Source organism: Dromiciops gliroides, chromosome 3 (genome assembly GCF_019393635.1).
Source record: "Dromiciops gliroides isolate mDroGli1 chromosome 3, mDroGli1.pri, whole genome shotgun sequence".
NCBI classification, from domain to species: Eukaryota; Metazoa; Chordata; class Mammalia; order Microbiotheria; family Microbiotheriidae; genus Dromiciops; species Dromiciops gliroides.
The window spans coordinates 662,885,391-662,957,056 of NC_057863.1; the positions used below are offsets into that span (position 1 = coordinate 662,885,391).

General features: G+C 44.1%; 2 protein-coding genes across 7 annotated transcripts; one reads left to right on the plus strand and one right to left on the minus strand.

Moving 5' to 3' along the window:
* Positions 1 to 9,218: 9,218 nt before the first annotated feature.
* LOC122748413 (zinc finger protein 570-like) lies at positions 9,219 to 34,491 on the minus strand. The gene is given in 9 exon segments (XM_043994052.1): positions 9,219 to 12,471; positions 18,216 to 18,311; positions 18,961 to 19,087; positions 24,206 to 24,294; positions 31,727 to 31,875; positions 32,391 to 32,544; positions 33,549 to 33,693; positions 34,088 to 34,222; positions 34,345 to 34,491. Coding segments are annotated over 9 exon segments (2,907 nt in total). The 3' UTR covers positions 9,219 to 10,606.
* Positions 34,492 to 39,162: 4,671 nt separating this feature from the next.
* On the plus strand, positions 39,163 to 59,318 carry LOC122745445 (zinc finger protein 665-like). Of its 6 annotated transcripts, XM_043990766.1 has the most exons (7): positions 39,334 to 39,366; positions 39,570 to 39,616; positions 45,041 to 45,103; positions 45,180 to 45,268; positions 54,162 to 54,288; positions 54,921 to 55,013; positions 56,868 to 59,318. In XM_043990766.1, exons 4-7 carry the CDS (start codon positions 45,236 to 45,238, stop codon positions 59,102 to 59,104), a joined length of 2,490 nt encoding a protein of 829 aa, XP_043846701.1. In that variant the 5' UTR covers positions 39,334 to 39,366; positions 39,570 to 39,616; positions 45,041 to 45,103; positions 45,180 to 45,235; the 3' UTR covers positions 59,105 to 59,318. The 6 variants fall into 6 exon arrangements, with proteins under 6 accessions (XP_043846698.1, XP_043846700.1, XP_043846702.1 ...); XM_043990765.1 differs by lacking the exon at positions 45,041 to 45,103 and having other exon boundaries at positions 39,165 to 39,366; XM_043990767.1 differs by lacking the exons at positions 39,570 to 39,616; positions 45,041 to 45,103 and having other exon boundaries at positions 39,165 to 39,366.
* The last annotated feature ends 12,348 nt before the right edge of the window (positions 59,319 to 71,666 follow it).

The window sequence follows — 71,666 nt, forward strand, 5'->3', positions numbered from 1 at the left end:
ATCAGGTCTGCAACACAGCCAGCAAAGAAGCAGTTCAAGGGGTCATCTGTTCTCTAAGTTGAGCACTGACATAGTGTGGTAAAAAGTTTTTAACAGTCGGTTAGTGAATACGGAAAGATGCCAGTTTTTAAAGGACCACCCTTTCGGGGAGGAGACCGATGGCCGTGCATGGGCTACGCACGCCAGTCCGGCTGCTAAGCACTCCACTTCCGGGGTGCGAGCTTAAAAGGCAAGGAGAGAATGGAAGTGGACTCTTTTTTCGGCTCTCCTTGTTCACTGGCTGCGCTGCACACACAGAGGCCGACTGGAGTTCGACTCGGCCCAGCTCGCTGTAACAGCACGTGCTTGACGCGGCTCTCCCCCCCAAAGGTGGCCTTGGGCTTTTGGTGAGTTTTATATGGAATATAGACTAAGCTTAGACTTAAGACTATTTGTTTTGTATTTCTACTTTCCTATCCCTCTAATCAACATCACCTTGTAATTTCCAAACAATAAAAGCTCTAACTAGAGACCAGAGGCTTCTTCCATTTACTAGTCTGGGAGATAAATAAGGGAAACAGTTAAAAAGGGAGGTTAATGCTCTAGTATCCAATTTCAAATCTCACAATAGGAAGTTATCCCAAATATGGCACCTACTGCAGCCATGGAGAACATAAATTTCCCAGCCCTCAACATTCCCTCAGCAATCAATTGAGGTGGGGAAAACACAAGGTGGCCGGCAGCTGCCACCAAGCCAACAGTGGCACCCATCTTGGTGATGGCATAGGTCTTGCAGTGGCATTCAGTGCCATTGGGGACGTCCCAGTATTCCTTCACCAGCACAGATGCCATGATCACCCCTTGTCCCACCTTAAGGGCAGCTACTCCAAGTCCTGGGAGAGACCCGCATGCTCCTACGTCACGGTCTGGCATGGGGAAGGGAGGGGGCCGGAAGTTGCACCATGGGTCTTTAGCCCATAAATAGCTTTCAGGGCATCATAAAAGTACTTTGGGTTGTTCTTCTCAACATAAAACTGCCTATCATCTGCCTTCTTACTGAGCCAAGAATCCTGCACCTCTCTCTCTAAGCTTCACTTGTACTTTACTTTTGATTGAGCTAAATGGGGCCTTCTTATGGATGGACAAACTATCCTACTTTGAAAACTTCAGGAGTTGCCATTTTTCCTTTAACAGCTTCTGAATTTCCCCATCATTTTCATCAAACCAGTCTTGAAATTTGTGAGAGTTCTGACCCAGATGAGCAAATGCAGTGCTGTACACCTATTCTCTGATAGCTACTCACTCCTTTTCTGCTCCACTGTTGCCAAGTGTGTTGGCTCAACTTTCTCTCTAAGTTAGCAACACTCTCTTCCCACTCAGAGACAGGACATTTAGCCTTCTGGGAATCATCCTGCCTTGGGGCTGCCACTTCTATTGAACACCGATATTTAGCTTGGGGAGGATAAATCTGTGATCAGTCAAGCAGTCTGGGCCACACATTGCCTTCATTACTCTCATGTCATGTCTCTTCTCTTTACAATCACCCAATCTACTAAATTCCAACGTTTGCTTAGAGGGTGCATCTACAACGTTTTATTGCATTTAGGTAAAGAGAAGACAATGTTGCTGATGAGAAGGTCATGAGATGCACAAGTCTTCACTGTGAAGTGGCTATTGCTGTTGCTGTTTCCATTCCTCCCAAAGACTCCCTGCCATGGCTGGTAGCCTTAGCCTCTTCTAACATTTTCCCAGAATTAAAAGCTGGTCCTCTTGTAGCACAATGATGAGAAGGTTCTCCGGGTCTTCATAGTTGTTTGCCATGGTGGGAGCATGGGCACTGATGATGTTTCTTTTACTGCAAAAGTCAATCCCATTGTCATGGGGCTGTCATTTACTCCTTTAGATAGGCATATGGCCTTGCTGACCAGATACATTTTTATTGCAAAACATATGCCAGATTCACTCTGCTCCCCTTTACTGAGGCCACTCCAGAAAAAAAAAAAAAGAGTATCCAGCTCCAATTTGTTTAGTCATTCCCTAATTGATGTCCATCTCCTCGATTTTGAATTCAACTTTCTGTTTTTTATCTCTTTTTGGATACCAACCTAGTACTGGTATTACTAGATCAACGAGCATGAAGCGTGGTATTTGTAACTTTTTCATTTTTTTGTTTTCTCATATAAAATGACTAATATGGTAATGTTTTACATAATTGCACATGTATACCATATCTGATTGCTTTCTGCCTCTGGAAAGGGGTAGGGATGGAGAGAGAAAATTTGGAACTGAAAGCATTAGTGGTACAGGTTTCTTTGTTTCCCAACCAGCAACATCTCCTGACTCCATATTCTCTCTGGCTGCCCCCTCATGCTTGCTCTGGCTTCCCTGAAGTCCAGCCTGAAATTTCTACTTCTGCAATGTGTCTTTTCCAGTCATATCCTTAGTTTCTTCCCTCTTTTGATTAGCTCTAATTTATCCTAGTTATAGTGGGTTTGTAGGTAGTTGTTTCCATGTTGTCTTCCCCATTATACTGAACTCCTTGAGAGCAAGGCTTATCCTTTGCCATTCCTTGTGTTCCTGTTGCTTAGCACAATGTCTGGAGCATAGTAGGTGCTTAATAAATGTTTATTGACTGGAATAAAGCCTAGGAAAGAATTCACGTTGGATACCCTCAGCCCATGTGAGATGCTTTCAGGAGAGTTTGATGCCCCAAAGTTCAAAATGATGACTTCTTATATCATCAAAAGGCCAAGGATTTTGACTTGCTCCCCTGTATTACAGATGAGGAAACTTTGGCTCCAAAGTTCAGTAACTTACACAGGATCTCACTGCTGAAATGTGTCAAAAAAAACAAAAAACCACAAAACAAACAATTCCAAGTCAGACCTATTATATATATATATATATATATATATATATATATATATATATATATAAATTGGAACTCAAAACTATAAATAAAAATGTTTGTTACTTTTTAAAAAAAGGAATTAGGTTCTCAGACACAGCCAAGTTCAGACTTTAATCACCTCCTAGAAGAAGCTAGGTACTATAGTGGAAAGACCAGTGAGTGGGCCTGGAGTCAGGAAGACTTGAGTTCAGATTCAGTCTCCTAAATGTGAAAATCTGTCTGCTTGTTTCCTCCTCTGCAAAATGGAGATAATAATAATATCTATTTCTCAGGTTTGTTGTGAAGATCAAATAAATTAATATTTATCAAGTGCTTAGCATGATTTCTGGAAAGTAGGGGGCATTTAATAAATGATTGCTCCATGGTATCATCGTTGTTACTGTTGTTGTTTGCCCTTCATTCTCTAAGAAAGCTATGACATTGGGAGGTGATGTCTTAACTTGTACTGAATTGGATCTAAGTGAGGGAGGGCTGGGCAAAGTCACCAACCTCACTTTCTCCTCCAGAACCATCTGGATCCACTTGGCAAGCTATTTATCAGGACAACTGCAGATGGATCCCAATGTTTAAGGCAATTGGAGTTGTTACTTGACAAGGGTCACACAGCTAATAAGTGTCTGAGGTCAGATTTGAACTCAGGTCCTCCCAACTTCAAGGCCAGTGCTCTCTCCACTGTGCCACTTAGCTGCCCTACAGTTGTAGTATATAATTGTGCTGAAATAGTATTGTGGTATAAGAAAAGATGAGCAGGATGTTTTCAGAAAAACCTAGAAAGACTTAAATGAACTGGGGCAAAGGGAAGTGAACAGAATCAAAAGAACATTGTATGGGGGCAGCTAGGTGGTGCAGTGGATAGAGCACCAGTCCTGGAGTCAGGAGTACCTGAGTTCAAATCCGGCCTCAGACACTTAACACTTACTAGCTGTGTGACCCTGGGCAAGTCACTTAACCCCAATTGCCTCACTAAAAAAACCAAAATACAACCAAACAAAAAAAAGAGAACATTGTATGCAGTAACAGCAATACCATATAATGATCAACAATGAATAATTCAGTGATTGTCAGTAATACAATGATATATGAGAAATGATTATTAACCAATATCTTGGGGAGATTCAGAGCCTCCCCCCACCCTTCCAAGGTCCTGAATTAAAGTCCAGTTTTTCCTTGATAACGAGATTACATTGACTTGACTAGACTCCAACCAACCTTGCAAGGAACTTAATGCATGGTGGGAAAGCCCTTTGTTTTCTACTCAAGCTTGGGTGGAAACAGATTCTTTTGTCTAGATAGCTGAAGGCTGGAAGTGGTCTCATTAGAGATAATTTCTCTGTCCACTCTCAGCTCCCCATTGAAAAGGGTGTACATTCTTTGAATTGAGAACCTAAACCCATGGGTTGTCTGGTATACTTTCCTTATCCAAGTGATACTCAGCCCTTCATTTTCATGTAGCCCACTTCCAATGGCATTAACTAATCAGATGTGATTGCTGTTTGATGAAACCCCTACTGTTCTGAAGGGTATATAAACTAAATCCACGGCCATGGTTGTCTTTGGTCTAATTGACACACACCCAAATGACCATCCTTTTATTAGTAACCTTCTGGCCTTATTAATCAAATTATTAAATTACCCAGAAATTGTCTCTCAAACTTTTTAATTGTCACACATACCAGCCAATTCCAAAAGACATATGATGAAATATGCTGTCCAACTCCAGAGAAACAAGTAATGAGGTCTGAATGCAGATCAAAGCATACTTTTTAAACTTTCTTTTTTTCTGTTTTCTTTTACAACATAGCCAACATGGAAATGTTTTCTATGACTGCATATGTAAAATCTATATCAAATTGCTTGCCTTCTCAAGGAGAGTATAAGGGAAGAAGAGAGAATTTGGAACTGAGTTTTCAAAAATGAATTTTTAAAATGTTTTAACATGTCTTTAGGAAAAATAAAATATAAAAAAAAAAATTACCAACCCATGCCAAACAAATAATAAACGTGCAGTCAACCAAAATAAGTTCCATGAAAGTAGAATGTGCTTCACTATGCACTACTGAATACAACACATCTGTATCTGGATTTGGCTAGCATGTGACCTCTTCATGAAACCTCTAGTAATGTTATTGGTAACTGTGGGATCAGAATCCTTAAGTCTTTCAAAACTGCTTGTTTTTTGTGATATTGTTTTTATTGTATAAACTGTCCTCCTGGTTCTCTTCATTTAATTTTGCAACAGTTCATAAAAGCCTTCCCAGATTTCTCTGAAGCCATCACCTTCATAATTTTTTAATATCACAATAATATTCCATCACCTTCTGATACCATAACTTGATCGGTTATTCTCTAATTGTTGGGCATTTCACAGTTTCCAGTTCTCTTAAAACACAAAAAGAACTGCTGTAAATATTTCTGCAAATATAGGTCTTTTTTCTCTTTGGTGTGTAAATATAACAAAGGTATCACTACAGGGTAGGTCAAAAGTTATGATGTTTCAATAACTTCTTTTAAATTATTTAAAAAAAATTTTCACCATGTATGAGATTTGGTTTTTCATACATAAATTCATTTCCTATATATACTGTATATGATGCTATTGTATTATAAATTAAAAACGACAAATAAAAGAGTTATTAAAAATACTGAAACTCCTTCATGACCTTTTTGGTTTTTTGCTGGGGCAATGAGGGTTAAGTGACTTGCCCAGGGTCACACAGCTAGTAAGCGTCAAGTGTCTGAGGCCAGATTTGAACTCAGATGACTTTTGACCCAATCTGTAGACCAAAAAATATGTAGTTTGAAAAATTTGAAGGCATAGTTTCAAATTGCTTTCCAGAATGGCTGCACCAGTTCACAGCTTCAACAACAGCACATTCATGTAGTTATTTTTCCACATTTGCTTCCAGCATTTGCTATTTTCCCTTTTTGTCCACTTTACCAACCTGATCTATGTGGTATGGTAAGCCCCCGGTGTGAAAAGAAGCAATCCTTTGTTGATCTAAGGTTTTCCATGTCATGATGTACTAGTTGTAGGTGAATTCACAAGACAGGAGTTATAAACATGCTATCAGACTAAACAGAAGCAAGCATTAAAAACATGGAAAAAAAATAAGCAATTGAATTATTCAAATTATTGGGAGACTGGGCTAGGTTTTCTAAAATATTACTAAATTATAGATTCATGCCTATTGCACCAGTTTGGGCAGTAAGCATTTATTTTTTTTTTCAAGTGAGGCAATTGGGGTTAAGTGACTTTCCCAGGGTCACACAGCTAGTAATTGTTAAGTGTCTGAGGCTGGATTTGAACTCAGGTACTCCTGACTCCAGGGCTGGTGCTCTATCCACTGCGCCATCTAGCTGCCCCAGCATTTATTTTTAATTGATATCACACATTATTAAAGTATTGACTGCGTGTCTCCCTGACTTCCCCACTAGTCACGGGTTTACAGGACTAAACAATTACATACCCAGAATGGAGAGTAAAAGAGAGTCTGGGGAAAAGAGAACCAAGAGGGTGACCCTGGTGTACCCAGGGATATTATCCTCTTTTTGGTAGAGGCAAGTCACAACACATGGATTTAAGTTAATTGGTTATCATTCAGCTCCATTGACATGACTTGGGGGTGGTCTAGAAATCAAATTCCAACATCTAGTTGTGCTTAATTAGAAGGATCAATCTGCATTCCTTTTGTTAAGCTTAAGGCTCATCCCAGGCTGGTTTCTGGTGAGGGGGAAGAGAGCAGCTAAAACTAATGTCTGGGTTTCTCCCAGAAATCCATTATTAATAATTATTTTCTCACACAAAGAAACTACATTATGTTGAAAGGAACCACAGATAGCCAACCAATACCACCATTCAAATCCTATGCTCCAAATGGCTTAAAGGTTAAATTTATAACGGGAAAATTAACTGAGCTATAAGACCCAGTAACACAAAAGTGACAATATTTCAATGTCACCATTTCATTTGAATAAGTCTTACAGAAAAATAAGCAAAAAGAAAAAGACCTCAACATTATGCCAGAGAGAATGGAGCTAAAAAAGACTTAAGGCATCTTCCAAATAAGAATTGCTCCAGAATAAACACATTTCTTAATACCACCTGGAACGTTGACAGATATACTTCTTTGGGACAAGAGGATATGTATTTATAATGGGGGTTTTGTTTTCCTTTCTCAATGTGAGGTGAGTGAAGAGATGCATAGAATTATTCTTGTTAAAAATTTTTTTTTTCAAAAATAAGAAAAAAGTGCTCAGGTACTTTTCAATGTGGGCTGGAATTAGGGCCAAATTGATCATGAGTTGTCCCAAAAGAATTACAAGACTCAGTTTCCCAAGTTTTATTGCAATACTTTGAGTGAACACAGGGAGAGAACCAGAAAAGTGGAAAGGTATCTCTTGAATAGTTGAAAGAAAAGACAGTTACATTTATAATATGGATAAATTGATTATCAGTCTCATAATAATCTCCACTTTAGGGAGGTACAGGCGAGGGCTTATCCTAATTTGGAGTTCCTGGGGTCCTAAGCCAACCCCCGAGGCGAGTACCTTTTTCTGTGGAAGTGTGTCACTTTTTGATTCCCATATCCAGTTTTCAAAATAATCTATTTATCATTTGTTTCCAGTTTGATTTTCTATATCCTGTCATTTTATCATTGTTATTGTTACGGTCTCTCTGACCTGCCTCTTTATGTTCTTGTTATGGGTGCTGATTTATGTGGGTAAGAGAACCGAGGTCTTGACTTGTTTCCCAAATCTTAAGTTATCCATTAACTGGGGTCTGAATCCCTTTTTGAGCTCATATGTAAATGAAAGCTTGGGTCTGTTAAGGGCTAAAATTCTAGCTAAACTGTCTAAAATATCTAATGAGTGGTCGCCAATAAATTATAAGCTTTAGCAAGAGTTAGACTTTTAAGCATTTATTAAGGAGAATAAGAATTTGGTAAAGAGAGAGAGAAAGGCCTAGATTCCCATCTATTAAAAGGAGAGCACATTTCTAGCTCTGCTCTCCACCAGAGTCCAGAGGAAAGAGCTCGAGAGCGAGCGCCAGTCTCTTCCTTCCTCCTCCCACTAGCCCGCGTCACTTCCTCACGCCAAAGAAAAGACTCCTGGTCTTGCCCTCAAAGACCTTCCCTTCATGGGCGGAACTCTTCTACAGTAAGTCTCCAGCAGGTGGCATCATTCCAATTGTTACAGGTCTCAGGTTCTTCTATTAACCCGTTTTTGCCTCCTATATCATTTTTTACAACTATGGTTAGGCAAATTCTTGATCCAAGATATAGATTTTTTTAAAACAATAGATTCTAACTGCATAAAATTTAAATGTTTAAATAACATAAATGAAGATCAAACTATAAAAGAAATTAGAGTCAAGAATATATCAAATATTATGTTATGGGCCAGGGTACCTCATTTGAAGGATGGGGAGAGAGATGGCTTGAGAGATCCTGAGCTGCCCCTCACCCAACTTCCCCCAGCCACCACCAGTGGGGATGGTCTTCCCCCAATAGGGGAACTTTCCAGAGTCAGACCATCACCTCATCAGACCACCGTTAGTCCTCTATAAAAGTATTTGCCTGTCTCCTGCTCAAAGAGATAGGTATCTGTGCCATGCCTTCTCCCCATGAGAAGAAATTCAAGGATTTCTCTCTTGGGTTCCTTTTCCTAGCACCCTAAATAAGTTCCTGGTATAATGATCACAATAATAAGAGGTTTGACATCTTGCCAAGTTGTTGGCTTTAGGAGCAGCTAGGTGGTGCAGTGGATAAAGCACTGGCCCTGGATTCAAGAGGACCTGAATTCAAATCCAGGCTCAGACACTTGACACTCACTAGTTGTGTGACCCTGGGCAAATCACTTAACCCACATTGCCCCACCAAAAAAGAAAAAAGAAAAAGAAAAAGACAAGTTGTTGGCTTTCACAATGTTGTCATTATTGATTATACCTTGTAGTCTGCATTAATTCATACACCTCTTCCTGGGTTTCGCTAAAATTTCCTTAATTTTGTCATATATTATTATAACATTCACATACCAATATTTATTCAGCTGTTGCCCTATTGTAGGACATGACATCTTACTCTCCAGTTCTTTGACATAATAAAAGGAGCTGGTATCAATATTTTGGGGGCACTTGGGTTCTTTTCCTTTGGGAAATGTGGTATCACTGAGTCAGAGCATACCCAATTTCATGATTTGGGGAGTTTCATCACAGTAAATTAATTTTCCCTGAGCACATCCAACACTTTTTTGGGTCATCTTTGTCAATGACATGGGGGTGGAGGTGAAACTTGAAAGTTGATTTAAATTGCATTTATCTACTTATTGATTTGTGGCATTTTGCTTTTTTTTTTTAATTACATTTATTTTCTCCTCCACTCATCTGCCTTCTTCCAGGTTAAAAAGAAACAAATGTAAAATTCCTATAACAAATACACAACTGAGGAAAAAATTCCTTATATTTGTGATTCTTATTTTCTTATTAACTTTATTAATCTGAAAATCTTTCTAATTATTAGTGATTTGAATTAATGATTATTGATGTAGAGTATTTTTTTCCAAAGTATGGTTGATAATTTGCATTTCTTTGTTTCAAAATTGCCTGTTCATAACTGGTCATATGCCTATTTTTTCCACTCTTTACATATTTGTATATAAGCAGTTATTGTTTTTTTAATATACCTTTGACATGAGGCCTTTGTGAAAGAAATGCTACAAATCTGTTTCCCAGTTAATTGCTTCTTTTAATATTTTAGATGTACTACTCCTTTTATGTGATGAAAATTGCCAATTTTATTTTCTGTGTTCTTCTTTCTCTTGCCTGGAGATGAATTCTTCTACTAAACCTCCTTCCATCTTGCTCTAATATGTTTGAGGTGTTCTTTTATGTCTAAGTTATGTTAGCATTAGAAGCTAATCTTAGTCAACAATGTGAGATGCTGGTCCATATGTATTTTCTGTCAAAAATTAAGATTTCAGAGAAAAATTCATTATACTTACAGGGTTTTGTGAAGTTTGAGGTGTTTAATGAGGTATCTTATACTGAGAGGATCCAATATAATCAGTGCTTCAGCAAGTGGCCTTCCCTTGTTAATTAGATCCCTAACTTTCATCTCCAGTATGATTCTCCAATATAGTCAACTATGAAATCTAGGTGAAGTCCTTCCTACAACCATTGGCTTTATATTTCTTCATTACAGTATGAATACTGTTATCTACTATCACCCTCTTCCAAAGAAAACCACATTCGCCTTTAGTACATTCGTAAGGCTTCTCTCCACTAGAAATACTCTAATACAAAGTAAGAAATGATCTCTGGTTGAAAGTCTTCCAACATTTTGTTAAAATGAAGCTAGTCGGGGTGCAGCTAGGTGGCACAGTGGATAAAGCACTGGCCCAGCTGAATCCATTCAGGAGGACCTGAGTTCAAATCCAGCCTCAGATACTTGACACTTACTAGCTGTGTGACCCTGGGCAAGTCACTTAACCTTCATTTCCCCACCAAAAAAAAATATATGAAGATAGTTATCAAAATTAATTTTATGATACTGAACAAGATCTGAACTCCATTCAAATGCTTTTCTTTGTTCATGACAGTGAAAAGATTTCTATGTAATATGAATTATCAAATAGGAAATAAGAGATGATGGCTGCCTGAAGCCTTTACCCCATTGATCATATTCCTTAAGGTTTCTCTGTAGTGTGGATTTTCTTCCATTAAATAGGAGCGGTAACTAAAACTTCTGCCACATTCATGACACTCATGAAGTTTTTCTTCAGTATGAATTCTCTGCTGTGCAGAAAGACTGAAATTCTTTGTGAAAGTATTTCTACATCATTTACATTCTTATGTTTTCTCAAAACAATGTGGACTTTCTGATGCTTAGCAAGACTGGAGGTCCTTTGGAATGCCATTCCACACTGAATACATTCAAAAGATTTCTACCCAGTGTGGATTTTTTTATGTCTAGCAAGATTGCCCTTCATTGTGAAAGCCTTTCCACAATGATTACATTCATAAGGTTTTGTTCCACTGTGGATTTTCTCATGATCAGCAAGACTGTAGCTCTTTATGAAAGCCTTCCCACATTGTTTACATTCAAATGGTTTCTCTCCAGTATGGATTCTCTGATGTGCAGCAAGACTGGAACTCTGTGTGAAAGCCTTTCCACATTGTTTACATTCAAAAGGTTTCTCTCCAGTGTGGATTCTCTGATGTCTAGCAAGATTGCCCTTCACTGTGAAAGCCTTTCCACACTGTTTACATTCAAAAGGTTTCTCACCACTGTGTATTTTCTCATGATCAGCAAGACTGCAACTCTTTGTGAAAGCCTTTCCACACTGTTTACATTCAAAAGGTTTCTCTCCGGTATGGATTCTCTGATGTGCAGCAAGACTGGAGCTCTGTGTGAAAGCCTTTCTGCATTGATTACACTCATAAAGTTTCTCCCCAGTGTGGATTCTCTGATGTGCAACAAGATTGGAGCTCTGTCTGAAAGCCTTTCCACATTGATTACATTCATGAGGTTTCTCTCCAGTGTGGATTTTATCATGATCAGTAAGACTGGAGCGGAATCTGAAAGCTTTCCCACATTGTTTACATACATAAGGTTTCTCCCCTGTGTGGATTCTTTGATGTTTAACAAGACTGGAGCCATACATGAAAGCTTTTACACATACATTACATCCATAAGGTTTCTCCCCAGTGTGAATTCTCTGATGTACAGCAAGATGGGAATTAAATTGGAAAGTCTTTCCACATTGATCACACTGATAAGGTTTCTCTCCACTGTGGATTCTCTGATGTAAAGAAAGATGCAGCACCTGTCCGAAGGCTTTACCACACTGGTTACAATCAAAAGGTTTCTCTCCAGTGTGAATTCTCTGATGACCAATAAGGAGTGATCTATAGCAGAAACCCTTCCCACATTCATCCCATTTATAAAATGTCACTCCAGTATCAACCTTCTGGTGTCTAATAAGAGCTGAGTCCCAACCAAAGGTTGTCTCACACTGATTATATGCACATGGCTTCAGTACAGTACGAAATCCAGGATGGTAAGGAAGAGATAAGTGATGGGGTGAGGTTGCTTCACATTCATTGTATTCATTAGGCTCCTTTCTAATGGGAATTTGCTGATGTTTCCCACTGAAGGCCATTCTGCCTTTGTGACTAACATACTGCATTTCTCCTGCATCAATTTTCTGATGTCCATCGAGGTCTGAACTCCAGCTAATGGCCATTTCCCATGGATTACCTGGAAACATTTGCGTTTTAGGAGCCTTCTCCTGGGAATGAAAAAGTTCTTCAGGAAAGCATTTGCTATAATCACTATCCTGAAAACAGTCATTCCACGAGGTCATTTTCTTACAGTGATTTATGACTGAAGACTCTCTGAATCTCTTTCCACTTTTTCCAAATTCACAATGATTCTTTGGACTTTTATCTACCTTCATATTTGAGTCACAGATTTCTTTCAAATCGTAGTCACAGGCACTATCCCTCATGAATGTTTGCTGGCCAGATTCTTCCAGAGAAATTCTCAGCTTTGTAGTCATCTCATTTACTTCACACGTGGTCTCTGCAATCAAAGAAAACAATCACAAATACACTGAAAGACATACATACATAGATACATACACATATGTTCTTTCCTCTGATGGTAGAAAGTAATCTGATTTGTATTCTTTCAGTTGAAGAGAAAACTTTTCAAACTTAAACAGAAAAATAAATATTGGGAAATGCCATTTGGTCACATTTTTAAGATCTTTTATTTTAGAAAGAGCTTCACATGCAATAACACTGGCTCCTCACAGAAAATGCATGACACAGGAAGGCCTAGCATTCTCATTACAACATAAATCATGAGCTCAGAATGCCCGAGCAGCAGCTGAGACTAGAACTTGAACCCTTAACACTGCAATAAGAGCTAATGTAAGGTCTGCTTTTTAAGAATGTGTGTGATAGGGCAGCTAGGTGGTGCAGTGGATAAAGCCCTGGCCCTGGATTTAGGAGGACCTGAGTTCAAATCTGGCCTCAGACACTTTACACTCTTACTAGCTGTGTGAGACCCTGGGCAAGTCACTTAACCCCAATTGCCTTACCAAAAAAAAAAAAAAAAGAATGTGTGTGATAGGGGCAGCTAGGTGGCGCAGTGGATAGAGCACCGACCCTGGAGTCAGGAGTGCCTGAGTTCAAATCCGGCCTCAGACACTTAACACTTACTAGCTGTGTGACCCTGGGCAAGTCACTTAACCCCAATTGCCTCACTAAAAAAAAAAAAAAAAAAAAGAATGTGTATGATGGTGCATGATGGTTCAAGATGGTTGTAATGTGTATGCCTGTGGCCAAGTATGCTCTGTACACAGTACTAGACAGCTTTTCTCTATTGCACTTTCTTTCTTCAAATTCCTCTTGTTGATTATACTTACAAATGTTGGCAATTTATATGTCATCTTCCTGCTATTCTGTTTTGATCAGTTTGGATGCACTATCACATGGTCATTCTTTTTTTTTTTTTTTTTTTTTTTTTTAGGCAATGGGGGTTAAGTGACTTGCCCACGGTCACACAGCTAGTAAGTGTCAAGTGTCTGAGGCCGGATTTGAACTCAGGTACTCCTGAATCCAGGGCGCCATCTAGCTGCCCCCACACATGGTCATTCTTGGTAAATTTTATATGCTAAGCTGAGAAATAGGTTTACTCTAACAGTCATGTAATACTATTCAGAGTCATATCCAATGTTTCTTATACTCTATTCAGATCCAAAGATATGCCACTTGATGCACATATACTAAATATTCATATTAGTTTATTGTCCATCATCTAATGTCTCATACTAGATCTTGAGTCCATGATCCTTCTGTCAAGAAGTGAGCAATGATTCACTCTTGGTCCTCTAGCACAAAGACCCATTTGGTGCTTCATGAAACCATTGAAGGTTCATGATGTTGTCCAAGGGGTTTTAGCTAAAACATTGTTTTGTTTTCTCAACCTGTCCTCAAATGACTTCCACATTGCCACAAAATCCTGACCCAACTGTACAAATTGACTCCCAATACATGGTCACAGGTATCCATATACCCTCATCTGCTTTTTGAAAACTGCACTAGAAAAGCTGCCCCATTCCAGGGTTACCTTATAATCTTGTCTCATCAGCAATGTAATGACCATATCAAGAAGTCATAAATGTTTGCATTCTTCCAGTGAAGATGGTAGGGTTTTTGAATAACATAATCATAATCACTCAGCATACACATCGCAATCCATCATGGTCCATCAAACACATTCTAAAAAAATCAGACTTTCTCATTCAAACTTCTCTTTTGCTTATGTTGCTGTCCTTTTATCTAGCAGATTTTCAAATGAACTGGTTGACAATCCAGATCAGTCATTCCAGAGTTTCTGTGAGAGTGTGGCCAGTGTGCCAGTGGAAGAAAGAAGAAAACTATGTCAGAAGGGTTCTTTCCTTACAAAGGTTGTTTTATACATATATATATATATATATATATATATATATAGGGGGCGGCTAGGTGGGGCAGTGGATAAAGCACTGGCCCTGGATTCAGGAGTACCTGAGTTCAAATCCAGCCTCAGACACTTGACACTAGCTGTGTGACCCTGGGCAAGTCACTTAACCCTCATTGCCCCACCAAAAACAAAAACAAAAACAAAAAACTGCCTGTAAAAATATATTATATGTATGTATGTATGTATATATATATATGTATATATATATATATAATGTTCTCTTCAATCTTTTCAAAGTTGTAACTTATGTAAAGAATTAATTGTTCTTTGAGGTTTTTATGACTCCATCCTTTGGCTAGAATTTTTTTTTTTTTTTTTTGCAGGGCAATGGGGGTTAAGCAACTTGCCCAGGGTCACATAGCCAGTAAGTGTCAAGTGTCTGAGGCTGGATTTGAACTCAGGTACTCCTGAATCCAGGGCCGGTGCTTTATCCACTGCACCACCTAGCTGCCCCTTGGCTAGAATTTTAAAAAAAACCAACTTGCACAATTTGGTCTGGGGCTCAGGTGCAGAGCCTCCACAAAAGGCACGGTGCTCTACCCACTGGTTGTAGCCGTCGCCATGGCGCTAGCACCTCACATCATCACCACTCATCAATGCCTACATGGGCCTGGCAAAATTATGATGACTAGAAGCCCAGTGAGGGCAGTCATGTGACTGTCAGTCAGAGCTGCCAGCCAATTGGCTTGGGGCTGTGTGTGGTCAGCCTGGGGTCTGCTGGGAAGAAGAGGGGAGGAGTTTTGCCATTCTAGCTTGAAGCTGGAAGGCGACAGGATGCAGCCGTGTGTTCTCAGCTGATTCCTGGGCAGTGATGTTATTCAGGTTGTATCATTTCCCTTCCCCCATTTTATTTCCTTTCCCTTAATTCTACTGATCTTGCTTGCGTTTTTAAGTTCCTTCTTGTTAATAAATCCTGTTCTGTTTTTGAAGGAGGCTGTCAGTCTCCTTCCTTACCCCAACATTAGGGCAAGCCGCCTACCTAACACTCCCCAATTAAGAATTGGTCCCTACACTTATTTGATTAAAAATCCTATACCAGGGTAGCTAGGTGGCATAGTGGATAAAGCACTGGCGGCCCTGGATTCAGGAGGACCTGAGTTCAAATCTGGACTCAGACACTTGAAACTTACTAGCTGTGTGACCCTGGGCAAGTTACTTAACCCCAACTGCCTCACCCAAAACCAAAATAAAACCAAAAAAAAAAAAAAAAAAGTAAAGTATGAAAGAAGCTTGGAGAAATGCAGGATTCTTGGCTCAGAAAACAGTAGATGAAATTGAGTTTTATGCTGCTAGAAACAATCTAAAGCACTTTTATTATGGCCTGAAGACTACTTGTGTGCTAAAGACCTATAGTACATCTCAGCTACTCAGTGCTGATGGAGCACACTGATTAGTGATAAGGACATGATCCTGGAGAGATGAGCTGAATTCTTCCATAGTATTCTCAAGACCATCATCCATCAATGCTGAAGCCGCTGACTATATTCCTCAGGTCATAACCAATCCCTCTCTTGCCAAACTTCCAAGTAAAGAAGTGGTTTTGAATGCCATTATGCTCTTCTGCTGTGGCAAAGCACCTGGTACCAATTCTATGCCAGCTGATTTACAAGGTGGGGGATCCATTGCTCACACAAAAAGTGACTAAAATTTGGGGGTTTATATGACAAGAGGTTATCCCATAGGAGTTCAAAGGTACCTCCACTCTCCATATATATAAAGATAAAGGAAATAGATGATCCTATGACAATCACAGGGAGGTCTTTCTCTTAGTCAGTGCTGGAAAGATTCTTGCTAGAGTCCTCCTTAATAGGCTCATCCTTCACCTAGAAGATGGTCATCTACCTGATGCCAGTGTGGCTTCAGAAAGGGCCGAGGAATGGTTGATAAGGTGTTTACTGCCCAACAACTCCAGGAGAAACACACAGGAGCAAGATAGAGGTCTATCCACAACATCTGTAAACTTGACCAAGGGCTTTTATACTGTCAGTCTTGAGTACTTATAGAAAACTATGTCCAAGTCTGGTTACCCGGAGAAGTTCATCAGTACTGCGTGTCCGTTTCACGATGCCATGCTTGCCTTGGTTCTGGATAATGGACAATGTTCTCACACTTTCCCAGTCACCAAATGGAGTGAAACAAGGCTGTGTGCTCGCTCCCATGCTTTTTCACATGATGTCTTCAGCCCTGTTGTCCAACACCTTCAATAAGGACAAAAACAGTAGCAAGATCAGCTACTGCACTGATGGCAACTTCTTCAGTTTGAAAAGGCTACAAGCCAAGACCCACTGGAGAGAGATTTGGTGCATGACTTTTTTATTTACAGATGACTGTGCACTCAATGAAGCCTCTGAAACTGAGATGCAACAAATTATGGACCAATTCTCTGCTGCTTGTGCTAATTTTGGCCTCGCAATGAATGCCAAGAAAACACAGGTGCTTCACCAGCCAGAACCACACCATCCATACATGGAACCATCAGTTCCAGCAAATGGAGGTTTTGAATACTGTGAATGAGTTGACTTCCCTTGGCAGTCTACTTTCCAGGGATGTCCACATTGAAAATGAAGCTGACTCATGCATTGCCAGAGCTAGCTCACTGTTCAACAGGCTCCAAAGGAAAGCGTGGGATAGCAGAGGTATTAGCCTGACTACCATACTGAAGGCCTCCAGAGCTGCCTGTGAAACCTGCACAGTCTTCCAGCGCCATGCCAGGAAACTGAATTGCTCCCATTTTAATTGTTAGAAAGATTTTCTGAAGGTCACCTGACAGGATAAGGTACCAGACACTGTGGTCCTTCCTTGAGCCAAACTGTCAAGCATTGAAAGTCTACAGCAGAGAGCACAACTCCAACAGGCTGGCCACAATGCTTGAATGCCAAGTGTATGCTTGCCTATAGACTATTTTACGGAGGCCTCACAGAAGGGAAAGTGCTCACAGGGAGGTCAGAAGAAGTGATACAAGGACCCTCTCAAGGCCTCTCTGAAGAACTGTGAAATTGATTGCATCACATGGGAAACACTGGCACAGCGCCATCCAGCATAGCATACCCTCATCAGAGGAAGGTACCAGGCTCTGTGAGCAGATCAGAAGTGAAGTAGCTCAAAACAAATGTGAGATGTGCAATTTTAGAGAATCCAACCCAAATGTTCACATGGATTATTTGTGCCCAACCTGTGTTAGAGCATTTTGAGCTCATATTGATCTGATCAGCCATGGTTGGATATACTGTAATTTGACTCTAATGTAGTGATGTCATTTTGGTCCTCTTCCAGAATGGACAGTAACGAACCAGTGGCTCCCTAATCTTCCATTATATTCTTAGATGATCATTTCTTTGGTCGTTTCCCAATACTCAGGCACCATCTCGTTTCCAGATTTAGCAACAAGAAAAAACAGCAGCTATAATTTTGTGTTGTGCAAATTGTCTTTTTTCTCTTTCTGGGATTCCTTGTTATATATAACATGTCGTCAGGTTCCCTTTCTAATGCACTATTACCCTCCTGTTTTTATGGGTAGATTTATCTCACGCACATTTTATTATGACAATTATAGGATCATAGCTTTATCACTGCAAGGGAACTGAAAGGTCATGAAGTCCAGCACCATCTTCCTTATTATAAATGAGGAAACTGAGGCTCAGAGGTCGTTACTTGCCTAGTATTCAGCTGCTGAAATGTGTCTGAAAACAAATTCGAAGTCATGCCTTCCTGCCCCCAAGTCTAGTGCTCCCTTCAGCACAACACACAGAGGTCTCTTGTGATAACAGCCCTCCCACATCTGCTTCCATCTCACTCACCTGGACAGGAGCTCCTTGGGCCTTTTTGCTCTACCATCCCTGCTGCTTCCCCTTGCTGCAAAAGAGAGATCAAATCTTCCCTAGAAAATGGAAGCCCTGGGAATATAGAATCAGGAAGGGATGAGAATAGAGAGAAATATGCAATTTATTCTTCTTTAGTGCAGGGGGACATGCATGCAAAGACCACCGTGTGGTTCCCAGGGCTATTCAAGGATGGTTTCCATGGTAGTGATTGTTGGGATGCTTGGAGGAGGGCAGAAATCACACAGCCCATTTGGAATCAGAAAACTCCATCCTTGTTCACCTCTTTCATAGAAGAATGGACACATTCCATTGCTTTTGTCATCTAGAAATTAGAGGCAACTCTTTCTGCAGTGCCAAGAGATCTGAACCTAGAGTCAGAAAGAGCAGTTGAAATCAGTGTCAGTCACATGGTAGCTGAGTGCCCCTGGGCAAGCTGTTTGCCTCAGTACCCTCAACTGTGATAAGTAGATTATAACAGTATAAAATTCACAGGGCTGCTGTGAGCACCCAATGACAGTGATTACGAAGTACTCTGCCAAACTTCAGACTCAGAGCAGGTATCTATAAATGCTAATTCCCTTCAGTTCCATTCCCACAATCTGAGCTGGAATGTGAGGAAGAATGAAGGAAGAATACGGATAAACTTGCTCCAGTAGGCAGGATTAAGAGCAATGAGCTACCAACTTAGTACCTCAGCATTACCAAAAGAAAAGGACCTTACCTACAAAGAGCAGGTTCTGGACATTCTCCAGCATGACCTCCTTAGACAGCTCTTTCTGAGAATGGTCCAAGAGGCACCACTCCTCCTTGGTGAAATCCACAGCCACATCCTTGAATGTCACCAACTCCTGAGCCATCAAAAGTCACATGATTTGGAGCTGAAAAAGACTTTACGTATTCATGTAGCCAAACCCTCATTAATTTTGAGAAAAGTGAAGCACAGAAGGGATTTGCCCCAAACTCATAACCTGTAAGAGTGTCAGAGCCAACACCTGAAACCATAGTCAATAACAGCCCAATGGAATGTTGAGAAAAGCATTTTATAGTTGACATGAGAATCATGTTGGAATAATAAAAGTTGAAAAAATGTCTTACTTGTATGAACAGATGTATAGTGAAATGAGCAGAACTAGAACGTTGTGCACAATGACAGCAACACTGTTTTTTTTTTTTTTTTGGTCAGCCAATTGGGGTTAAGTGACTTGCCCAGGGTCACACACCTAGTAAGTGTCAAGTGTCTGAGGCCGGATTTGAACTCAGGTACTCCTGAATCCAGGGCCAGTGCTTTATCCCACTGTGTCACCTAGCTGCCCCAACAGCAACACTGTTTGATGAAGAACTGTGAATGACAACTATTCTCAGCAATGCAATGATCCAAGATAATTCCAAAGATTAATGGTGAAGTACCCTATCCACCTCCAAAGAAAGAACCGATATTGATGGAACACAAACTGGAACATGCTATTTTTCACTTTCATTTTTTCCCTTTTATTCAAGTTTTCCTGTACAAAATGACTAATATGGTAATGTTTAACAAAACTGCACATGTCCAACCTATATCTGTTTGCTTACTGCCTCAAGAAAAGGGATGGGGAGGAAGAGAAGAAAAAATAGAATTTGGAACTCAAAACTTTAAATAAAAATGTTTATTTTTTTAAAAAGGAACATCTTATTAGGAAATGTTTCTCCTTATGGAATCAGAGTGAAGGTATGTGCTCTGTCAGGGAAGTATGAGTCTATGGAGAAGAAAAAAAGAAAGTGGCGTGAAGTGCCTCATCATCAGAAGTGTCATGAATGATATGTCAAGAAAATTCCATGATTAGTTTGTGAGAAGCCGGCGAGTCCTGTGTATTCTGGGGGTAAAACATCACTAGTGATCACTGAAGAGAAAGCAAAGAAAAAAGAATTATCTACTTAATTTCTTGAGAAGCCGAAATAAAATCTTACCTAGATGAAAACATGAAAAGCATTCTTAAGAGGTGTTCCTCACCATGGTATGAGACTTTTCAATCAAGTGGAGAAGAGTTATCTGTTGTAACACTGAGGGCCTGAGGTAACACTGGATATGATAGCCAAAAATAAATAAATAAATAAATTATGTCTTTGCTTTATGGCCGCTTTCACTTGTTAATGGAATATATTCCTTCATTTTAATATTTAGTTATAAAGAAATAAGAGTCACTTTGATGGAGAGTTCCTTCATTTATTGAAAATATATTTTTCCAGGGGGCAGCTAGGTGGCGCAGTGGATAGAGCACTGGCCCTGGAGTCAGGAGTACCTGAGTTCAAATCCGTGTGACCTTGGGCAAGTCACTTAACCCCAACTGCCTCACTAAAAAAAAAAAAGAAAAAAAAAGAAAATATGTTTTTCCTTTGATCCAGTGGCACCACTTAGTCTGTATCCCAAAGAGAACATACATGAGGGAAAAGACCCATGTGTATAAAAATATTTATAGCTGCTCTTTTTGTGGGGGCAAAGAATTGGAAATGGAGGGAATACCCATCCATTGGGGAATGGCTAAACAGAATGTAATGGAATATTATTGTGCTGTAAGAAACAATGAGGGGCAGCTAGGTGGCGCAGTGGATAAAGCACCGGCCCTGGATTCAGGAGGACCTGAGTTCAAATCTGGCCTCAGACACTTGACACTTACTAGCTGTGTGACTGGGCAAGTCACTTAACCCTCATTGCCCTGCCCCCCCCCCCAAAAAAAGAAAAAGAAACAATGAGCAGGAGGATTTCAGAGAAACCTGGAAGGACTTACATGAACTGATGCTGAATGAGAGAAGAACCAGGAGAACTTTGTACACAGTAACAGCAACATTGTCTGATGATCAACTGTGATAAACTTGGCTCTTCTCAGCAGTGCAACGATCCAAAACAATTTCAAAGAACTAATGAAAGAAAATGTTCTCCACATGCAGAAAAAAGAACTGTGGATTCTGAATGCAGATTGAACCATACTGTTTATAATTTGGGGCTGGTTTTTTTCCTTCTTTTTTGAGGTTTTTCTCTTGTGCTCTGATTCTTCTTTCACAATATGACTAATGCAGAAATACATTTAATGTGATTGTACATATATAACCTATATCAGATTGCTTTCCATCTTGGGGAAGAGGGAGGGAAAAGAGGATGGGAGAAAAATTTGGAACTAAAAATCCTATGAAAACAAATGTTAAAAACTATCCTTACATGTAACTGAAAAATAATAAAATATTTTTTTAAATAAAAGAAAAAAGAAAATATAATGTTTTATTAACTGGGGTTAGAGGTTGAGCTAATTCGTAAGAAAGACATTGACCATTTATGAAAAATATTTTAACATACCCACAGAACTCTAAAACACTTAGACCAAGAGTCAACAAAATGGATTAACAAGCAGACTGATAGGTAACATAAATAAGGATGGGAAAATCTGTAAATATCTTGATACTTGGAAGGGATCATTTATTTTTCCAACTTGCTACATGTAGAACTCGAGTTTGACCAATGTACTTAGTATGTTAAACTCTTCCAATTTTCTTGCATTTCTAGTAGAATCATGATTCACTTTGGGGGGGGGGCGGGGCAATGGGGGTTAAGTGACTTGTCCAGGGTCACACAGCTAGTAAGTGTCAAGTGTCTGAGCTCAGATTTGAACTCAGGTACTCCTGAATCCAGGGCCAGTGCTTTATCCACTGTGCCACCTAGCTGCCCCTCATGATTCACTTTTTCAGATGTTCCATTGTTCTGGAGCAATTCCCTTTCATGTGGATAAAAATCTTCACTTTGTCATCATTTTTATTTCTTCTTTTAAGACATTTGTTTTATGTTCTATTTATAATTCAAATTTCACTTCTAGCTTTCTTTGGTCCTATTATTGAACTTCTGAACCACTTAAAAGAATTTAGTACTTTTCCTACTTTTTGAAATTCCTAAAAATTTATAGAACTTTCCTTTTCACTGGAGTCTCCTGAGTCTTGAATCTTCACTGAGTTATACTTATTCAGTGTGAGCAATGACTCTAGGAAGGCCAATCTTTTCTTGATAATTTATCTGTAACTGAATCCCCAACTTGCTCCCCAAAGAAGTTCTCTCAAAGCTCTTTCCTTCTCTATCATCCCAAATGTTTTCTTCACCACCATGGGGTGAAGTCAGCTCACACATCTCCCCATTTCTCACCTGGCTGTACTATTTCAGAATTTTTGACTGATTTCTCCACCATGTCACAGCATTTGGTATCTTCTGACCCAGTAGTCTTCCCTTGGAAGTATAAACTTCTTGGGAAAAGGGCAGCCTTTTCTTCTTTTGTAATTGAATCCCTAGGCCTTAGCACAGTGCAGGGCAAATACTAGGGGCTTCCTAAGTGTTTATTGAACCCTGAGTGCCCAGACATTCTCATCTTACTTCGTGCTACCTGCTCTGATCCAATGACACTGGCCATCTTATGTCATTCCTAGGCTCCAGGCATTTTCTCTGGCTTTCCAAAATGGCTGGAATTCTCTGCCTCTTCAATCCCTTCAAGTCTCAACCAAAATCCGACCTACTACAGGAAGCCTTTGCCAGATCCTCTTCATTCTAGTGCCTTCTTTCTTTGAATTATAAACCACTGACCTGCCAAAGGATTGTTTGCACATATTGTTATCACTTTTCTTGTGATCATCACTTGGGATCACCCCCACTAGACTTCGAGCTCCTTGAGTGTAGACACTGCTCTTTATCTCTTTTTGCATGGCACCAGTAAGGACAGTGCCTGATACAAATGAGGCACTTAATGAGTGGATATTGATTAAGTGCTTGCATTCACTCCATCTCAAAACCTCTTCATAGAATCTAACAGTGTCTTCTTGCCTCCATTCTCTAAGAAAGTGGGAGGCCTTGTCTTTCCAAAAGCCAACCATGTACAAGGGCATTTGACCCCACCCTGTCCTATATCCCCCACAATTTGCATCTATCACCTGGTCCCTACCTTTCCATCAGCCTCATTAGATACTATTCACTCTCCTGTCCTTTGCAACCCCACCACATTGGCCTTCTCTATTTCTAGGCTCTGCTGATCCTCCTTGTCTTTCTCCCTGTTTTCCTTCATCATGCAGTCCCTCTATCCCTTTAAAACACACCTTCAGCACCAGTTTCTGCATGAAGCCTGCCTTCAGGCCTCTGCTGCAGGCCTGTCCATGCAGTTGTGGAGGGTTTTTCCTTGACTTTTAGTTGCTACATGGGAAAACTTGGCCAAAAGTAACAGAGGAGGGGGAGAACTTGTGTGTAGGGCAGGTGGGCTAGGTATGCAAGGAGAGAGCAAAGACATGATGCCTATGGAAGAGGGACTAATGAGTGAGGTCCTTGTCAATAACTTGGTTTTTTGTTTTTGTTTTTTTTGTTTGTTAGCAAGGCAATGAGGGATAAGTGACTTGCCCAGGCTCACACAGCTAGTAAGTGTCAAGTGTCTGAGGCCGGATTTGAACTCAGGTCCTCCTGAATCCAGGGCCGGTGCTTTATCCACTGTGCTACCTAGCTGCCCCCATTGTAAGTAACTTGTAATGAGAACCTAAACACACACAGAGGGCAGCAGCAATTTGGAGGGTGGGCAGAGTTAGTGCTCAAGATAAAAAAGTGCCACAGATACACTTCAAAACATAGAGGAGAGCAGGGCATTGTAGTTACTATTGTATTCAACTTTATATCAATTTTTGTTGTTGTTGTTGTTTTGGGGGATTTTTGCATGGCAATGAGGGTTAAGTGACTTGCCCAAGGTCACACATCTAGTAAGTGTCAAGTGCCTGAGGCCGCATTTGAACTCAGGTCCTCCTGAATCCAGGGCCGGTGCTCTATCCACTGCGCCACCTAGCTGCCCCTATATCAATTTTTATTAAAAAAAAAGATTCCTAGGTACGACAGATGGCCAGATTCAAAGACAATTGTCCAAGTCAATGGAAATGGCCACATTGGCTGACGCTGGTCAAGTCTGTGGATGGAGTGCACTCACCTGGGCTGGGGGTCTCTGGCTCCCAGGGGCCATTCCTTCTGCCTCCAGGCTCCCTGCTTGGGCCAGGCCTTGGTCCTCTGAAGGTTGAGCTGAGGAGTGAGAAGGAACATAGAGGGGGAGATGTCTTTCCCTTCTCTTCCTGTCCTGGACAGTGGTTTACATGGATATATAAAGCATAAAGTCCCAGAGGAGTCACAAAGTCGGTGGCCCTGACCTCCAGGAATAAAGTCCAAACAACAGGGGAGGGCAGCAGGAATAGTCAAGGTAGAAAAAGAAGATCTGAAAAAAAAGACAGCTCCCCACCCTCCCTCCTCGCTCACCCTTGTGGAGCGCCAAGAAGAAGGGACTCGGGACCTCAGATGGGGTGAGAGCAACTAGAACCCCATCTACCCCGACAAGGAACTTTCCCTCCAAGTCATACTATGGGTGAGATATGAAGCTCGGACACCTGGGACCCAAAGGTAACGGTGGAGACGGCGCCCCAGGACCTTTGGGATGTGATGGGACAAGTAGCAGGGGCAGGGAGTAGCCCCTGGAGGCAGGCCTGAGGAACAGGCCTCCACCTGGCGTAGCTGGGGGAACACTCTCTAAGAGGTCTGATGGGGAAGGTGAAAAACAATGGAAAGGGGAGCCAGCCTGAGCAGGGGGCTGTGAGGGATTCCCACGCAGACCTACCAGGGACCTGAACACGCAAAGACAGCTTCCAGAATATACAGAGCTTGGCACCAAGGAAAGAAGGCAGAGAAATCTTAGCTCCAAGAGCTCAGGTTTTGAGCCAGCCTGCTCTGCCTGGGTCCTCTAAGTGCCTCATCTCTGAGGCCCCCAAATCAGAGCTTTCCCCCAGGGCCCCCCAGGGCCAGGCCTCCGGACCCTGCTGGCCTCCCTCTAAGCCCCAAGCCTGGTCTTCCACCATACGGCATTCAGGTGTCATGGGAACAAGCCCTCTTCTGCCCTGTATTCCTCCCAATCTTCCAAACTCCACCTGGGCTACCACTCCCAAGGCTGGTGACTCCTGAAAGCTCTCCCTGCCCCATTCCTCTCTACTTCTACCTCCTCCCCTTTCATTGCCCTCCAATTTCTCAGGATCCAGCACCACTGGCCTCCTGGCTGCTCCTCACAGGTGACTCTCCATTTCCTCACTGCCTTTGCACTGGCTTCTCCCCCTCCTTCCCCATGCCATGAATGCTGCCCCCGACCCCTTCGTGTTTCACTGGTTTCCTTCATGTCTCGTCTAAAATCCCATTCTCTGAAAGAAGCTTTTCTTGGTCTGCCTTCTGTTGGATTTCCTGCTATCCACCTCCATCTTTTGTATGGAGGAAACAAGGAAACAAACACATGTTAAATACCTATTATGTGCCAGGCACAAGAGCTTTACAAATATTGTCTTCTCTGATTCTAAAAAACAAAACAAAACTCCATGATATAGGTCCTATTGCCATCATTTTACAGTAATGTAAACTGAGACAAACTCTCCAAGAAATGTTTGAGCCCACATAGGAACTTGGGTTTTCCTGAATCCAGGTCAGGCGCTCTATCCACTGTACCATCTAGCTACAGATTTAAATAAAGACAGATGAAAATGAATGAAGATGAATGAATGCAAAGTGTGTACGATCAGTCTAACCAAGAAACAAAATAGAAAGAAGTCAAGGAGATGAATAGAAGCTTACATACGCTGGATATTTCAGATATCTGGAAATGAAAGGGAATAGAAAGGAATATGCCTTTTCTTCAGTAGTACATGGTACCTTTAAAAATGACCATGTATTATGCATAAAAATTTTATAATTAAATGCAGAAAAGCAAAAATATTAGATGTATCCTTTTAAAATCATAATGCAATAAAATTATATTTAATAAGGTACCATGGAAACACAGATTAACAAATGATTGTATACTAAATAACCTAATCTTAAAGAATGAGCAGGTTAAAGAACAAATCATAGACACAATAAATAATTTTATTAAAAAGAATGACCACAAGGAGACAACATACCATAATCTATGGGATGTACCAACAGCAGTAACAGAGAAAAATGCTTACATCAACAAAATAGAGAAAGAGAAGATGAATGAGTGTGCAGTTATAAAAAAACTAGAAAAAGAACAAACTAAAAATTCCCAATTAAACAATAAATTGGAAATCCTAACTATTAAAGTTGAGATTAACAAAATTAAATGTAAGAAAATCATTGAATCAATAAATAAAACTAGAAGCTGGTTTTATAAAAAAAAACAACAGATAAACCATTAGTAATATGATTTTAAAGAGAAGAAAACCAAATTACTGGAATCAAAAATGAAAAGAGCCTATAATGACGATAAATTCAACTATCAAGAGTTATTTTGTCCAATTACATATTAATAAATTTAACAACATAAGTGAAATGGAAGAATATTTATAAAAATATAAACTGCCTGGAGTAACAAAAGAGGAAAGAGACTATCTAAATATGCCTATTTTAGAAAAAGAAACTAAAGAAGTCAGAAATGAGCTTCCTAAGAAAAAAACATCAGGACCAGATGGATTTACAAGTGAATTCTACCAAACATTTAAAGATCAACTCATTCCAATATTGAATACATTATACAGAATAATAGGCAAAGAAGGAGCCCTACCAAACTCCTTTTATGAAACAAATATGGTGCTCATATTTACACCAGAAGAGTAAAAACAGAGAAAGAAAATTATAGACTAATTTCATTAATGAATGTAGATGCAAAAATCCTAAATAAAATACTAGCCAGCAGACTATCACTATATGTCACAAAGATTATATATAGTGACCAAGTGGGATTTATACCAGGAATGCAGGGACGATTTAACATAAGGAAAACTATTGTGAGAAAATAATTATTAATAATGGATTTCTTGGGGGGACCCAGGAGGGACCCATTTTTAGGAGGGAGTTCTAATCCTGTACAGGGAATACAGTAGAAGTGGAGAATAGAAGTGATTAAAGCCACACCTATATGAATCGTCTTTGCCCTGAGGGGGTTTCCAATTAGACCCTCATGTCTTTATGGTAGAGCTCATTATAATATGGACCGCCCTCAAGTCATGTCAACCAATGGAATTGAATGATGCTAGCCAATTAGCTTTGAGCAGTGTATAAGAGCTACCTCTATTAGAAGAAAGACTCAGGCCACTAGGCAAACATCATTCTTGGCTCACACTCTAGGCTCAGAAGGCTGTTGGGTTGGTGAGCACTCTCCTCTTAGGCCAGAGCAGGTAATGTAGGGCTTCTGAACTCTGCTGGGGGCCATGTGCTCTCTTAGAAATAAAATGGGAGGGGCAGCTAGGTGGGGCAGTGGATAAAGCAGGGGCCCTGGATTCAGGAGTACCTGAGTTCAAATCCGGCCTCAGACACTTGACACTTACTAGCTGTGTGACCCTGGGCAAGTCACTTAACCCTCACTGCCCAGCAAAAAAAAAAAAAAGAAATAAAATGGGGCTGGGGTTTTTTTGGCTTGTGTTAACTGCCACGAGGTCAATATTCTTTACTAATATTTAATATACTTTAATAATAAATACTTACTGCCTAAATGGGTGCAATAGCCATTAATTTATACGTAGCAATATTTTAGAAAACCTAGTTTGGCCCCCACCAGTAATTTAGCTAGAAACAGCACTCCAATAATTAAAAAACACTATTAACATAATTAATTATATTAATAACAACTGTTACAAAAATAATATTAAATCAATAGATGCAGAAAAAGCTTTTCGATAAAATACAACACTCCTATTTATTAAAAACACTTGAAAGCATACCGGTATAAATGAAAAGAAGTATCTACTTAAAAACATCATCAAACATTTTTTGTAATGAGGTTAGCTAGAAATCTTCCCAAGATCAGAAGTGAAACAAGAATTCCCATTATCATCACCAATATTCTTCAATATTGAATTAGAAATGCTAGCAATAATAATAAGAAAAGAAAAAAAGAAATGGAAGGAATCAGAATGGAAAATGAAGTCCTAAAACCATCTTTTTGTAGATGATATGATATACTGAGAAAATCCTAGAGATTCAACTAAAAAGTTAGAATACTTTTAGCAAAGTAACAGGAAATAAAATAAATCCACAAGATGCCCCACTTAAAATAACTGTAGGGGGAAGCTAGGTGGCGCAGTGGGTAAAACAGTGGCCCGAGATTCAGGAGGACCTGAGTTCAAATCTGGCCTCAGACACTTGATACTTACTAGCTGTGTGACCCTGGGCAAGTCACTTAAACTTCATTGCCCTGCAAAAAAAAAAAATAATAATAATAATAATAAATAAATAACTGTAGACTGTATAAAATACCGGAGAATATACCTGCCAAAACAAACCCAGGAACTCCATGAACTTAATTATAAAATGATTATTGTAACTTTGTGCTTGTCAAATGTAAAGATTTCAGCTTTGGAGATAAAAATAGACTAAATAAAAATTGTTGGCAAAATTGGAAAGCAGTTTGGCAGAAACTGGGTATAGATCAGTATCTTCTACCATTTACCAAGATAAGGTCAAACTGGATGAATGATTTAGCTATAAAAGGGGATAGAATAAGAAAATTATGGGAACACAGAACATAATCACTTATTAGACTTATGGAAGACTTATAGAAGAATTTATGACTGAACAATTGTGAGGTGTAAAATGGATAAAAAAATGTTTAAGTTTTATACAAATAAACCAATATAGTCAAGATTACAAGGAAAGCAGAAAATTGGGGAAATAATTTTATAGCTTCTTAAATGTCTCATATCTTAAATATATAGAGAACTGTCAAAATTTTTAAAATATGAATCATTAGCCAATCGATAAATGGTGAAAGGATATGAACAGGCAGTTTTTGATGAGGAAATCGAAATTACAGTCATGAAAAAAATGCTCTAAATCATTATTGATTAGAGAAATGCAAATTGAAACAACTTTTGAGATATCATCTCACATCTATCAGATTGGCTAAAATGACAGAAGGTGAACTCTGGCCTATTCTGTTCTACTCACAAGTCTGAAGTGGAGGTGGATTCATTTTGCCCTGGACACTTTTTTTTTTTGCAGGGCAATGAGGGTTAAGTGACTTGCCCAGGGTCACACAGCTAGTAAGTGTCAAGTGTCTTGAGGGTGGATTTGAACTCAGGTCCTCCTGAATCCAGAGCTGGTGCTTTATCCACTGCACCACCTAGCTGCCCACAGAGGTGGATTCACTTTGTCAAGATTTCCATATACAGGAGTGGTCTGAGTAGAGATAAGTCTCTTAGTCCAAAACTGAGTGGCAGGATGTCATGTCCCCCAGCTCCTCATTAGAATAAGCCCACCTCTCATTATGACATTCCTTTTTCATTACTTGTTAATCAACCAGAGTTGATTTCCACCAGTCAGAAACACCATGATTCTTCTTTGGTTTACCAGACAAAGGCAATGACAATTGTGTTAATTATTGGCTAGCTATAATTAATGACATAATTAATGCCCCACTTGTATTTTCTCATTTGTCATACCCACATGAAGATCCAGCAAAGGAAAGTAAGATGGAGTGGTCAGAGGGGAAGGGGGAAAACCCAAAAGAGAGCAGTGTCACAAAATACTAGAGAGAAAAGGATCTGGAAGAGGTGAGGGACGTCACAAAGGCTATAGAGCAGCCAAGAATGATGAGGACCTAGCAAATACCACTGGATATGGCCTTTACAAGATCAAAAGCACTTTCAGTGCTAGCCAGCTCGAAGAGTTAAGACAAGAGTGAGAGGAAGTGAATTGGAGTTACAGATGATTGCTATCATTCTCAAAGCCTTTAGCTACAAAAGTGGGGACATTAGATGAACAGAGCATCTTGGAGGAAATGATGCCTGGAAATGTTTGAATGTAGTCCAAAGCTATTGAGCCAGCTCAGTAGCACAATGGATAGAGATGGCTAGAGTACTGTGGCTGGAGTCTGAAAGACCTCAGTTCAAATGCAGCCTCAGACACCTACTAGGTGACCCTGGCCAAGTCACTTAACCCTCTTTTGCCTCAGTTTCCTCATCAGTAAAATGAACTGGAGAATGGCACACTGCTCCAATACCTTTGCCAAGAAGAGCCCAAATGGGGTCACGGAGTTGGACACAACGACAACTTCAATGACAAAAAGTTTATGTACTTGGCGAGAGCCAGTAGTAGATGGAAGACTGAATATGAATGCCAAGAAGCAGATCAAATAGGGGCCATCTTCTGGAGAAGACAGGATGGACTACAGAGGTTTGGCTTGGCCAGAGAGAGAGAGAGACAGGCCCACAGGAGAGCTTGTTGGAGGGCTTCTGAGTGAGGGGAGATGAGGATGGAGAGAGAAGAGCTGGCACTTCCTCAATGGATTCCATTGTTTTGAGTAAACTGAATGGGAGACAGCAAGACCCAGGGCATGAGCATCTTTGGAGGGGAGGAGGAGCTCAGGAGAAATGAGGACCTGCAAAGTCAGCATCCTGGAGGGAGCATCATCTCTCTGTATGCTGAGGGACAGAGAAAGACTCTGGGCCCGGCACTGAAATCCTTGAGGAGGAAAGGGGATGACCACCGAGGTTCTGGGATCAGGTGAAAGATGTGGCCTGAAGGAAACTCCTAGGAGGAGAGGCTGCCGGTAAAGGTGGGAGAGGCAGAATCTGGAGGTGGGCATCAAGCTGGGGCTGGGGGGAATGTGCTGGCATTTCTTTTGTGCCCAAGATCTGAGCTAGTGACAAGATGGGGGTGATGAGCACCCCTCAGCCGCCTCCTGCCCATCCTCATGGTGGCTGCCTAGCCTAGCCCTGCCTCATGCCCAAGACGGAGCCACCCTTCCTGGACCTCCCCTTTCCAACTGTGCTTTCAGGTGGTCTCTGCCCCTCCCCCTCCCCCAATGTTCTGTTCCTCCGGGACTCTTTCTTTCGGCTGGCACGTGCATCCCTGGTGCTCAGCACCAGGACAGGCACACAGCAAGCACTTCATAAATGCTCAGGGTCGGAGATCTGCAGGAACGTAAAAAGAAGTCACCTGTTTCTCCACCCCGACCAAAGCCCCTGCCCCCAGGTCACAAAGAGAAGGGTCCATTCCCCACCCCTGCTCCCCTGCTCCCCTGCTCCCCTGCTCCCAGACTGCAGCTGGGGCTCTGGGGACATGCCCCCTGGGCAAGTTGTCCCCCAGCTGGTGCGGGGGCCAGCCCGGCTCCCCCCCACCCGCCCCCCTCTGTCACTGCGCTCGCGCCCACGCACGTGTTCGGAAACACGCCCGCGGGGCCCCCCCTCTACCCCGCGCATTGGCACGTTCGGTCCCACTCGGACCCCAGCCCCGCCCTCTCTTCTCCCACGCTCCCACGCACACGCGCTGGCCCCATCCCCTCCCGGTCTTGCCCACGCCATCCACGCACAAGCTTCCAGGGCCACACTAACTAACCCGCCTGGCTCCTCGCGTGTTGGGGGAGGGGGAGGATGAAGGAGGAGGAAGGGGTCCCACGCGGAGCTTGGCGCTGTGGCCGCGCCTGCGCAGTGACTCCCTCCACGCCTCGTTGCCCTCCCCCACTCACCCAGCAGGGGCCGAGAACAAAGAGCAGAACCCAGCACCGGGTCCCTGGGGAAGCTGCGCCTGCGCACCTGCCGACTCCCGGCATGCCCCGGGGGGCGGTGGGAGCCCAGGAGGAGGGACCCGGAGGGCGTGACGTCACGGCGCACGCCTCTTCCTCAGTGCCCCTGCGGTTGGGGGCTGAGAAAGGGATTGCGACATCATTCTCCCCCCCTCTCCGGCCCTGAGACGGGGGGGGGGGGGGGGGGGGGGCATTCCCCCCGCCCCACTTCTGCTCCCTCCAAAGGAGGGTGAGTTACTGCAGGACGGGGCCTCCCCGCACACAGTAGGTACCTAATAAGTACTCGTTGCTCTAATGGTATCCTTCAACCAGACAGGGAAACTGAGGCAGAGGCTAACAGCTGACCTCTTAAAGGCACAGGATCCCTCCTCTGAAAGTCCACTGGACCTTTGGGGAAATAGTCCCACGACTCTTCTTGGGGGGAGCAGGGGTGCTCCCCCTCCATCAGGGGAGAACCTGCCCCTGGAAGAACCTGGAGACTTGGGACAGAATCCTGGGCCTGCACCAGGAAGAGCCGAGTTCAAGTCCAGCCTCAGACACCACTAGCTGTGAGACCCGGGGCCATTCACTTCCCCTGTTTGCCTCAGTTTCCTCCAGTGTAAAATACCCGCCAGGTTCTACAGGGGCATCATCTAGGGCCAAGGGCTGATGTTCCCTCAGGGACATGAGGGCAGTGACTGTTTTCTCGCTTACAACTGACTCTATGAACCACATGAGGGCATTCAGGAGGCAGGGGCCCAAGGGGATAACAAGAATCAGAACTGCCAGGGGCCCCAGGAGGGGCACCAGCCATGGGGCAAAGGATCCCAACCAAGCCCCCGGGGTTACTGACGCTGGAAAGACTTTCTCGAAGTCTCTTAGCACGGCCCCAAAGTTCCTCAATCATCCCAGTTGCCACTCCAGACTCATGCTCTAGCAGCTGAGCTAGCAACTTCCTCCATGTCACTACTCAGCAGCTGGGAGAGCTGGTGGAAAACCTGTGTTGAGGAAACCATGCCTCCTGTTTGGGGCAAACTGCCTCAGTTTACCCAAATAACTCGAGGAGACCACCAAGTCAAGCAGAGACAGGTTTATTGCATCCTCATGAGGACGGGCAAAACCCAATTACACATTGATTGAAGGCTTGCAAAGATAGGCCCAATCCTCTAGGTTTTTATAGTAATCTTGAAAAGGAACGTCCCCACGTATACCTAGGGTGGGTGAGCTCACAATCTAACATCCAATCCTGTCTCACCCAAGATGCGTGCCCGTGATCCATGTATGGAGACATGTCCAAGAACAAAGGGGAGAAGGGGAAGGGGTACAAGTCTGAGGAATGTCAAAGAAAGAGGGAGGCAGAAATCACTCCCTTATCTGACTGCAAATTATCATGACAGGGACTGGGGTTTGACATGTGAGAGGAGTAGGCCGACTACTTGGAGACACGATTTCTATTACAGGCCATAAACTAAGGTGTAGCTGGCATGTGGGAACTAAGCAGAAGTAAAGTAAATAGTGCTAACTGGTAGAACTGTGACAAGTAATAAAACTTACTGGGGGACTGGATATCTCCCAGACCACATCTCCAAAGTTTACAGAACTGTCCCAAGTCCATTATCTCAACAATAAAACTTAAAGGAGACAGTGAGAATTTGACAAGCAATTAATTTTTAGGCAAAGCAAGAGGCTAGCTATTCTGGGGGGGGAGGGGCTAGGTATCCTTCATACTCCATCCTCAGAGTTTAATCTGACTCAAATCCATAATTGTCCCACACACCTCCTATACCAGTAACAGTCCCTATTCCACCCAAAAGTCCAGCCCCCATTAGGAGTGGAAGAAACAGGGCCCGCTCTGATCTCCCCACTTCCTCCAGTTCAGAGGACACAGCCATAATTGCAGAAACAAAGTCTGAGTCAGCATAGACAGACAGCTGGGGAACCAGGAAGACGATAAGCCAGTTATTCAGGCAAAACAGATAGATAGCAAGTGCCAGTGCACAGAGGAGGAAAATCAACATGGTTAAATGAGTCACTTGCATCAGCACAGGGGTCTTGGGAAAGCTGTCTACGTCAGGCAGTCGACTGCTTCTGGACCAACGGCCTGCTAGTAGGGTCCCCGCTGCTCCTTCACGATCTGAAGCTTGTTGGGACAATCAGGAACCAATTCTCACCTCCACTGGGCAGCTGAGCCTTCTTTACTCTGGAATGATGGACCCAGGGAATGATACCTGCAACTTTAAGAGATGTGGGGGTGACAAGAACCACTGTGTGGGGACCCATCTAAATAGGTTGATGGGGTTCCTTCTTCCAATCCTTGACCCAGACCTGGTCTCCCGGCTGGAAACCATTCACCAGGTAACCAGGGGGTATAGCTTCCCTTTCTAGAACTGTTCTGTGTAGCCGGGCTAAAGTCTTCCCTCGCTGGGGTAAGGCTGCATCCTGGGTGAGTTCTCCTATGACCTTGGAATCATGGAGTGCCCTGGTAATGGGGGTGTTCTCCCGAACAGGAGCTCATGAGGGGAGTATCCTGTGACTCCTGGTGTGCATCTAACTCTAAGCAGGGCAAGGGGTAGCATGCCTACCCAATGCAGGCTGGTCTCTGGACAGAATTTAGCTAGGATAGACTTAAGGGTCCTGTTCATACGCTCCACTTGCCCTGAGCTCGGAGGTCTGTAAGCAGGATGCAGTTTCCACTTGATTCCCAGACCCTCGGCCAGCCCCTGCACCATGGTGGCCACAAAAGCAGGGCCATCGTCAGTCCCAATTGTTAGGGGAAGGCCATAACGGGGCAGGATCTCTCGGGGAAGGGCTCTAACCACTTCTGCTGCTTTTGCTGTTCGGGTTGGAAAAGCCGCAAGCCAGCCCGTGAAGCTGCAGATCCAAACCAAGATATTTATAGCCTCTGCAGGCTTTGATCTCTGTGAAGTCTGCTACCAAGTCCTGGAAAGGGGCTGTCCCCGCTGGCTGAACCCCCAGAGGTTTGTTGGGGCCCTGGCTGGGGTTATTCTTAGCACAGGTCTGGCATTGCAGGCTGGCAGAGGCACACAAGGAGGGCATCTTAGCGGCACAGTAATATGTCTGAAGCATGGCTTCTAGGGCAGTCTTCGGGTGGGTGAGGGCATGCTGCTGGCGAATGAAAGCATATGTGTCCTTCCAGGGGATAAAGAGGCACCCATCTGGGAGCACCCAATTCCCAGGGTGTTCTGTTGTGCCCCCTCCTTCTGAGCCCAGCCTACCTCCTTGGGGGTGTATGCTAGGGCTGCAGTTGCAGTTTCCACTGGCGCCGATTCCCCGCTTTGCACAAGGAGGTAACCCTCCCTGGTGCCAGCTGATTCTGCTGCCTGCCGGGCTGTCCTGTCAGCAAGATCGTTCCCTTTTATGATGGGATCATTCCTAACCTGATGGCCTCGGCAATGAATGACTGAGCCCCTTCTGGGTTTCCAGATGGCCTCAAGCAGTTGCAGGATTTCAGACTGGCTTTTAATATGCTTGCCCCCTGAAGTAAGGAGTCCCCGTTCCTTGTAGATGGCCCGTGGATGTGGAGGGTTGCAAAAGCATACCGTGAGTCAGCATAGATGTTCACTGACTTGTCCTCTGCCAGTTGCAGGGCACCAATGTGGGCCCATAGTTCTGCCCTCTGGGCTGACCACCCCTGAGGCAGGGGCCCTGCCTCCATTACTGCCTCCTGGCTAACGATGGCATACCCTGCCAGTCGTTCACCATCCCTCATAAAGCTGCTCCCGGCAGTGAAGAGTTGGAGGTCAGGGTTAGGCCGGGGTTGATCAGACAGGTCGGGTCCTCTATGACCTCGGCACAGTCATGTTGGGGGGGCCCTGCTCGGTGGGCAAGAAAGTGGCAGGATTCAGTGTCTTAACTGTCTCAGCCCAAACTCGGGGGTTTTCATGTAGGAGCCCCCGATACTGGGCCAGCCGTGGGTCAGATGTCCACCGGTGGCCATGGGAATTCATGAGGGGGACGACAGAGTGAGGGACCCTGACGTGGATAGTCGGTCCCAAAGTCAGTTTTTCAGCCTCTTTGACAAGGAGGACAGTAGCTGCCAGAGCTCTCAGGCAGGGAGGCCATCCTGCTGACACAGGATCAAGGTGCTTGGATAGGTAGGCAATGGGCCTCTCCCATGCATAGCCCAGTAGTCTGAGTAAGGACCTCCAGGGCAACTTTGTTCTTCTCAGTCACAAATAGATGAAAAGATCTGGAGACATCAGGGAGACCTAATGCAGGGGCCTGTGGGACTAGGCGCTTAGCCTCCCTGAAAGCTTGCTCTTGAACCTCCCCCCAAAGTAGGGGCTCCTGCTCTGGGCCCGAGAGGGCCTCATACAGAGGTCTGGCAAGCTGGCAAACCCTGGCATCCAGATGCAACAGTATCTGGCTGCCCTAAGGAATTCACGGAGCTGCCTCTGGGTCCTTGGCGTGGGAATGTTGAGAATGACTTTTACCCTCTCTATACCCAAAGTTCAGTGGCCCTGTGTGACAAGGAACCCCAAATACTTCACCTGGGTTTGGCAGATCTGGGCTTTCTTCTGGGGGACCTTGTATCCTGCTTTAGACAGTCAGGTGGTCCAGCAGGGCCTGGGTTCCCATCCAGCACTGGTCTCGTGTAGATCTGGCAAGGAGGAGGTCATCTATATACTGGATCAGGGTGCAGCCAAGCTCCTGCCGAGGGAATGCCTGGAGATCCCGTGCCAGCGCTTCCCCAAAAAGAGTGGGGGAGTTCTTGAATCCTTGGGGAAGGCGACTCCAGGTTAGCTGGGTTTTCCAGCCTGAGTCCAGGTCCTCCCACTAAGGCAAACAGGGGCTGACTGGCTGGGGTGATTCACAGGCAGAAGAAAGCATCCTTGAGATGCAAGCATGTGAACCAGGCAGCCTCAGGGGGTATCTGGGCCAATAGGGTGTAGGGCTTAGGAACCACTGGGTGGACCGTGACACTGGCATTATTGAGTGTGGAAGATTGACTCAAGGAGGTCTATCATGGCCTGGGGCTTCTCAGAGTGGGGGGTGGGGGCTATGGTTTTTCCAATTCAGGAGGTCAGTAGTGGTGAAGGGCTGATAATAGAAGACAGACCCATCTGGTTGGTAAGTCCCATCTGGGTTCTCTTGGCCCTGCCTCAGGGTCTCTCAGAGGGGCATCTGGAAGGCAGGTCTGGCCTCGGCTACATCAGGGGGGCTCGGTCCCCCTCTCTGGTCTGGGGAAAGAGCCGGAGGAAGCAAAGGAGATGAGGCCGACAGAGAGGGAGTCTCGTAGAGAGCCAGGGACTGATAGAGGTTCAGGTTTTGGGGTGGTGGTGGAGCTGAAGCTGAGATATATGGGGGAGGCTCATCTTCTGGTGCCCCCTGTAGGATGACTGGCTTGTGGGGGTCTGACCCTGATGCCTGGCCAACCAAAATCCTCGCCTATCCCTGTGTTCTCTTACGCATCTGAACCCACAGGGGCTTGGTGCGGACAACTTCCAACCAGGAGTCTGTCTATACAGGGGAACTGATCTGGGTGCTCAGGCTGGTCTGTGACACCAACTACCCCCCTGTAAACTGCTCTGGTGATTCCCGGGTCTAGAGTTCCCTCTGAGGGCCAACCCACATTGAATGGGGCCACTCCAAGGTGCACAGGGTTCAGAGACACCTCCATCATCTCCCCTGAAGCCTTGCTTAAAATTCCTAATCACACAGTGCAAGACTGTGTGCTGAGACTGAGTCCCCCCCACGAGGAGAGGACAGGATGTACGGTGGGTGTCGCAGAGAGAGAAGGGATGGGGGTGCTCGCAGAGCTCAGCCAGGTGCCTTTCTCCTCGGTCAGGAGATGGGGAAGGCCCACTTAGACTCCACAGCTTTGGGCTGTGGAGCCAAAATACACACACACACACACACACACACACACACACACACACACACACACTCACAGAACCAAACAGAAGTTAAACAATCCCACCCAAATGGTGAGCCCTGAACCTGAACCTGAACCTGTATCAGGAGGTGATCAGTCTCCCCTCCCGCCTGCGGGGGCCTTATGGTACCAGTGCCTTCCAGGAGCCCACTGCTCCAAATTCCAAGCTGAGCCCAGTCGGTCGAGCTGCTACGGTCCCCAGGATTGCCGCTCCGGAAGCCTCCTGCTAACAGGGTGCAGGTGGCACCACTTCTATTCAGGGGCGGGGCTCCCAGTGCTCCCAGCTCTCAAGTTATGCAGGGCTTTGAATGCCAAACAGAGCATTTTGTATTTCCTCCTGGAAGCAATAGGGAGCCACTGCAGTTCATTGAGTGGGGGACGGTAGTCAAACCTGCACTTTAGGAAAATGAGTGTGGAGGCTGATGGACTGGAATGGGGAGAGACTTGAGGCAGCCAGATCCCCTCCCCTAGTAACTATTGACCTGCTTCAGGTGTGAGGTGATGGTGTTTTGTTGTTTTATTGAAAGCTGATTGAGAAGCTTTGATGTGCAGTATAAAAGTGAGTGATTATGGGGCAGCTAGGTGGTTCAGTGGATAAAGCACCAGCCCTAGATTCAGGAGGACCTGAGTTCAAAGCCAGCCTCAGACACTTGACACTTACTAGTGTCATGGGGAAAGTGGGGTAGGGGTTTAGGGATAGGGGTTTGGGGTAGGGGTTGGAAATGGGGTAGGGGTTTGGGGTCCTTAGGACTTCCTCTTTAAAGAATTATACCCTCTGGGGCAGCTAGGTGGCGCAGTGGATAGAGCACCCGCCCTGGAGTCAGGGGTACCTGAGTTCAAATCCAGCCTCAGACACTTAACACTTACTAGCTGTGTGACCCTGGACAAGTCACTTAACCCCAACTGCCTTATTAAAAAAAAAAAAAAGAATTATACCCTCTTGCACACAAAAGCAGTTAGAATAAGATAGTAGTTTATTTCAGGGCTGAGGAAGGGAAGGGAAGGGAAGGGAAACCATGAAAGAAATCCTTGGACTTCTCATGGGGAGAAGGCATGGCACAAAGGTGGCTCTGAGATACCAGTCTCCTTGAGCAGGAGACTGGCAGGTACTTTTATAGAGGACTGATGGGGGTGGCCATCTGACTGTGGAAAGTTCCTTTAGTGAGGGAGGACCATCCCCCACTGGTGGTGGCTGGAGGAATTGGGTGAGGGGTGGCTGCTGATCTCTCAAGCCATCCCCTCTGGACACAAAGGAAGCAGCCACACCCAAATTTATCTCCCCAGGGTTGAGGGAGACTAGAATGAAGGATGGTGGTCCTGGAGCTAGCTCAGTCTGATCTGGTTCCATTTATCTCTCTAGGTGTGTCTGTCCTTTAGATTAGTTTCTGAGGGAGAAGGTTCCTTGATGTGCCCCACAGAACTTCGGGGGTGTCCTGGGCCCATGACACTAGCCTGGGCTAGTCACTTAACCCTCATTGCCCCGCAAAAAAAAAAAAAAAAAAAAGGTGAGTGATTAGAATTCATGATTATTTTGTGGGGATGAAGGGGGCCTGGGTAAGTGGAAGGGGGGAAAGGCTAAAGGTATACGTCTCCTCCTCCCAAACTTAGAAGAATAGCTGAGAAGGAGGGGTCTGCTTGGAGACATGTCTGTATTATTGGGGCAGAGGTGGCAGCAATGAACCCAGGCCAGCAGACTGACCCAGGCTGGGTAAGGAGAGCTTTGGACATTGAACCCTCCCCCCACCTCCCTCCCACTCACCTGGGCTAGGAGGAGGCTGAGCAGGGTGGAGCCAAGTTTGGCCTTGAATGGCCAGGAAGGGTGAGGGGGTGGGGCAGAAGAGAAATAAATTATGGGAGGGTTAGGGGGCCAGATTTTTGGAGCAGCCATTATCTACCTTCTTCCAACTCTAGCCAGACCTAGAAAACATCAAAGAACCCGGAGTCTTTGGCCAGAAAAAGTAAGTCTGTGTCTCAGGTGCTCCCCTACCCCTACCCCTACCCCTCCCTGGTTTCCACAGTCCCTCAGGTATCTGCCCCTCCTCCACACCTCCTTTGGTAGATCCGGAAATGAAGCATTTTTTCAGAATCTTTTTGGTCTGTGTCTCCCCTCCCCAAGCTGTCCTTCTCCCTTCCTCCCATGAGAGAACTCTTGAGAGGCCTGCCCCTTCCACCCATGAGAGGAGGCTGCCTGGTAGAGAGAGGAGAAGAGTGCTGCATTTGGAATTGGGCTCTGGGTTCAAATCCACCTGTTATGGGGAAAATAGGGTAGGGGGTTTGGGATATGGGTAGAGGTTTGGGGACCTTAAGAATTCCTCTTTAAAGAATTACACCCTCAGGGCAGCTAGGTGACCACAGTGGATAGAGCGCCAGCCAAATGTAACAGAGGGAAAACAGTTGGTGTTTTCTGTTGTGGACCCAGTTCTATTTCCAAGACTCTTCATCAACTGAGTAACCAGAACAATGCTTATGGGACAAAATTTGACCTGAGTTCAAATCTGGCCTCACAAAAAAGAAAGAAAGAAAGAACTCTTAAAAAAAATTATACCCTCTTGCACGTAAATCCAATAGAATAAGATAATAGTTTATTTAGGAGCTGGGGAAGGGAAACCAAGAGAGAAATATTTGGACTTCTCATGGTTAGAAGGCATGGCACAGAGTGTGGCTCTGAGATAAATATCTCCTCGAGCAGGAGACAGGCAGATACTTTTATAGGGGATTGATGGTGGTCCCATGAGGTGATCCTCTTATTGTGGAAAGTTCCCCTATTGAGAGAGGACCATCCCCCACCGGTAGTGGCTGGGGGAGTTGGGTGAGGGGTGTCTGCTGATCTCTCAAGCCATCTCTCTCGTCCTCTGGACACAAAGGCAGCAGCCACACCTAAACTTATCTCCCCAGGGGTGGGGGAGACTGGAATGAAGGGTGGGGGTCCTGGAGCTAGCTGCCTTGCGATCCGGTTCCATTTATCTCTTTAGGTGCATCTGTCCTTTGGTTTAATTTCTCAAGGAGAAGGTTCTTTGATGTGCCCCAGAGAACTTCTGGGGTGCCCTGGGCCCATAACACAACCACCAACTTCCTGCCTTGCTCCACTTTTCCCAGGCTCAGTAGATTCCTCCAGTGTCTTTGCTCTCCACTCCATGCCCTGCCCTTCTCTCAGGGACTTTCTCTGGCCTCCTAGGCATTGTCTCTTCCCACAGTTAAATGAAAAAACCTGAAACCCCCCCCTCTTCCCCTTGCCCCAGTACTGGCTCATTTTCTAAAATTGCTCCAAGAAGCCCCGTTGGCCTTAGCCCAGGGCCTGGCACAGTGTACACTGTACCCCAGGAGCAGAACTCGACTTTCAAAGGCACCAAAGAGGCGAAAATGTGAACAGGAAAGAGAGAAGATCCCTCTGCATTGAACATTCTATGGCCAGAGGGAGGCCCAAAACGTAAACTCAGAGGGGGACAACAGTGATAAAAGGGCTGCACGTGAAGCCTTGAAAGGGAAGAGGAATTGGTCCTGAGACCAGAAAGCCTCTTGGAAGAGCTGGACAAGGATCTGACAAACCCAATAAGAGGCAGGAGGGAAAGTGGGTAGAGATGCTGCCCAGGTATTCTGTAAGCTTCCCCAGCATCCACCTGACTTCTTCCTAGTCTGTAGCCTAATTCCCTTCTTGTTTTCATCCATAACAATCAAGGTCTTCCTTGGGGGTCTGGTGGGAGGGTGACTTTCAAAACCTTTAGAAATGCTAATGACGCCCCCAGGATCTCTCCTGCCCCAGTCCCCTCCCCTTCTGCCCCTCCCATTTGGGAGTCTTCCTTTGTTTCTCCTGAATGGCCCCTTGATCAGTTTCTGAAACTGTAGCTCTGCCAAGTTCCAGCCTGTCAATTGCAGGAGATTCTTAGACTAAGACAGCCCTAGTCCTGGGAGTTCACTCTCTAATGGGAGGATAAGGGGGTTGCCACATAGTTTACGAATATTGGGGAGATCACTGGGTGGGGGAGGGTGGAGTGCCCTGACTCCTGGGAGATGATGCCAGCTCCCTGAATGTCTGAGCTAGCCTGGGTTTTGGCAACATCCCAGGCCCTTAATCTCTTACCAGGGGAAGGTGTCCCTGACAGCCTGGGTCTGAGGCAAGGCTGGGAGCCTGACTTCCTGAGTCTGGCTCTCTGTTGACAACAGGTACACAATTCTTCAGATCAAGCCTGTAGAGAGGACACAGGTAGAAGGTAGTCTGAGAGGAGGAAGCACCAGCAGCTGGGGAGGGAGGAAGAAAACCAGGGCAGGCCTGCAGAAGGGGGGATCTGAGAGCCATCCTGAAGGAAGCTAAGGCAGAGGGGGAGGGGAGAGCCCCCAAGCAGGAGGGAGCAGAGCTTGGGGGTTTTCTGTTTGGGGGAGGGAGGGAAAGGCTGGTGAGTTTAGCACATGCCTGGAAGGGGGAAGAGTAGGAGAAGAATAGAGGCCTGCAGCAAAGCTGTGCTTAATCCTATAGTTTTCCAATGTGTAGAATTGGGGTTTGGATTGGATGACATAATATCCCATTTATACAGGACATGGGGGTTATCAAAGCCTTTGTTTCTGTGACAGAAGCCATATTGTTACAGGGGACTGTCTAGTAACCTCCCCAGCATGAATATAACAAGGTCTTGGTGGAATTTGAACTCGGGTCTTCCCTTCAGAGAGGCAGCTAGGTGGTGGCAAGGTAGATGGAGGACCAGTCCTAGTGTGTGAGACTCATCTTCCTGAGTTCAAATGTGGCCTCAGACACTTACTAGCTGTGTGATCCTAAGCAAGTCACTTAACCCTGTCTGCCTCAGTTTCCTCATCTGTAAGAGAAACTGGAGGAGGAAATGGCAAAGAAACTCCCAAATGGGGTCAGGAAGAAGAGTCATTCGTGACTGATAATGACTGAGCACCAAGTTCCCTTCCACACTCAATCCACTCAACTAACAAAACACATGCAATGCCCAGAACTTCCCCATCTTTAAAACGAAAACCTTCTCTTAGCCCCATCATCCTTAAACAGCTATCCCCTTTCCTCCTTTACACAGGGATTTCCTAGAAGAGACTCCCTGTATGGGATTGCCCCTCCTTTTTCCACCCCCTGCTCCTTCTCCACCTCTTGGAAATCAGATCTCCTTGAGTCAGCTAAAAGCAGTGACCTCATTGCTGAAGGCTCGTCCCCTTTCATTGGCTTTTCCCTGACTTCTCTGTAGCAATGGTTGTTGCCAACCATTCCCACCCATTGGATAAACACTTGTCCATGGAGATTGTCACCCATCCTGGTTCTCCTCCTGCCTATTGGACTGATAACTCCTTCCTCTGGTCTGATTTGGTTCCCTTTTCTCCCTGCCCACCTCACTCCCCATGGGGGTAACTCTCCCTCAGTCCTGGGCCTGCTTTTCTGAAGTGGTTCTCAGGCATCTCTCTGGAGGGAAACTAGCTGGGTGGTGCAGTGCAGTGCAGTGGGTACTGCTGGACCTCAGTCAGCTAGACCTGAGTCCAAACCTCTCTCACATGGCTATCACCTCTCTTAAGTGACTTGATGTCTTGCCCTCTCAGTTTCCTCATCTGTATGTCCCAGACACTGCACTGGGGTGCAGACGACAGTCAGTGTTGTTCCCTCAGCAAGTTTAGGTCAGTGTTGGGGAATTCCTCAGCCCAGAGGTCCCCAAAACCTCCTGGACAGCAGTAAGAACAATCAGAGCTAGCCCTTCTCTAGCACCCAGGTGCCAGGCACTGCTGAGCACTTGGGAAATGGAATCCTCACAGCAGCCTTTGAGTCAAGGGAGACAAGCAGGTCAAGTGACCTGTCCAAAATCTCACAGAGAACATGTCTGAGGTCAGATTTGAACTCAGTTCTTCCTGTCTCCAGGCCCATCTAGCTGGAATCCCTCCCTGAAGATAAAGTGGCATCTGCTCACTGCAACTGCTCTGTGGGGAGCATCTCAAGGGAACAAGGGGAAGTAGAGGCATAAATAGGGTTTTACACAGCCTCAGTCCATCTGGGGAGGCTGGGCAGCCACTTTGCTCATTGGGGTGGTTGGGATAGAGGCAGGATGTCAGGTGATTTGGGGAGAATGTTAACCTTCCTCTCAGGACTTGCAAAGGTTGTTTCAATGGGGATGTTTTCTCATGGCCAGAATATTGGGTGGGGCCAGAGGAGGTGGGTCTCTAGTTAATTCCTTTAGAATATCCTATTAGTGACTCCCCAGTTATTGGAGGCTTCCCTGAAGTCTGTCTCTGTTTACATAGTCCTGTAAGGCAGTTCAGTTACTTTGACATCCAAGGAAATTCTTTTGGGGGAGCTGTTTACCCCCAATTCACTGGATTTCCTCCAAGTCCTCTCTGTGCCCCTCCCCTCCACTATTTTCCTGAACCACCTTGGATACCGCCTGCAGGAAGAATTCTCTTTTCTGGGGCCAAGTAAACAAACCTCCCCATATGAGCCACTTCTGCACATAGGCCCTGTCCAGGAACTTAACTGGATTGGCTTATCTAACTCTCTTGGCTTTGGGGCGAAAAAATCTAAGGTGAAGGTGATGGTCTCCTACAGGCTGAAAGTTCAGGCCTCCCCATATCACGTCCACTCAGGAAATTCCAGTGACTCCTGTGGTATTGGGGAGCAGGTCTAGATGCCTCTGGATGCTGTTTGAAAGCTCTTCAGAGCCTGGCCCCAGCTACCATCCGAGGTGCTTACACACAGTCCCCTTCACCCAGGCCTGAGCAGCCCAACTGGCCTTTTGGCTTCTCCTCCTTTGTGTTGCTGCTTCCCCAGGCTTTGTGTTTATGCTGCTGTTCCCATTGTCAGAAAGCAGTAGTAGGTCTTACCCCCAAGCCAAGCAGACATAGAAGTGGATCTGTGTATGTGTGCATACTTTCTTTCTTTCTTTCTTTCTTTGCTGGCCAGGAGCAAGCCTCCCTCCAAGCCTGGCTCTGGGGGTGTCTCTTGCTACTTTTTTTTTTTAAGTGAGGCAATTGGGGTTAAGTGACTTGCCCAGGGTCACACAGCTAGTAAGTATTAAGTGTCTGAGGCCAGATTTGAACTCAGGTACTCCTGACTCCAGGGCCGGTGCTCTATCCACTGCGCCACCTAGCTGCCCCTCTCTTGCTACTTTTAAAGGCAGCCTGTCACATCCCCAAAGTCCTGGGATGCCATGCCCAGTTTTACCACGAGGTCAGAGTTGACTGACCTACATATCTCACCCATAGTATCAGATGGAGGTAGGGCTCTGGGTCTGGGGTCCCCAGTCCCTTCTTCCTCCTGGGTGTCTCTGCAGGAAGATGAGGGAGAGGCAGGAGGCCAAAGACAAGGAATTAGAGAGGGTGGCAAGTCCTCTTCCTGTTCATGCCAAGGTCATTTCCAAGCCTGACCCTCTCTGCTGTCCTCCTGTCCTGGTTAGAGTCTCTCCCCTGAGGGCAGGACGTTTGCAGGTGCTCTGAGACTTCAAACTCTGTAATTCCAGGTAGGCCAGTGTCCACCCTAGGAGGAAAACGCAAAGACAATGTCTCTCCCACTCTGAGACCCTTCTCCCTCCCCAGGCCAGTTTGCAGACAACCAAAGCTTATTCCAAGGAGACAGCCTGGAACCAGAGAGAATGGCTCCAGGGACTCAGAGACCCTCATCCCAGGTGAGTGCAGCCCATCCCCAGACCTGACCAGCATCAGCAAAGGTGGAATCCAGCAGAGGCAAGGAAGCTTTATCCTGTTACATGTACATGGTCCTCTGCAGGGCTGTCAGCAGAGCAGACATTGTCCTCCTGGTTCTGCTCATTTCCTTCTGCCTCAGGCCACCCCAGTCTTCTCTGCTCCCTCTGGAGTACTGAGACAGTGACTGCTCTGTGCCAACCTACTCTGGATACAAAGGAAGGTCTAAACAATAACAGTCCCTGCCTTCAAGGGGCTCAGAGTCTCCTTGGGAGATAACATGGCAGCAGCTGGATCCACACAAGGTCTCTACAGTATGAATGGGAGGCCCCCTCAGAGGGAAGGCCCAAGCAGGGTCAGGGACCAGGCAAAGCTCATTTTCAGAAGGTGAGGATTTTGCTGAGATGTGAAGGAAGCCAGTGTGGGGGGGTCTTGTGACCTGGATCTAGGGGCTACCTCAGCCAAAGAATTGCAGGCTCATCAGGAATCTTGTGTTACAATGGAAAATCATTCACTTCTTTGCACCTAAATCCCATTTACCCCCAATTTTTTTTTTTTTAGTGAGGCAATTGGGGTTATGTGACTTGCCCAGGGTCACACAGCTAGTAAATGTTAAGTGTCTGAGGCCGGATTTGAACTCAGGTACTCCTGACTCCAGGGCCAGTGCTCTATCCACTGTGCCATCTAGCGGCCCCTTCCCCCCAATTTTTTAAGGATACACCTGAGCAGGGAGGGCCACAGGGAATGCTTTCTCCTTGTCCCTTTTCATGGTCAGCTGGGCTAGACCTCAGGGACAGATGCCCACACCTGCCTCCAAGTGGGTGCTGACAAAAACCTGAGCATTTCTCAAGTCTGGATGTCCTGTGACTGTAAATAAAAGAATCTAGAAGTAGCCTGGCTGGCTATTCATACCTCAGACAGTGGGGTCACCCACTGAGACTGAGGATCCTTACAGGAGAAAGCAGAGTGTACACCCCACCTGGGAAATCTAAGAGCCAAATGAACAGCCCACCTTTTTACCTGCCTAATGACTTTTTCTGGGTTTCAGCACCATAATGCTTGGGGCCTTGTGACCTGGAGCAGGAGGCAAATTCACCCATGAATTCGAGGCTCATCACAAATCTTATAAAGTGGAAAATGATTTATTAGGAGAGAGGAACATATGACCATGAGACAGAATCATTGTTGAAAACCTGTCTCCCTGGGTAAGAGAAGAGCTGGCCCATTCTATGTTTACAAAAAAAAAAAAAAAAGCCATGTGCAAAGCAGTTAGGAGGGGCAAGACCACTGGCAGGGAAACAACTGGTAAGGAGTGCCTGGGGAGGAATAGCACCCACCTTCATCAGTATGTCATCTTTGTTCCTTGCAGACTAGGGTCTTTTTACTCAGACAGACCATTTTTTTTTTTTTTGGTGGGACAATGAGGGTTAAGTGACTTGCCCAAGGTCACACAGCTAGACCGTGTCAGGTGTCTGAGGTCAAATTTGAACTCAGGTCCTCCTGGATCCAGGGCTGGTGCTTTATCAACTGAACCACCTACCTGCCCCCCACACCATATTCTTGAGATGGGAGGTGGAGCTGCTTTTCTCTTGGGAAAGTTTAATGATTCCTTGGGGTTTGGGGTCCCTCCTCCCACAACATCAGGATGCCCAGGTGAGGAGGGGGTCAGTGCAAGCATGAGAGACAGCCCTTGGAAAGGCACAGAGTCAGGCAATGGAGGGTCTTGGTCAAGGATCATCCAGGGGGCCTGTGTCCCCAGGTCAGAGAGAAGAGGACTGAGGTGCAAGAAGACTGGACAGGGTTCTCTGGTGTCTGCTGTGTGCTGGGAGTCATAGAAACATTATCTCCCATGATCCTGTTGGGACATTTCTCAGGATCCTTCCTGGGGACGGCCAGAAAAGGGAGCACAAGTTACAGCCAGACTGTAAAGTGTGGTTTAGCTATTCTCTCTAAAGAGAGACACCTTCCTTGAGTGGGTGACAGACATGTGTGTCTCAGAATTCCACAGTTGACAGAGAGACAGTCACCCCTCCTGAGTTATATGACCTAACCTTTGGGTAGGATGGGTTAGGTCTTGTTATCATAGACAGGCTTACAAAGAAGTTTTAGATAAGACTGGGTTGGGCACAGAAATGGAAAAGGTACACGTTTTAATCATAAAAGTATTTTATTATTTTCTAGTTATATGTTGACATAGTTTTCAACATTTTGGGGGGAAAGCAGGGCAATGAGGTGCTTTATCCACTGCACCACCTAGCTGCTGCTTAACAATTGTTTTTATAAGATTTTTAATTTTCTCCCTGCCTCCCTTCCCACCCCCCTTTGCAAGACAGCAAGCAGTCTGACATAGGTTATATATGTACAGTCACATTAAAAATATATCTGCATATGTTGTGAAAGAAGAATCAAAAGAAAAGGGAAAAACCTCAAAAAAGAAAGACAAAAACAGTAGCAACAGTATGGTTCAATCTGCATCTAGATTCCACTGTTCTTTATTCTGGATGTGGAGAGCATTTTCCATCATGAGTCGTTTGGAATTATCTGGGACCATCGTGTTGCTGAGAATTTAAATCTGTCACAGTTGATCATCATACAATGTTGTTGATGCTGTGTATATAATGTTCTCCTGGTTCTGCTCATCTCACTCAGTCAGTTCATGTAAGCTTTCCTAGGCTTTTCTGAAATCCATCTGCTCATCCTTTGTTACAGCACAATATCAATCCATTATATTCATATATCACAACATGTTTATATAAATCTATATTTACATTTATTTGTTTGTTTATTTGTTTGTTTGTTTGTTTATTTATTTGTTTTCCCGCAGGACAATGAGAGTTTAGTGACTTGCCCAGGGTGTCATACAGCTACTAAGTGTCAAGTGTCTGAGGCCAGATTTGAACTCAGGTCCTCCTGAATCCAGGACTGGTTCTTTATCCAGTGCACCACCTAGCTGCCCCAGCTATAAATATTTCTGCACATGTGGTTCCTTTTCCCTTTTTTATGATCTCTTTGGGATAAAACCCTAATAGTGGAGAAAATTTACATTTTGAGTAAAAGTAAAAACTGGGAATTGAGAGTTAGACTTGAAAGTTTAGATATAAAGATGTTTAGCACTGGGACTCGAACCAGTCCAAAGAACATAGGAGCTTCTTGATTAGTCAGGGAGTGAGTCAGTATTTGCTAAGCCCTTTGAGCCTCCTTGGACAGAATCACAGACAGGAAGTGAATCCTCTGTGTTCTCCTAAAGTGAATGGGGAAGGGAGGTCCTGAAGGGGACATTCATTCAGTACCTTGATTTAAGAACAGCCAGTCTAGCATCAAATGGAGTTAATGATGTTTTCCCAAAAGTTCACTTTAAGGACCATGAGCCACTTGGTACATCAGAGCCTCAGTGTTACAAGTTGGGGGATGAGAGTGCAAAAGATGTCCTTGTGCTTCCCAGAGTTAAAGGAGGAAAGAGACTGGTTGGGGGTGGCATAAAGATGGCCAGAGAACAGCAGGAGGGGCACAAGGGTTGGGCCTGTTGAAAGTCCTTCCCAGTGAGCATGGCCAGGGCTCTGGGGGGACTCTAGAGGGCTGAGTGAAGCAGGAATCATGGCATGTTCAGGGAAGAATAGTGCCCCTGGGATGAAGGCTGCCAAGGCCTTTTCAGGGCTGCTTTCCCCTTTGATGTCTACCTGGTCCAGCCAGGCCTCCCCTGGCTCCAAGAAGCTGTATCATGCACAGCAGCCACAGCCCAGTAAACTATTTCAGCAGAAGGACTAACCAGGTTGGGATTAACTGAGGTGTCTCTAACCCTTTGGTGACTTGGTTTGGGGGGGGGGGCAGGTGTCTACCCCAAGCGTGTGAAGACGTCCCCCTGTGGAGTGGGTGGATAAGAACGATTTATCCCAGTGGCCATGAAGGCAGCTGAAGCAGGTGCTTTGGAGCACTGAGAGCTTGCTTGGACATTGAAGACCAAGGTATTCCCCTGACAAGCCCAGGCCATGCCCTGCAGCTCAAGCCATCACCAGGTACCTTGACTCTGTTCTGCCCCTGGACTGTGACAGCTCTGGAAGGAGGAGTGAGGCTGGTGACTTTGTCCAGCTCTGACTTAATTAAATGCAATTTCTGAATGAATTAAAAGACATCACCCATAGCACTTTGCTATTTTTATCTCTCAAAGTCCTGTGGTGACAGGCATGTGATGTAGCAGCAGATGGAGATGCACTGGGAGGTATAGTCACAACCCTGCACACAGGTGGCCCAGGCCCCAGGCCCTCTTCTCCCTGAAAGCAGCAGGGGCACATGGCAGCCCAGGCTGGCCAGATTCTTCTGCACTGGTCACCTCCTGGGATGAGGAATGGGATAGAACAGATGCCCTAAGAATCATCTGCTTACTCAACCTTGGCCTGATTACCCCAACACGTGGGGGAATCCCACCTTCCTGTCAAAACAAAAACCATAAAAAATTTCTGCAAAGGTGACTCGCTCCCCATCAGTCTATGAAATGTGTGCACCCTTAGGGACAGCAGACAATCCAATAGACCTGAAATATGAAGAGCTTTTGTTATAAGAGAATTCAGGCAGTATCACATCCCAATAGCAGCCCTAAGTAAAACAAGGCTAGCAAATAAAGGCCAGCTTCTGGAAGCTAGAGCTGGATCCACATGTTTTTCTGGAGTGGCCACAATGAAGGGAGCCCAGGGAATTGGGCAAAGGTTTTGCAATCTAAACTAGGCACCAAGCTTGTATGCCTAACAAAAGGAGTGAATTAAAGGCATGTGACAACATGCTTGCCTTGCAGAAAAATGCCAAGGCTATGGAACAAAGACCTATATAACTCCTCAGTGAGGAAGGGGACAAACTGGTAAATGATAAGGACATGATCCTGGAGAGATGGGCTGAACAAGTCAATAATGATCTCAACAGACTGTTCTCAATCAATCAGGAAGCCATTGGTCATTTACCTCAGGTTGAAGTCAATCCCTCTCTAACCAAATTTCCAGCTGAAGAAGTTTGAATGCCATTAGCTCCTCTCCTGTGGCAAAGCATCTGGTGCTGCTTTTATTCCAGCTGAGATTTACAGTGGGGGGGAGGGGGGGGGGCTATTACTCATACAAACATTGGCTAACATTTTCTGGATTATATGGCAAGAGGAGGTTATCCCCCAGGAGCTCAAGGATGCCTCCATTGTCTGTCTGTTTAAAAGTAAAGGAAATGGATTGTCCTGTGACAGAGGAGACTCTCTCTCCATCATTGCTGGCAAGATTCTTTCCACAGTCCTCCTTAATAGGCTGAACCTTCACCTGGTAGATGGCCATCTACCGAGAGCCAGTGTGGCTGCAGAAAGGGCTGAGGAATGGTCAATATGGCGTTTGCTCCCTGACAATGCCAGGGGAAGAACAGAGGTCTGTACACAATGTTCTTCACTAAGGCCTTTGATACTGTCAGTTGTGAGGAGTTATGGAAAAGTATGTCCAAATCTGGTTGCCTGTAGGACTTCCTCAGCATTGAACATCTATTCCATGATGTCTGGCTTGCCTGGGTTCTGGATCATGGACTCCTGCCCTTTCCCAGTCAGATGCCTTCAATGAGGTGAAGCACAGAATCAACATCACCCATTGAACTGGGTAAATTATTCTACTTGAAAAAACTACAAGACAAGAGAAAAGTAGAGGGAGCATTTAGGACATAATGTTTTCATTTGCAGATGACTATGCATTTAGTGCACCCTCTGAAGTTAATATTTAACAAAATAGGGGTCAATTCTCTGTTGCTTATTTTGGCCTAACAACACTAAGAAAACACAGGGGGCAGCTAGGTGGTGCAGTGGATAAAGCACCAATCCTGGATTCAGGAGGACCTAAGTTCAAATCCAGCCTCAGACACTTGACACTTACTAGCTGTGTGACCCTAGACAAGTCACTTAGCCCTCATTGCCCCACAAAAAAAAAAAAAAAACCAAAACAAACAAACAAACAAACAAACAAAAAACCCTGCATCTGACCATGGCTCCAAAAGCTTCAGTGAAAACCCGGGTACTTCATCAGCCAGCACCACCCCACACATACCTGCAACCATCAGTCCCAGCAAGTGGAGAGGATTTAAATCCTGTAAATATGTTCACTTCCCTTGGTAGTCTACTTTTCAGGGATGTTCACGTTGATTATGTGGTTGACAGAATACCAAATTGAAGGGCTGGACCTGTGGAAGAGCATTCTGAGCGTGCACTGGTCTGAGCAGCCAGTCAGACACGGTAGCATAACTGTAATAGTGATGTCCGTTTGGCCCTCTTTGAGAACAAAGGACAATAGGCACTGTACTGCTTATGAGAGAGAAAGCTGCAATTAATGGAATGAAGCCCACTCCAATGAGTTTAAATTCTCATAGAACAGACAAGAAGTACTGACAAAAACAGGTACAGCATCAATAGGACTGGATACATTCAGATAAATACAATGGTACTCTAGAAAGTAATTTGAAGGAGAGGCTCCTAGTGGTGGAAGATAACAGGCAAAGCTTTATGCAGAAAATGTGTTTTCAAGGGACAGAGGGACTGCCACATGGAGTAAAAGAGGCAGAAAGGCAAGGAGGAAGAGCAGAGCCCAGAAAAAGAGAAGGCCAATGTGTCTGGGTTGTGACATCAAGAGGGTGAGTAGTGAGTGTCTTATGAGCCTGAAAGAGAGGTTGGGACCAGGTTGTATGTGGCATGGAAGCTAAAGGGAGGGGTTACTATATGATCCCAGAGGCCATTGGAATTGTCTGAGTAGCAGACTTACATGGTCAGATCCATGCTAAGGAAAAGAAGTTTGGCAGTAGTGAAGAGGATGGCCCAGCGTGCTGAGAGATAAAAAGTAGGGCCACCAATTAGGAGGCTGTGGGAGGGAGGAAAAGGAGGAGGATCAACATTGCCATAGAGTTTACCATATGCCAGGCGTGGTGTGAAGTTACAAAGTTTACAAAGAATGTCTCATTTGATGCTCAGAAGAACTCTGGCAAGAAGGACCTCTTAGTATTCTCCTCTTGCAGCTAGAGCACTTGAAGGAAATAATAAAATTTGCATAAATTTGACAAATCACATCTTTTGAGGAAAAAATTTAAATGGCAAAAAAGTGAAGATGTTTGCATCTTTGTGAAAAAGAATTGCTCCATACGATGATCCAGAACAATCCCAAAGGCATACAATCCACCTCCAAAGAAGCTGATTGAATCATGTTGATTGAGCACAGACTGAAGGAAGCTATTTTTCACTTTCATTTTTCTTTTTTTCAAATTTTATGATGCAAAATGACTAATCTGGCAATGGTTTGCAAGATTGCACAAGTATAACCTATATGTAGCTGATGGCTTGGTGCCTCAGGGAGGGAGTGGGGAAAGAAGAAGAATTGAGAACTCAAAAGTTTCAATTTAAATGTTTATTATTAAACAATAAATGACGTTGAAAAATAAAATTTAATATATTATTTTAATAAAAATAATTTGACAAGAAAAAAAGATTTGCTCCAAAAGAATAGAACCTCTAAAAAAGTGGATCCTATCATTCTGCTTGAAATGGAAGAGGTTCAAAAACCAAGTGCATTGGCCAAGCTCAGGTTCTGCATGTAGCAGATGGGAAAACTAGCCAAGCCTCCCAAGTATCTAAGGGTTTCAGACGTAGCTGCTCTCTTGTCCTTAACTGTTTGTCTTGACTCTTGGTGCCAAAGGCTTTAGGGGTAAGTTGTGATCATTTCCTTTTCTTAAGTAAACTCAGTATCTTATGAATAAGCTTGATCTCCAACCAGAGTCAATAAATTATATGGGAAATGTCATTTTAAAAAAAAAAATGTAATGTTTTTACTCAATAAGTTCTCCTTTCCCCATCATTGGCACTCTTATTTTAACATAACTAAATATTAAAATGAATAAATATATTCCATTAACTAGTAAAAGCAATTATAAAGCAAAGACATAAAATTTATTTTGGCTCTGACACATCATACCAGATGTTACCCCAAGCCTCAATATTGTAGTACTTCAGGGCAGATTGTGAGTAATGGGTTTTTTTGAGTGGCAATGAGGGTTAAGTGACTTGCCCAGGGTGACACAGCTAGTAAGTGTCAAGTGTCTGAGGCTGGATGTGAACTCAGGTCCTCCTGAATCCAGGGCCATTGCTTTATCCACTGCAACACCTAGCACTCCCTATAAACAATATTTCTTTAGAATACTCTTCATGCTTTTATCTAAGTAGGACTTTATTTTAGCTTTTTAGGAAATTAACTATGTTGTTTTTTTTTCTTTATTCTCTTCTCAGTGATGACTAATACAGTATTTGCCAACTTCTCATAAATTCTTTATAAAATTTCCTTAACATATCCCTTATGACATGTAGCGTATCCCCTCAGGTGAGGAGGAAATTCATATTACTTTGCTTTCTTCTCCCTAGGCTCTGGTACTTCACTCACAGAGCACATACATTCTCCCTGAGCCTATGGGGAGAAACATTTCATAGTAAGACCTTTATCGAAGTTTTATCATTCTGACATGGTTCTCACTTCAATATAAAATGCTTTTCTCGATATTCCATTGCATTCTTATTGGATATGGTTTCAAGTGTTGTTGCTGCCTCTCAAAAATATATGAATCTGGGGGCAGCTAGGTGGTGCAGTGGATAGAACACCGGCCCTGGAGTCAGGAGTACCTGAGTTCAAATCTGGCCTCAGACACTTAACACTTACTAGCTGTGTGACCCTGGGCAAGTCACTTAACCCCAATTGCCTCACCAAAAAAAAAAAAAAAAATTAGTTTTGGGCAAATCCCTTCTCTGGTCAGTTTCTTCCTCTAAGTTGATGAGGGTTGGATTAGGTGAATTCTAAAGTCTTTTTTCAGCTCTAAATCATGTGACCTTTGATGGTTTAGGAGTTGGTGACCTTCAAGGATGTGGCTGTGGATTTCACCCAGGAGGAGTGGCGCCTCTTGGACCATTCTCAGAGAGAGCTGTACAAGGAGGTCATGCTGGAGAATGCCCAGAACCTGCTCTCTGTGGGTAAGGACCTTTGCCCCTGGTGACTGTGAGCTACTGACATGGTAGCTCCCTGCTCCTCATCCTGCCAGGCCTAGCAAGTTTGTCCTGATTCTTCCCTCTTTGTTCCCTCAAATTCCAGTCCAGATGTTGGGAAAGGAAGAGAATGGAATAAGCATATATATATTCCTGCTTTATATCCAGCACTGGGCAAAGTGTATTATCCTCATTGTCATTTGATCTTCACAACATCCCTATAAGCTTCTAGTATTATCATCCCCCTTTCATAGGTGAAGTAACAGGCAAACAGGTTACACAACTTGTCCAGGGGGACACAGCTCCCATGTCTCTGGCACTGGTTTCAAATGGTCTTACCGACTCTAGGCCCTGGGCTGTTACCACTGCACTACCACAGCCTCCAATTTCTAGGTAATTGAAGCTAGGCAGTGTGCCCATCCTTCTAGGAAAGAGGTGAATAAAGGGCAAGTTTTCTGATACCAAATGGCCTGTGTGACCTCAGGCTGCCTCCAAAGAGCCCAGCAATCAATACCTTGGGAACCATCCTGTCCTCTTTGCTAGCATGTCTTCATTCCCTAAGGATGACTAAACTGTATATTTCTCGCAATTCTCATCCCTTCCTTATTCTATATTCCTAGGACTTCCAGTTTCTAGAGATTTGAGCTCTCCTTTCCAGGAAGGAGAATCACCAGGGATGGTAGAGCACAAAGATCCAAGGAACTCCGGTCTAGGTGAGTGACATAAAAGCAGGTGTGTGCGGGCTGTTACCATAAGAGGTCTCCTAAGTGTGGTGAAGGGAGTCCTGGACTTGGGGGCAGGAAGGTCTTAGTTGGAATTGACTTTTAGACACATTTCAGCAGTGGGATCCTGGGCAAGTAACTGAACCTTAGAGCCCCAGTTTCCTCATAGATGGGAGCAAGTCAAACTCCGGGGCCTTTCAGTTTCCTTTGTGGCATTTAAAATGATATGGGAGTGAACTATTTCTGCCCCAAGTTGTAGGGAAATGTAGCTGGGGTTGTTAATGTATTGCTACTTAGAAAGTAGAGGCTGTAGCACCAGTTTGGGGCATTAAGCATTTATTAAGGCATGTTAAATATCAGTAAAGATGGAGCACATGGCCCAAAAGTTGAAAGGGGAGAGCGAGAGTGGGCCACGTGGCTGCTCCTTCAGAGTTCCAAGGCCAAGAGTGTCTGGGAGCTTCTTGAGGTCAGGAGGAGAGGCGGCCCTTACACACTGCTTCAAGCCAATTGGCTAGCATCATTCAAATCTATTGGATCATTGGACTGGAAGGTGGTCTAGAGCAGTATGTGGATAGACCCTCTGGGGGGCAAGGCTTTTCAGGTAGGTGTGGATTTAACTTCTGGTGTCTGTATTCACAGTCCAAGGTCCAACTACGTTTCCTATGAAATTCTCCTGACTCTGAGCTGGCCTTAAGAAAGGTCAGGCAAGGCTCTCTGGGTCCCCTATGACCCCATTATTTTCTCCTATCTTGTAGTTATAATATTTTGATGGTATAAGAAGTCATCATTTTGAACTTTGGGGCATCAAACTCTCCTGAAAGCATCTCAGATGAGCTGAGGGTGTCCATTCTGAATTCTTTCCTAGTCTTTATTCTGGTCAATAAACATTTATTAAGCGCTTACTATCTTCCAGACACTGCTAAGCACCAGGAACACAAAGAATGGCAAAACATAAGCCTTGCTCTCAAGGAGTTTAGTCAAATGGGGTACACGACATGTAAACAAGGCTCTACCAACCCAGTGTATTCAGGATAAATTGGAGCCAATCAAGACAGGAAAGGCCCTATGGGTGAGAAAGACAGGAGGAGACTTACTGTAAAAGGAGGAAGAAAAACTGACTCAAACCCTAAACTTGCCTCCAGCCAGGTAGCCCAAAGAGGCAGCCTCACCTCCACAACCCATCTGACCACCTGGAGTCTGCAGCTCCCAGGAGAACCAGCTGTGCAGTCTCTCCTGTTTCCAGCCAAAGTTCCACCACACTCCCACTTCTCTCTCTCTCCTCCTGACTCCCCCACTGGAAGGGAGGTTCTCAGCCATGCAGAGTCTCCAACTGGTTCAACATACCCCCTGGGCTGTCCCCATTAGAATTTGGCCAGGCCCATGTGGGCATGGGGGAACTCCTAGGTGGGGCTTTTTCAAGGTTACATCTTTCCAGTCTTCCCATGATGAAGCAAAGATGGGGTCATGGAAGCCCCAAATCACAATAAATTCCTTACAGAACTCAGATCCTCCTGAATCCAGGACTGGTGCTTTATCTACTGCACCACCTAGCTGCCCCCTCTGCTTCTGTTTTATAGGAGAGTTCATCCCATTCGCATACACACTTATGATTCCTAGCTGTGGATTTACCTGCATCCTGTTTTTTCCCTTGTTGGTATTTTTCTCTTTCCTTTTCCTCTGTTCCTTCTCACTAGTGTTTTGGTTTTGTCCACCTCAGTCTACTCTTCTATCAGCCCACCTCCCTTTTGTCCTTTCCCCTCCTAGTTTTACATTCTGCCACATGACCAAAAAAACATATATTTAGGTGTATGTATGTTTCTGTTAATAGATAATTGTTCTCTTCAGGTGGAGAGACCAGGCTGGAAGTGAAGAAGATGGCTACAAAGGTGAAAGTTTCTGCGGAAGAATTTGGCCAGCTTAGATTTGAGAGTGATGGTGCCTGTAACTTCAGCTTGAAAGAAATCTGTGACTCTGAAACCAAGCTGGGTAAGAGTATCTTTGAGTTTGGTGAAATTGAAAAGGCACTCACACAGTCTTCAGTCTTAAATAACAGGAAGAGAAGGACTTCATGGAATGAATATTTTCAGAACAGTGAAGATAATAAATGGTTTCCTAAACAACTAGAGCCTTTTAAGACCCAGGAGAAGTCTCTTCAAGTGCAAATGTACAAACGTAATCATCGGGAAATGGCCTTGAATTTGAGTTCTGATCTCATTGGACAACAGAAAAGTGACAAAAGTGGGAAGGCCTTCAGTCAGAACTCTAAGTTCATTACTCTTCAGAAAATTCACATTAGAAGGGAGCCTATTGAATACAATGAATGGAAAGCAACTTCATCCCATCAATCACATCTTCCTTGCCATGCTAGATTTTATGATGGAATGAGAAGACATGCAGTTCACTGCTGTGGAAAGGCCTTTGGTTGGAACTCCGATCTTATTAGGCATCAGAACATTCACATTGTGGGGCAGGTAGGTGGCGCAGTGGATAAAGCACCAGCCCCGGATTCAGGAGGACCTGAGTTCAAATCTGGATTCAGACACTTGACACTCACTAGCTGTGTGACCTCAGGCAAATCACTTAACCCCCATTGCCCTGCCAAAAAAACCCCCCAAAACCAGAACATTCACATTAGAAAAAAGTTGTATAAATGTAGTCAGTGTGGAAAGGCTTTCACAAAGAGGTCCAATCTTGCTACACATCAGAGAATCCACACTGGAGAGAAACCTTATGAATGCAATCAGTGTGGAAAGACTTTCAGACAGAGCTCCCATCTTGCTAAGCATGAGAACATCCACGCTGGAGAGAAACCTTATGAATGCAATCACTGTGGAAAGACTTTCAGACAGAGCTCCCATCTTGCTAAGCATGAGAGCATCCACGCTGGAGAGAAACCTTATGAATGCAATCAGTGTGGAAAGACTTTCACACAGAGATCCACTCGTAATAAGCATGAACGCATCCACGCTGGAGAGAAACGTTATGAATGTTTTCAGTGTGGTAAGGCTTTCAGACAGAGATCCACTCTTGCTATCCATGTGAGAATCCACACTGGAGAGAAACCTTATGAATGCAATCACTGTGGAAAAGCTTTCACAAAGAGGTCCAATCTTGCTAGACATCAGAGAATCCACACTGGAGAGAAACCTTATGAATGCAATCAGTGTGGAAAGACTTTCAGACAGAGATCCACTCTTGATAAGCTTGAGAGCATCCACGCTGGAGAGAAACCTTATGAATGCAATCAGTGTGGAAAGACTTTCAGACAGAGATCCACTCTTGCTAAGCATGAGAGCATCCATGCTGGAGAGAAACCTTATGAATGCAATCACTGTGGAAAAGCTTTCACAAAGAGATACAAACTTGCTGTGCATCAGAGAATCCACACTGGAGAGAAACCTCATGAATGTAATCAATGTGGAAAGGCTTTCACACAGTACTGCCATCTTGCTGCACATCAGAGAATCCACACTGGAGAGAAACCGTATGAATGCAATCAGTGTGGAAAAGCTTTCAAAGACAGGTCCAGTCTTGTTGTACATCAGAGAATCCACACTGGAGAGAAACCTTATGAATGTAATCAGTGTGGAAAGACTTTCAGACAGAGATCCACTCTTGCTATGCATGTGAGAATCCACACTGGAGAGAAACCTTATGAATGCAATCACTGTGGAAAAGCTTTCAAAGACAGGTCCAATTTTGCTACACATCAGAGAATACACACTGGAGAGAAACCTTATGAATGTAATCAGTGTGGAAAGGCTTTCACAGTGAGCTGCAGTCTTGCTGCCCATCAGACAATCCACACTGGAGAGAAACCTTATGAATGTTATCTGTGCAAAAAGGCTTTCACTTGGAAATCCAGTCTTACTGTGCACCAGAGAATCCACATTGGAGAGAAACCTTATGTATGTAACCTGTGTGGAAAGGCTTTTGCAGTGAGCTCCGCTCTTACTTCACATCAGAGAATCCACTCTGGGGAAAAACCTTATGTATGTAATCAGGGTGGAAAGGCTTTCACAGAGAGCTCCAGTCTTGCTGCACATCAGAAAATCCATCCTGAAGAAATCTTAGGAATATAATAAATATGGTAAAAACCTTCAGGCAATATTCATATTCTTTAGAAATCTTATCACTGTTATGAATTACAAATTTCATTCAGTTGTCAGTTAGAGCTTGTTCAACATTAGGGAATTCTTTTTTTTTTTTGGTCATTTATTTATTTTCCCCCCCAATTACATGTAAAAACTGTTTTTTAAATCCATTTTAAAACTTTGTGCATACCCTTTGACCCAGTAATACCACTTCCAGGTCTGTATCCCTAAGAGATCATAGAAAAGGGATGTGTCAAGTAAAACTAAATGTGTGTGGTCACCTGTCCCCAGTGTGGGGAAAGCTAACTAGGACAATAGTTTAATAGTTTAGGTATTAAACATTTATTAAAATATATTAGAGGTTAACAAAGAGAGAACAAGTGTCTCTGATAGAATAGGAAAACCTATCTACCCTAGAGGAGAGATCAGAATTCACACCCCTAACTGATTCTTGTACCAACCCCCAACCAGGTTCAAATCACCAACTGACAAAGCCAACTGCCTTCCACACTGCTTCAAGCTGGTTGCTTGAGGGTGGTCTCATGTTGATGTGAGGTAACTTCCTGACACTGAACCTTAGAAAGGTCAACCCTTGCTCTTTCAGCAGGGGGACCCCTGGTAATAATATTCTCAGGGAGAAGGATGCACACCTACAAAAACATTTATACGAGCTCTCTTTGTGGTGGCAAAGAATTGGAAATCAAGTGAATGCCCATCCATTGGGGAATGGCTGAACAAGTTGTGGTATATGAATGGAATGGAATACTATTGTGCTCTAAGAAAGGATGAGCAGGCAGATTTCACAAAAACCTGGAGAGACTTAAGTGGACTGAGGCTGAGTGAAGTGAGCAGAACCATGAGTACATTGTACACAGTGACAGCAACAGTGTATGATGATGTGCTATACTGATAAACTTCTCCAGGTAACCACATTTTACCATAAGCAGTCATGACATTCAGTATCAAAGGCCTTGGTCAGGTGTACAAATGTTCTGTACCAATGTCTGTTCTCTTCCTGTGAGTTTCACCTGGAGAGGTTGAGGAGAAAACACCCTATCAACCATTCCTTGGCCCTTTCTGAAGCTACTCTGGCTCCAGGTGGATGACCATCTTCTAGGTGAAAGATGAGCCTATTAAGGAGATCTCTGGGAAAAATCTTGCCAGCAATGACTAAGTCAGAGACACCCTGTGATTGTCACAGGACAATCTATTTCCTTTACATTTCTAGAGATGGACATTGGCTGTTTCCTTGAACTCCTGGAGGATAACCTTGCCATATATTGCCATATAACCCAAAAAACTTTAGTCAGCTTTTGTATGAGTGATGGACACCCCACCCCCCACCTTCTAAATCTCATCTGGAATAGACTCAGGGCCACGTGCTTTGCCACAGGAGAGTGGCCTGATGGCATTCAAGATTTCTTCTTCAGCTGGAAGTTTGTCTAGAGACGGGTGGACTTCAACCTGAGGTAAATAGTCCATGGCTTCAGCATCGATTGATGATAGTTTCTTGAGAACTCTATGAAAGTGTTCAGCCCATCTCTCCAGGACCATGTCCTTATCAGTAATCAATGTGGCTCCATCACTCCTGAGTAGTTGAGATGCACCATAGGTCTTTATTATTTTTTTTCAAGTTGTCTCAAGTTTTATTTAACATGAGGGTAGAATGAGGAAACTCTTTGGGGAAACAGGAAGTAGGTTACTATAGAGCAATCTTTTTTTTTTTTTTTTTTTTTTTTTACAAAACACCTGACAAAGGCATTTCTGGCTCAGACTCAGGGCCCGCTGACCAGCTTCCAACCTTCCATTTTGCCTGCCTTCATAAGGGCAGTGGTGGAGACCATGTCCACACATGCTGCTGCCCCAGTGGTATAGTTGTGCGTTCAGGATCTGAGCATCAGGTCTGCAACACAGCCAGCAAAGAAGCAGTTCAAGGGGTCATCTGTTCTCTAAGTTGAGCACTGACATAGTGTGGTAAAAAGTTTTTAACAGTCGGTTAGTGAATACGGAAAGATGCCAGTTTTTAAAGGACCACCCTTTCGGGGAGGAGACCGATGGCCGTGCATGGGCTACGCACGCCAGTCCGGCTGCTAAGCACTCCACTTCCGGGGTGCGAGCTTAAAAGGCAAGGAGAGAATGGAAGTGGACTCTTTTTTCGGCTCTCCTTGTTCACTGGCTGCGCTGCACACATAGAGGCTGACTGGAGTTCGACTCGGTACAGCTCGCTGTAACAGCACGTGCTTGACGCTGCTCTCCCCCCCAAAGGTGGCCTTGGGCTTTTGGTGAGTTTTATATGGAATATAGACTAAGCTTAGACTTAAGACTATTTGTTTTGTATTTCTACTTTCCTATCCCTCTAATCAACATCACCTTGTAATTTCCAAACAATAAAAGCTAACTAGAGACCAGAGGCTTCTTCCATTTACTAGTCTGGGAGATAAATAAGGGAAACAGTTAAAAAGGGAGGTTAATGCTCTAGTATCCAATTTCAAATCTCACAATAGGAAGTTATCCCAAATATGGCACCTACTGCAGCCATGGAGAACATAAATTTCCCAGCCCTCAACATTCCCATAGCAATCAATTGAGGTGGGGAAAACACAAGGTGGCCGGCAGCTGCCACCAAGCCAACAGTGGCACCCATCTTGGTGATGGCATAGGTCTTGCAGTGGCATTCAGTGCCATTGGGGATGTCCCAGTATTCCTTCACCAGCACAGATGCCATGATCACCCCTTGTCCCACCTTAAGGGCAGCTACTCCAAGTCCTGGGAGAGACCCGCATGCTCCTACGTCACGGTCTGGCATGGGGAAGGGAGGGGGCCGGAAGTTGCACCATGGGTCTTTAGCCCATAAATAGCTTTCAGGGCATCATAAAAGTACTTTGGGTTGTTCTTCTCAACATAAAACTGCCTATCATCTGCCTTCTTACTGAGCCAAGAATCCTGCACCTCTCTCTCTAAGCTTCACTTGTACTTTACTTTTGATTGAGCTAAATGGGGCCTTCTTATGGATGGACAAACTATCCTACTTTGAAAACTTCAGGAGTTGCCATTTTTCCTTTAACAGCTTCTGAATTTCCCCATCATTTTCATGAAACCAGTCTTGAAATTTGTGAGAGTTCTGACCCAGATGAGCAAATGCAGTGCTGTACACCTATTCTCTGATAGCTACTCACTCCTTTTCTGCTCCACTGTTGCCAAGTGTGTTGGCTCAACTTTCTCTCTAAGTTAGCAACACTCTCTTCCCACTCAGAGACAGGACATTTAGCCTTCTGGGAATCATCCTGCCTTGGGGCTGCCACTTCTATTGAACACCGATATTTAGCTTGGGGAGGATAAATCTGTGATCAGTCAAGCAGTCTGGGCCACACATTGCCTTCATTACTCTCATGTCATGTCTCTTCTCTTTACAATCACCCAATCTACTAAATTCCAACGTTTGCTTAGAGAGTGCATCTACAACGTTTTATTGCATTTAGGTAAAGAGAAGGCAATGTTGCTGATGAGAAGGTCATGAGATGCACAAGTCTTCACTGTGAAGTGGCTATTGCTGTTGCTGTTTCCATTCCTCCCAAAGACTCCCTGCCATGGCTGGTAGCCTTAGCCTCTTCTAACATTTTCCCAGAATTAAAAGCTGGTCCTCTTGTAGCACAATGATGAGAAGGTTCTCCGGGTCTTCATAGTTGTTTGCCATGGTGGGAGCATGGGCACTGATGATGTTGGATGGCCTTTTACTGCAAAAGTCAATCCCATTGTCATGGGGCTGTCATTTACTCCTTTAGATAGGCATATGGCCTTGCTGACCAGATACATTTTTATTGCAAAACATATGCCAGATTCACTCTGCTCCCCTTTACTGAGGCCACTCCAGAAAAAAAAAAAAGAGTATCCAGCTCCAATTTGTTTAGTCATTCCCTAATTGATGTCCATCTCCTCGATTTTGAATTCAACTTTCTGTTTTTTATCTCTTTTTGGATACCAACCTAGTACTGGTATTACTAGATCAACGAGCATGAAGCGTGGTATTTGTAACTTTTTCATTTTTTTTGTTTTCTCATATAAAATGACTAATATGGTAATGTTTTACATAATTGCACATGTATACCATATCTGATTGCTTTCTGCCTCTGGAAAGGGGTAGGGATGGAGAGATAAAATTTGGAACTGAAAGCATTAGTGGTACAGGTTTCTTTGTTTCCCAACCAGCAACATCTCCTGATCCATATTCTCTCTGGCTGCCCCCTCATGCTTGCTCTGGCTTCCCTGAAGTCCAGCCTGAAATTTCTACTTCTGCAATGTGTCTTTTCCAGTCATACCCTTAGTTTCTTCCCTTTCTTGGTTAGCTCCAATTTATCCTGGTTATAGTGGGTTTGTAGGTAATTGTTTCCATGTTGTCTTCCCCATTATACTGAACTCCTTGAGAGCAAGGCTTATCCTTTGCCATTCCTTGTGTTCCTGTTGCTTAGCACAATGTCTGGAGCATAGTAGGTGCTTAATAAATGTTTATTGACTGGAATAAAGCCTAGGAAAGAATTCACATTGGATACCCTCAGCCCATGTGAGATGCTTTCAGGAGAGTTTGATGCCCCAAAGTTCAAAATGATGACTTCTTATATCATCAAAAGGCCAAGGATTTTGACTTGCTCCCCTGTATTACAGATGAGGAAACTTTGGCTCCAAAGTTCAGTTACTCACACAGGATCTCACTGCTGAAATGTGTCAAAAAAACCCTACAAAACAAACAATTCCAAGTCAGACCTCCCTGCCCACAAGTCTAGCACTTCTTCACCACAATACTTGGATAACATCCCTGATACACCAGCTTTTGTGTCACTCACCTGAACAGAAGCTCCTTGTACCTTTGTGCTCTACCATCCCTGGTGCGTCCCCTTCCTGGAAAGGAGAGCTCAAATCTTGTGTAGAAATCGGAAGTCCTAGGAATATAGAATAAGGAAGGGATGACAGGAGAGAAATATATATTCTTACTCCTTTTTAGGGAAAGGAGACATTCAAGCAAAGATGACAGGATGGTTCCCATGGTATTAATTATTGGGATCTTTGGAGGCAGGCTGAGATCACACAGCCCCTTTGGTATCAGAAAGCTTCATTTTTATTCACCTCTTTCCTAGAAGGATGGGCACACACTGTCTAACTTCCATTACCTAGAAATTGGATGCTGCTGGTAGTGCAAGTGGTAACAGCCCTGGGCTTGGAGTCAGAAAGACAATTTCAAGCTACACATGGTAGCTGTTCCCCCCTGGACAAGTTGTGTAACCTCTGTTTGCCTCAGTTTCCTCAATATGCATTTTGCAAAAGAACTCAGGCAGTGTCCCCTCCAAATTGCAGCACTAAGTAAAACAGGGCTGGCAAATGAAGCCCAGGTTAGTGAAATTGGGAGCTGGGTACACATTGTATTCTGGAGTGGCCGTGGCATAGGATTTGCAATTGTGAGAATATTATTACCAAGGCCTTCCCTTGCTTAGAGAGCCTTTGATTTAAGGTCTACCTGGTGTCTGGAAGTTACCTTAGAAAGCCTTATTCCCACCAGAGCATCTGAACTCTGACCTCAGCATGTTCTGTTCATGGACCGCCTTCAATTCACATCAATCAATAGACTTGAATGCTACCAGCCAATTAGCTAGGAGCAGTGTGTGGGCACTGCTTCTCTTCCTGACCCACAGGGAGCTTCTACATGCGGAGTCACAGGATCTTCCTCTTGGTAGCCTGGGTCTGCTAGGTGGAGGCAGCTTTTTCTTCTCTCTCTCCCATACATCTTAGCTAGGCTTTCCTATTCTTTCACACACGTATTCTCTCTTTGCTAACCTCTAAAATACTTTAATAAATGTTTAATGCCTAAACTGGTGCTGAAGCCTCTAATTTATAAGTAAATCCTAGCTAGCTTTCCTCACACTGGGGACAGGAATAAGGTGACCACACATTTAGTTTTTAATTTAAACTGATACTCTGGCCAAAGAGTGTTACAATAATAGATCACGCATCTCTTTCTCAAATTTGTAAGTTCTAATTTAGTCCGATCTCTCAGGATGCACCCCAGACATGAACCTTTCAGAACACTTCCTTTCTGCCCCATGGCTGTACCCAGATATCATCTAGTCTAAGGAAAATTGGCTGAACATGGTTCAGGCGTTAGGTGGAGCTTTCTCAAGGGAGGGAGACGCTGGCTGCCCATCTCACGGAAGAGCCGAGCACTGGCAGAGGATAGGCACACAAACACAAAAGTTCTTACCCAGAAACATGGAGTCCAAGGGTCCGAGTGTGGATCGGACGTCCGGCCGAGCTTTTGGAGAGGGAGACCCAGGCTGCCCATTTCAGTCGCGTGCAAAAGCTGACTGTTTCTACCTGTCCGTGACTCAAACGGGAGATCAAGTCAGGTGGGAGAGGGAGAAAGGAAACCCGAAAGGGAGGTTTCTGCCTCTGGGATTCGGATGCCAAGAGGAATTTCTCGGGCCCCATGTTGGGTGCCAATTATGTTGTGGGGAAATACTGTGGGTGTTTAGGACAAGGGTAGGGGTTCAGAATAGGGGGTCTTGGGAATTCCTCTTCAAAGAATTACATCCTCCTGCACACAAATCAACTAGAATAAAATAATAGCTTATTTAGGGTTCTAGGGAAAGGAAACCAAGGGAGAAATCTTGGACTTCTTCTCATTGGGAAAAGGCACAGCACAGAGGCATGGCTCTGAGATACCTATCTCCAGGAGCAAGAGACAGGCATGTGAGAAATGGGTAAACTGAGGCATGACTCCTGGGCTGGTGCAAAGAAGGCCATTTATTCTTTTTTTTTTTTTTTTTTAGTGAGGCAATTGGGGTTAAGTGACTTGCCCAGGGTCACACAGCTAGCAAGTGTCAAGTGTCTGAGGCCAGATTTGAACTCAGGTACTCCTGAATCCAGGGCCGGTGCTTTAACCACTGCGCCATCTAGCTGCCCCACCATTTATTCTTGATCTTGCAAGAATGGCAAATACCCCAAAAGGAGTGCTGCAACTTGTTCCAGTGAAGTCCTCCTTTTTATTCTAGATCTAACACAAGGTCCCTCCCCAAAACATGTAGACCACTCCCCCAGATGTGGTGCCACTGCTGCCCCCACCCAGTGGGAGCACCAGACCCTGAGATTTTACAATCCTTTGTTGTCTAACTTTAGAAAACCTCTGTTGACTCAGCAGGAAAAGGAAGGGAAATTTTGGGGAGTGGAAATAAGCTTTTAGGGCTTGGATTACATAGGTTGTTCTTATCTGAGAGAAACATGCTCTACTGGTTTAACTGTTAACTCAGCAGGAAAAAGGAAGGAATGGTGAAGATGGGGGCAGGGAGAAGCCCCCAGGACTTGAATAATGTACCCTGCCTTCTGAGGAGGACACATTGTTCCTATCAATGCCTTCTCTTTCTATTTCTTCATTTATGTCTCTCCTCACCCATTGTTCTCCTCCCATGCCAAGTAAATCTTATCTACCATTTCTTTCATCTCCTGATCTAGACTTTGTTTAATCCCTCATTGAAGGATCATCATTTGATACCCTTTTCCAACTCTTTTAGGTAGGGTTACTACCTGCATTCCCTCCACCACTCCAATAATTAAGTTAATAGGGAATTAGTCAGTTTGTGACTAACAGAGCTGCCAGAGCACGTAGGAGAAAGAACCCCAATTGCTTCCACCAGTTTCCATTTAGCCATGAAAACCATCCAACCTCTGACCAAGAATTCCATTTCTGAGCAGGTGCGTGAGCCACCTTCCCAATGTCTGTGGCTATAGCTTTGACTGCTTCATACAGCTGAAGACCTAATCCTGTCCCAGAGGTATCTTTCAGGAGGAAAGTTGGGCCCTAATTATCCCAAAACACCATATACTTGTCCAATTCTTGGGAAGACATGGGTAAGCCGTCTTGGTCATAAATCCAATAGTGTCCTCTCAAGACTAGTTTTGTTCCTTGGACAATTCAATCTTCATCATATTTTTGGTAACAACCCCCAGATATAACACAAGGAACTGTTGTCAATAACAATCAAGATTATAACAGCAAGCATGGCTAACAGCATTAGCTAATATCAAGTTTCTTTGTAATTTCAGTTATGTATACCCAGTGTCCATTCAATTAGCAATTTCTTTTTTCTTTTTTTTTTTGTGGGACAATGAGGGTTAAGTGACTTGCCCAGGGTCACACAGCTAGTAAGTGTTAAGTGTCTGAGACCAGATTTGAACTCAGGTCCTCCTGACTCCAGGTCCAGTGCTTTATTTACTGTGCCACCTAGCTGCCCCCAATTAGCGATTTCATCTTGGATCTCAGATGTCCCATGTAGTTATCTGGTCTCTGGAAGTCCTTTTCTTGGGGCAGTCTAGAAAATGTCTTGTCTCCAGGGCACCTCGTCAAGGGATTCACTTCTCTGGTTTCAAATTACTTGTAGAGACTCCTCAGATGTTCCTGTTAACATCTCTTACAAAACAGATCTTAATAGCAAATATGACTGTTTGCCAACTCTTTTCCAAGGGAAGAGTAATCTCTAATTGAACCCCTCAGGCAGGACCAGAGCACCCCTAACTGGACTCAGGCCTACCAGGCTGATAGTACATTTCCCCACTTTTTCTTTTAATAGCTAAGGGAAAAGAGGGAAAAGATCTCTTCTTCTGTAACTGCTTCAAGCTGAATATGGTTGTAGAACTGGCCCTAGGTCTTAGTGGAAGGAGTAGAAATCCTTGCAGGCCTGGTCCAGAGGGTGAAGAGGTATATAGACTGGAATTGCTACCATAACTTCAGATCAAAACCGCAAGATCTTTCTCATAGCTTACTAGGTATTTAGATGTTCTAGCATTAATTCAATAACCAATTAATTCAATATTGCAATAACAAACTTCCACTTTGTATACTCTTATAATAGAAATATACTATGAGAGTTATACACCAAACCTTAAGAATGAAACTCAAGTGGATGGAGAACCAGCCCTGGAGTCAGGAGGACCTAAGTTCAAATCTGGCCTCAGACACTTGATACTTACTAGCTGTGTGACCCTGAGCAAGTCACTTAACCCCAATTGCCTTACCCCCCCCCCCAAAAAAGAATGAAACTCAAATATTCAGGGTTCCAGAAAAGCTTTTTCCATTAATTAATAAAATTTCACAAATCACAGTAGGTTTGGACATGATTGTTATCAATATCAAATTGTTACTGAAACAAAGTAGTTTACAAATAAGATCCTGACAATATCTTTTTTTTCTTTAAGAAACAGTTTAAAATTTATCTTTATGTGAAAAGGTATATTCATCAACCTTTCAGAGATAAAATACCTTCAAATGCTAAATATATCTCTTTTATTCAATCCTCAAAATCAGAAAGAAACCTTTAAGATTGGAGTTTCCCAAAAATTAAGTTGAGGAAAGTTAACTTTACCCCTGCTCCCTTTCTCCCTCATCCAAATGTGTTTGCAGTGGTGAGGGATTTCAGCTTCTTCTTTTTATTTATTTATTTTTTTAAGTGAGGCAATTGGGGTTAAGTGACTTGCCCAGGGTCACATAGCTAGTAAGTATTAAGTGTCTGAGGCCACATTTGAACTCAGGTCCTCTTGACTCCAGGGCCAGTGGTCTATCCACTGCGCCATCTAGCTGCCCCGATTTCAGCTTCTTCTAAACCAAAAAGGAAATATTCAATTAACTTAGTCTTATTATAATAACAATTTTTTACTAGGCCCTTTTAAAATTCAATGAGGCCAATAAAATAACCCGAAGTTTTTCTTTTTTTTTAAATGGCAGTGTATGGTTTGTATGATTCCCAAAATTTCTTAAATAGATAGCCAAACAAATTCAATTGCCCTTCTTGATTTCCTAATAACACAAACTTTTCTCTTGTTGGTTTAAATTAATATTTTAATGCCACATTCAGTCCTCCAACTAGTCTGCAAAACTATGCCAGGCACAGTGGATAAAGCACCGGCCCTGGATTCAGGAGGACCTGAGTTCAAAGCCAGCCTTAGACACTTGACACTTACTAGCTGTGTGACCCTGGGCAAGTCACTTAACCCTCATAACTCTGCAAAAAACAAACAAACAAACAAAAGACGATGCCAGAGCAGCATGCCCTTCCCCCAGTTCCTTAACCTAGTAGCATTTGGCGGGTAGCTTTAGCAAACAATTAAAAAAATTTTCTTTCTAGATTTCAAGCAGAAACTTACATTTTCAACAGAAACTTGAACGCATAAAACAATCCCATATAAATTCTTCTTTGTTTGTTTGTTTGTTTGTTTTGCAGGCAATGGGGGTTAAGTGACTTGCCCAGGGTCACACAATAAATTCTTTTTAGCATTTCTTCAACCCAATTTAGACTGATTAAGGTGTTCCTAGGCAGTGTTCTTCCATGGTTAGAGACTAAAAAAAAAGATATTCCTTTGAAACTTTTACACATTACAAATAATTCCTGATTTTAAGCTATTCTACTACAAAAAATTTTAAGATAAATGAGAGTCTTAGGCACTAGATGCTTATCAGAGATGGTTCTCCTCCCACTCCCACCCCCATAACAGAAACTGCCACATGGAAAGGGGGGAGATGGGGGACTTTAGGAAACATGGTGTCTTCCATTTGATTTTAGACCCTGGAACCATGCTGGCAGTTACAATCCCAAAATATTTTCTCTTTTTTTTTTTTTTTTTTGCTGGGCAATGAGGGTTAAGTGACTTGCCCAGGGTCACAGCCCCTTCCCTGGATCCCCCCCAAAGAAGCCCGGGAGCCACAGCTGAACCTAATGCTGATCAATCAACTGATCAATAAAGACACTCAACTTTGCTGTTCAGTCTTTCCAGTCCTGAGGGATTCTCACTGACCCACTTGGAGTTTCCTTGGCAAAAAGATACTGGGGCGGGGCGGGGGGGGGGGCAGCTAGGTGGCACAGTGGATAAAGCACCGGCCTTGGATTCAGAAGGACCTGAGTTCTGTGAGATTTAAAATTGGATATTAGATCATAAATCTCCCCTACTTAACCTTTCCCTTAATTTATCTCCCAAACTAGTAAATGGAAGAAGCTTTTGGTTTTCTAGATAGACCTTTTTATTTATTGTTATGGTAGTCACAAGGTGATGTTGATTAGAAGGATAGGAAAGTAGAAACACAATACAAATCGTCTTAAGTCTAAGCTTAGTCTATATTCCTTATAAAAACTCACCAAACCGAAAAGGCCACCTTTGGAGAGAGAGCCCGTCTGTGCCGCGCCGTCAGGAGTCCCGCCAAGCCGGCCAAAGCCTCCCTTCTGTTCTCTCCACCCTGGAAGTCGAGTCCCGCAGGCAGTCTGACGTGCGCAGCAGGCGGACTTTTCGTCTCCTCCCCAAAAGGGTGGTCCTTGAAAAACTGGCGTCTTTCAGTTATCCTAACCGACTGTTAAAAACTTTCATATTTTACCACAGTTCAAATCCGACCTCAGACACTTGACACTAGCTGTGTGACCCTGGGCAAGTCACTTAACCCTCATTGCCCTACCAAAAAAAAAATACTGCAATGGTTTGCCATTTCCTTCTCCAGCTTGTTTTACAACTGAGGAAACTGAGGCAAATAGGGTTAAGTGACTTGAACAGGGTCATACAGCTAAGTGTCTGAGGCCAGATTTGAACCAGGCTTTTCTGACTCTCGACCTGGTTCCATGCACCACAGACCTGCTAAAGACCTTTGAACAGTAGAAACATCCTCTTTGCTTCTTTTTTTAAAAAGTCCTCTTGTTCCTTTTTTTTGCCTACAGACCCTACCTGCAGTTACTATGATAAAATAATGGGATTTAGCAGATACTCAAAGGCCCACATTACCCAGAAGTCCTCTGTCCTCAGTCTAGAGGGAAGAAATAAAAAGTCCACACACATGTACACATACACATGCTTGCACACATACATGTGTATATCTATTCATTTGAGCATGCACATATATTCATATGAGTAGTTAGAGTGGCTCATTGGATATATAGCACTGGGTTTGGCATCATCTACACAAGTTAAGATATAGCATCATATACTTACTAACTATGTGACCCTACCCAACTCACTTAACCTTGTTTGCCTCAGTTTCTTCATCTATAAAACAAGCTAGCGAAGGAAATGGCAAACCACATAAGTGTCTTTGCCAGGAAAACCCCCAATTGGGTCACAAAGAATTGGACACAAGCTAAAAAGACTCAACAAACAAAAAAATTCATATACATACACACACATATATATAAACAGACACAAATGTATTGCACACACATATATATACATATATGCATAAACACAAGCATACACATAAATATATACACAATATATAATCTCTGAAATTGAAAAACCCAAGTATCTGTTACCTATTGATGACGTACATTACACTCATGAGTGGATCAAAAACAGTGCCATGCACCTGTCTGTGTCTTGTGTTGTCTTTTTCTGGCTGTCCCCGCCTGGCAAGTACCTTGGCCATTCTGGAAACAAGATCCAATGAGACAGTATTTCTCAGGCTCCCAGCAGAGAGCAGACACCATATAACCAGCTCCAAGCCCCTTTCCTGTTTTCTCACACCTCCCTCCACTCTATCTTC

Excerpts from the sequence above, each read along its gene's own strand:
- LOC122745445 (XM_043990763.1), top strand. The coding sequence starts at position 39,509 with ATGGGAGGGTTAGGGGGCCAGATTTTTGGAGCAGCCATTATCTACCTT. Across the intron at positions 54,289-54,920 it reads CCAGAACCTGCTCTCTGTGG|GACTTCCAGTTTCTAGAGAT; the intron begins GTAAGGACCTTT and ends CTATATTCCTAG. Across the intron at positions 55,014-56,867 it reads TCCAAGGAACTCCGGTCTAG|GTGGAGAGACCAGGCTGGAA; the intron begins GTGAGTGACATA and ends TGTTCTCTTCAG.